This window comes from Ceratotherium simum, chromosome 6 (assembly GCF_057802395.1).
Source record: "Ceratotherium simum simum isolate JZ-2026a chromosome 6, ASM5780239v1, whole genome shotgun sequence".
Classification (NCBI taxonomy): Eukaryota; Metazoa; Chordata; class Mammalia; order Perissodactyla; family Rhinocerotidae; genus Ceratotherium; species Ceratotherium simum.
This window is the reverse complement of record NC_141905.1, coordinates 21,531,125-21,591,418: the sequence shown is the minus strand read 5'-3', so window position 1 is coordinate 21,591,418 and position 60,294 is coordinate 21,531,125. Positions and strand designations below refer to the sequence as shown.

At 42.2% G+C, this 60,294-nt stretch overlaps 1 protein-coding gene across 1 annotated transcript; it reads left to right on the top strand.

The window, feature by feature from the left end:
• Nucleotides 1-19,250: 19,250 nt before the first annotated feature.
• ABCB10 (ATP binding cassette subfamily B member 10) lies at nt 19,251-54,256 on the top strand. Its single transcript, XM_004426884.3, has 13 exons — nt 19,251-19,816; nt 28,601-28,801; nt 29,686-29,888; nt 33,348-33,482; nt 34,821-34,967; nt 37,056-37,191; nt 41,982-42,077; nt 43,328-43,537; nt 45,645-45,724; nt 46,944-47,124; nt 49,765-49,808; nt 51,566-51,600; nt 52,378-54,256. Exons 1-13 carry the CDS (start codon nt 19,330-19,332, stop codon nt 52,607-52,609), a joined length of 2,187 nt encoding a protein of 728 aa, XP_004426941.3. The 5' UTR covers nt 19,251-19,329; the 3' UTR covers nt 52,610-54,256.
• The last annotated feature ends 6,038 nt before the right edge of the window (nt 54,257-60,294 follow it).

The window sequence follows — 60,294 nt, the reverse complement described above, 5'->3', positions numbered from 1 at the left end:
GATCTGAAAGCTTTCTCTGCTCAATTTTGCTTCCTCTCCTTAAATCTTTCACAAGCTTTACCCCTTGTATTTGTTTCCTAGGGCTGCCATAATAAAGTACCACAAACTGGGTGGCTTACCACAGCGGCAACTTATTGTCTCACAGTTCTGGAGGCGAGAAGTCTGAATCAAGGTGTCAGGAGAGCCATGCTTTCTGTAAAGGGAGTGATCCGTTCCATGCCTCTCTCCTAACTTCTGGTGGCTCCAGCTGTCCTTGTATTCCTTGGCTTGTAGCCACATCACTGCAGTCTCTGCCTCCATCGTCAACAGAGCATCTCTTCTTGTGTCTCTTCTTCTCATAAGGACACCAGTCATACTGGATTAAGGGCCCACCCTGCTCCAGTGTGACCTCTTCTCAATTTACATCTTAATTACTTCTGCAAAGACTGTATTTCCAAATAAGGTCACATTCACAGATACTAGGGGTTAGCACTTCAACATATATTTTGAGGGGGACACAGTTCAACCCACATCCCCCCAACGACCCACTTGTACTCAGTATCTGCTTCTCAGAGGCCCCAACTAATGTAAAAGGTAAAAAGGTGGGTGATGTGGTCAATTCATTTTACACAGAGAATTATTTAGTCATCTAGAGGAATGCATCATGTTTGACTTTGTTATTTATTATTTCATTAAAACCCAGATACTGTTGTGGGAGATCAAGATTTGGCTACCCTGAAATATATCTCTTTACCTTGATTGTTTTCTCTGAGGGACATTTGACCTCCCCCACTACCTGCCTAAAGAATTTGACATATGGGCCGGCTCCGTGGCTTGGCTGTTGGGTGCGCGCGCTCTGATGCTGGCGGCCCGGGTTCGGATCCCGGGGGCGCCCCGAGGCACCACTTCTCCGTCCAACGCGAGGCCGAGTCCCACGTACAGCAACTAGAAGGATGTGAACCTATGACATACAACTATCTACTGGGGCTTTGGGGGGAAAAAACTGAATAAATAAAATCTTTAAAAAAAAAAAAAAAGAATTTGACATAGTGACTCCTTCCTGGAACAGATCTTCTATCTGATGGCTGTAATATAATGTAAAATAGATGTTACAATAGAAAAGGCACCAACAAGCCCATGTTATGTCTCTCTGGCCACATTCTCTGGATGGCCCTGCAAGGAGTTGCCAGAAAAACATTTACATTTATAACGGAAATCTCCATTTGTAAAGGTATCTCCCTCTCTGTATTGGGGAAAGGGGGGGATGGCCTCATTTCTAGAGACTTAGCAATGTGGAAGGTGAGGCCTTAAATCTGCATAATAACCTTACTCTTGTTTACTGTGCTTTAGTGGTAATCTCCTATAACTGACTCCACCCCCCCCCAACATCCTCCTTTGTCATTGGCTGAACATGGTATTTAAGACAAGAATTTCTGCTATTGTGTTGAGAAACACAGTGTCCCTGCTTTCTCCCATGTATACATGTTATTAAACTTGGTATTATTTTCTCCTGCTAACCTGTCTTGTTAATTATTTGGCCAGCCATAAGAACCTTAAGGAAAAGGGCAGAGGGAGATTCTCCCTCTCTCCCGACACTGTGAAGCACTTTCATGCATAAATTTCTATCAGATAGAAAAGATAGAAGAGGTCACAATTTTATTGCCCTGTAGGACATTAACCAGTTTTGTATTGTAGAGGGGGAAGATAAATCCTCTACCCTCTCTAGGTCCTTCTGGCTGGCCTAAGAATTAAATTGACATGAGACAGAATAACAAGAAAATCAAACAAAGCTTTATAACATTGTATACATGGGAGAAACCTGGGAAAACTGAGCAACTCGCCAAAATGGCCGAGCTGCCAGCTTAAATATCATCATCAGCTAAAGACAAAGGAGGATGTTGGGGGTAGTGGTTTGGGACTTCAAAGAGGAGAAAGGCAATTCACATGGAAATGGAAAAGCAAATGTTTGGTAAACAGAACTTTGATAAGAGTGGGCTTAGCAAGGATCCTCCCAAGCTACTGATACCCAGAGTTATCTATGGTGATGGCCTGTCCCTGGAACTGGCCTTTTATCTTAAATTCTTTCAGGCAGTTAGGGAGAAGGTCAAAGTTTCTGTCAGAGTCTTTTGTTCTTGAAAATAATCAAGGCAAAGAGACATATTTTAATGTGGCCAATGCTGATCTCTCACAGGATCTACTAGCAAATTCATTTCAGTATTCCTTGGACTGGCTATGTTAATCTTATTCCTCGAATTCTCCTTTGAATCAGATTTGTCATTTTACTGGTTCCCCCATTAATGACCAAGTTGAATAAAATCTTTGACATGTGTTTATTTTATATTTGTTTGAGAGTCATATTTTCAACTTACTGAAAATCGTACTTTAACATCCCTAGACCAGGAGCTCACCTCCTGCCCCCTTCATCCCTTCTCCCAGGAGCCTTTGGCATTCTACACTGAAAGAACAAATGTCTGTAGGCTAGCCTGTCAGAAAAACACTAGCCCATAATCCTGACACTGTAAATGCTTTATGCTCAAAGATGACAAATGTGTTTTATCATCTGCTAAATCTATGAAGTTGACGACTAGTAGGAAATTAAAGAAGGCGACTTACAGATTTGTTCAAATTCATAGATTTTGCATGCTAGAATAATGAGCTGCCTACATTTTGAGAAGGCTCTACTTTCTAATTCAGGCCTCCCTGTGACAGGTAGTATACCCATTTTTACAGATGAGGAAATTGAGTCTCAAAGACATCTAAGCAATTTAGCCAGTCTCAGAGCTATCAACTGGTACAGCAGAGACTCACGTCCATATTTCTAGCCTCTGTATTAGCCATCTTCACACCTCAACTGCTGAATAGTGTTCTCTTCCTAAAATTTGTGTCACACGTTTTACCCATGTTGCAATTATGTGTGAATCTAATAATTATACATATACAGAAATAATGTGACATCTACCAGGAATTTCTAAAGTAAATACCACCATTATTTCTGTATATCTTAGCACAACATAAAGCTTTTAAACTGTAAAGTGAATCATGTTTCTTTATAAAAGGGTAAAATATTCTCATCACCACCAGCTTTTCATTCTGCGAATATATGGCGTGGCAGTTAATGAGCTTGGAACGCATGCCCTGCAATTGGAGATGTGGAAGACCAGCACCTGACTCAACCTAAAAAGCTAAAGTGGGCTGTGTGCACAAGATGAGAGTGGCTGTGTTGGGATCAGCCTGCAATCCCAGACTTTGACAGGGCAGGGGTGCATAAATGCTTCCTGTGGACTAAGTGTGGGTCATGCCAGAGAGAGAGCTCTCATGTGGTCATCTCGAGCCCTATAGATAGGCTGCAAGATGCTGGAGGCCAAAGCTGGATTCCTGAGGGCGGAGGAAGGAGGACCAAGTGAGCATCCTGAATAGAAATGCACCAGGGGCCGGCCCCGTGGCGCAAGCGGTTAAGTGCACCCCCTCAGCTTCATCAGCCCGTGGTTCGCGGGTTCAGGTCCTGGGCGCGCACGGATGCACCGCTTGTCACGCCATCCTGTGGCAGCGTCCCGTATAAAGTAGAGGAAGATGGGCAGAGGAAGATGGGCATGGATGTTAGCTCAGGGCCGATCTTCCTCACACACACAAAAAAAGAAAGAAATGCACCAGCCTGGATCAGGGGAACTAGGGTCCTCAGCAGTAGGACTCTCTGAGGATCCCGAGGTATCACCCACTGAGGGTAACTGACTCATTAGTCAGTTCCAAATATCTGCCCCATCCAGAAGGTAGAAACCAGCCTGAAGACCATACCAGTTCAAATAAGAGCTTTCTTGGGGTCAGCCCTGTAGTGCAAGTGGTTAAGTGTGCGCGCTCTGCTGCGGCAGCCCAGGGTTCGCTGGTTCGGATCCCAGGCGCGCACAGACGCACTGCTTGGCAAGCCATGCTGTGGCGGCATCCCATATAAAGTGGAGAAAGATGGGCATGGATGTTAGCCCAGGGCCAATCTTCCTCAGCAAAAACAAAAGAGGAGGATTGGCAGATGTTAGCACAGGGCTGATCTCCTCACAAAAAAAAAAAAAAAAAAAAAGAGCTTTCCTACTCCTCCCTCTCCCCTTTACCAGCACTGGAGGGGGTCCAAGAAACTGGATGGCGATGGGGGTGCAGGAAGACTGAGAGAGAAGAAGAAGCCAAAGGCAAGACAGAGAAATAGCAAAGAAGTCAACCACATGCCCTGATACACTTTGGGGAAGGGAAGGAGATTTGGTGCCGAATCAGAACTGTTTGTTACCTAAGAAAAGTAGAAAATCTTTGCACCTACCTGACTTTTTTTCCAGGAAGAAGGGAAGATTATTTCTGCTCAATAAACTTTATAAGGGCTGTGGGAGACAAAAATGAAATTGAATTTTGAGTATTTTACAAGAACTGCTTGTTTAACATACCAGTTATATGCATATTATACATAATATGTACACATATATACATAGTAACTGAAGACATCCAGTAGGAAAGAAACCTGTTTAGCTTTGCCTTAACTTGCTTAAGAAAAATTATCCAAAATTTGGAAACAAGCAAAAGGGATTACTGGGTGTTATTTCAGTGTCCAGCTCAAAGTTTCTAACAAGCTTGCTAGAAAAACCTTTGTTTGACTTGCTACTTAATATTGATTAGGATACTTTACAACTCTAAAGGAGATTAATTTGAAGAAAGCTGATAGCGCAGCAAATGATATTTGTCTTAGAATAAAGATAACCCCCCAAATTATCATTTACTGCCCTGTGGAAAATTAACCATGTTTGTATCTAATGTAGCAATCTCATTCTACATTTTAAAAAAAGTCTTTCCTGATTAACAGGTGGACTCTTGCTCCTCAAATGCTCCTTGAACCAGCTTTACCATCCTGCCAGTTCTCTCATTAATAATGACTTAGTTAGTAAATCTTTGATATTTTGATTTTATATTTGTATAAGATAGTCACACTTTGTAACTTTTTGAAAATTATACTTTAACAACTGTTTCCAAAATTTATTTAGCTGGAGAAAAACCGCTAGCTTTTTTTCTAATCTCATTTAAGCCCATTGACATCCGTTGGAACTATATTTCAAGGAATCTGCTTTGGAAATCTGCTGCCTAGGCTGTCTTTTAGACAGGAGAAATAAGGAAGTGCATGGTTTGTAAATAGGTATGATGATCCTTATGATTAAGCCAAAGGAAGATTTCATGCAGTCCAAAAAAAGACTAAAAAGTGAGACAGTTTCTTGATTCACATATTCCTCCCAACCCCTAATCACCCCTGAGAGTAGAATGAGGTACTGCTGTTTAGGAAAATACAACTAACATACACATCCTAATTTCAAATATTTAATTAGGTATTTGAACCTTGGTATGGATACATGTAGGAATATATGAAGTTTTTTTTTTTTTTTTTAATTAAAAGAGGGTTATTTTAAATTGGAGCCTACTTGGAAAAGACCAATAATCAAACAGATTAATATTAAAATTATAGGTAAGCACACCATCCAATAAGAATCGCCCAATGTTCAGCTGGTGAGCCAACTGTTTTCATTTGCAAAACTGGGATCATACTGAAGATGCTCTTAATGTCATCTCCTTTTTTCATTTAATAATATATCATTAATATTTTCTCTTGTCATGAAATACTCTTCTGCATGATTTTTTTGTGTGTGTGTGAGGAAGATCAGCCCTGAGCTAACATCCATGCCAATCTTCCTCTTTTTGCTGAGGAAGACCGGCCGTGAGCTAACCTCCATTGCCAATCCTCCTCCTTTTTTTCCCTTTTTCTCCCCAAAGCCCCAGTAGATAGTTGTAGGTAGTAGTTGCACATCCTGCTAGTTGCTGTATGTGGGACACCGCCTCAGCATGGCTGGAGAAGCGGTGCGTCGGTGCGCGCCCGGGATCCGAACCCCAGCCGCCAGCAGCAGAGCTCAAGCACTTAACTGCTAAGCCACAGGGCCGGCCCCTTCTGCATGATTTTTAATAGCCTCAAAGTAGTCCATTGTAGGGAGGCGACATTATTTTATGCATCTCCAACTGTGGGCCGTTGAAGTTGCTGCGCATTCCTAACACTTTCTTTAGGCTAAGTTCCTGGAAGTGGAACATTAAAAGGAAGTATATTTTTCAAGTGTCTTTTTTTTTTAAAAAAACATGTTGCCAAATAGTCCTCCAAAATGATTGTACAATTAAGAATTCCACCAATAGGTGTGTGAGTGTGCTATTTCCTTACGTTCTCCACAATACTGGGTATTGTATTTTTAATATGTTGGTTCATTTAATATATTGGTTAATTTAATAGAGAGAGATTCGTATCTCATGGTTTTAATTAGCACTTAATTGCTAGTAAGGTCGATACTTTTTTATATTTTTTGGCCATGTTTTCCTAGTTGCATGTTTACTTTTCCATATAAACTTTAGTATCAAATTGTTTAGTTCCACAGAAAAGATTATTGGTATTTTTATTGAGATTGTTTTAAATTCATAAATTAACTTACAGAGAATTGATGTGTTTATGATACTGAGATGCTCTATCCAAGAACACTGGATGTATTTCCATTTGTTTAAAATCCATTTTTGTATCTTTTAGAAATGTTTTAAAGTATCCTCCTATAAATTTTGCACATTATTTTTATGTTTCTTCCTAAATATATTTTCTATATTATATTGTCTAAATGGTAATTCTTATGTATCTGTAGACTTTTAATTTTCATGTGTTGTTATTATATTTTGCTACCTTATGAAACTTTTTTTTGAGTCAGCTTTATCATTGATTCTCTGACGCTTTCTAGGGATACTCTCATATTATCTGCAATAGAGATAGTTTTACTTCTCTTTTACCAATCCTCTTGCCTCTAATTGATTTCCTTTTCTTTTTTTTTTTTTTTTTTTGTTTATTGCAGTAACATTGGTTTATAACATTGTAAAAATTTCAGGTGTACATCATTGTACTATTTCTGCATAGATTACATCATGTTCACCACCAAAATACTAATTACAACCCATCACCACACACATGTACCCAATTATCCCTTTCACCCTCCTCCCTCCCCCCTTCCCCTCTGGTAACCACCAATCCAATCTCTGTCCCTATGTGTTTGTTTATTGTTGTTATTATCTACTACTTAATGAAGGAATTGATTTCCTTTTCTAATTTGCATTGGTTAATACCTCCAGTATAATGTTAAATAGTGACATAGATTCTGGGATCCTTTCCTGTTCCTGATCTTAAAAGAAATGCCTCTAGTGTTTCCCCTTTAAGTAAGATGGTGGTTTAGAGCTAAGATAGATAGATATATATATTTTTTATCACATTAAGAAAGTATCCATAGGGCCGGCCCCATGGCTTAGCGGTTAAGTGCGCGTGCTCTGCTACTGGCGGCCCCGGGTTCGGATCCCGGGCGCACACCGACACACCGCTTCTCTGGCCATGCTGAGGCCGTGTCCCACATACAGCAACTAGAAGGATGTGAAGCTATGACATACAACTATCTACTGGGGCTTTGGGGAAAAAAAAAGGAGGAGGATTGGCAATAGATGTTAGCTCAGAGCTGTTCTTCCTCAGCAAAAAGAGGAGGATTGGCATGGATGTTAGCTCAGGGCTGATCTTCCTCACAAAAAAAAAAAAAGTATCCATAAATTTTTATTTCCTTGGTGCTTTTTAAAATCAGGAATAAGAGTTGAATTTTGTCAATGATTTTTCAGATTCTATGAAAATAATATTATTTTTCTCCTTAAATCTGTTAGTATGATATATTATATTAATGCATTTCCCAATATTGAGCCAACCTTGCATTTCAGGATTAAATTTTATTTGGACAGGATGCATTGTTTTCTTAATGTGGTATTAGATTCTGTTTACTAATATTTTGTTTAGTATCTGTTATGGGCTGAATCGTGTCCCCCTAAAATTCATATGTTGAAGTACTAACCCTACTGGGGGTACTGGCCTCAGAATGGGACTATATTTGGAGATAGGATCTTTAAAGAGGTAATTAAGTTAAAATGAGATCTTTAGAGTGGGTCTTGTAGTCAAGTAGACCCTTGATCCAACATGACTTTTGTCATCAGATAAGAGGATATTTGGACAGACATGCAGTCAGAGGAAAGACCATGTGAGGACACAGGGAGAAGGTGGCCATCTGCAAACCAAGGAGAGAGGCTTCAGAAGAAACCAAACCTGCCGACACCTTGATCTTGGACTTCTATCCTCCAGAACTGTGAGAAAATAAATTTCTGTTGTTTAAGCCACCCAGTCTGTGGTATTTTGCTATGGCAGCCCTAGCAAACTAATATGGTATCTTAGCCTTGATAACCATAAGTGACATTGGTCTGTAATTTTTTTTGTATTATTTTTAACAGGAATAGGTATCAATGTTATACTGGCTTTATAAAAAGAACAAAAGTTTTTCTTCATTTTCTATGTTATGGAACAATTTATGTAGAATTATAGCTATTAGGTCTTTAAAGGTTTGATAGAATTTCTCTGTGGAACTATTTGAGCCTGCTGCTTTTTTGTGGGGAATTTCCTTGATAATTTTCTGTATTTCTCCTATGAAATTGGCCTAAGTTGACTAGAAGGTTCTGGTGAAGAGTAGTTTTTTATAAAATTATCTATTTCATCAGTGTTTTCAAATTTATGTGCATAGAGGTCTACAAAGTAGTCTCATGGTTTTATAAATTTCTTCTCAATAGATGTTTCCCCCTTGTCATTTTTAATTTTGTATATTTGTTGGCTTTCTACTTTTTTTCCTCTTGATTAAGTTAGTGGTTTGAATACTTTATTGATTTTTACCCCCAAAACCAGTATTTTTAAAGTTAACTATATCTGTGTATTTTGTTTCTCTATTCTCCATATCATCAGTTTCTGCTTTTATTTTTATCATTTCTTCCTTCTGCTTTCTTTTGCTTCACTTTTTGGTTCTTTTTCTAGCTTTTTGAGTTGAGAATTTAATTCATTAACTTTTATTGTTTTACTTATATTGATGTGTTTAAGGCCATTGATTTTCTTCTGATGACTGCTCTAAATGCATCCTGTAGATTCTGATATGTGGTGTTTTAATTAATTAATTTAAATAATTTAATTAATAAATTAAATTAATTAAATTCTGTGATTTCTCTTTATAATTTCCCTTTTACTCAAGTGTTATTTAATAGAAAGGTTTTTTTTTAATTTCTGATAAAAGCTTCCTTTTATCTTCTGATTTTGTTATTAATTATGAATTTTATTGCATTGTAATCATAGAGTGTGGTTTGTCGTAATTCTATTTTATAGAACTTATGCTTTTTTGTGACATAATATATGATATATATTTTGTGAATATTGTTTGGGCGCTTGAGAGGGACTCTATTGTTAGGATGTGAAGTTCGGTATATTTCCATAATATCTCCCTTATTGATTTTGTTGTTTCGCTTTTCTGTATCCTTATTTAATTTTAGTCCATCTTGATCTATCTTCTACTAAGAGAGATGTGTTCAGGTATGCTCTTGTTAGTGTGCTTCTGTTTCTCCTTGCATTTCCTGCTTCTTTTGCCTTCCAAGAGTGTCTACTGTTATATCATCATTGGTAATTGTGTCTTTTATTTATTTATTTTATTATTATTATTTTTTGGTACTTTCAAAGTTTTTCTTTGTTTTATTGAGGCAACATTGGTTTATAACGTTATATAAATTTCAGGTGTACATCATTATATTTCGATTTCTGTGTAGGCTACAACAGGTTCGCCAGCCAAAGACTAATTACCATCCATCACCATACACATGTGCCCAGTCACCCGTTTCCCCCTCCTCCCACCAATCTTCCCTTCTGGTGACCACCAATCTAATCTCCGTATCTGTGTCTTTGTTTGTTGTTGTTATCTTCTATTTATGAGTGAGATCATACAGTATTAGACTTTCTCCCTCTGACTTATTTCGCTTAGCGTAATACCCTCAAGGTCCATCCATGTTGTCACAGATGGCAAGATTTCATCTTTTTTATGGCCGAGTAGTATTCCATTGTGTATATATACCACGTCTTCTTTATCCATTCATCCATTGGTGGGCACTTAGATTGTTTCCAAGTCGGGGGCCATTGTGAATAATGCTGCAATGCACATAGGGGTGCATATATCTTTACTTGTTTGTGTTTTCATGTTCTTTGGATAAATGCCTAGCAGTGGAGTAGCTAGATTGTATGATAGTTCTATTCTTAATTTTTTGAGGAATCTCCATACTGTTTTCCATAGTGGCTGCACCAGTTTGCACTCCCACCAGCCATGTATGAGAGTACCCTTTTCTCCACATCCTCTCCAACACTTGTTATTTCTTGTCTTGTTAATTATAGCCATTCTGATGGGCATTAGGTGATATCTCATTGTAGTTTTGATTTGCATTGTCCCAATAATTAGTGATGTTGAACATCTTTTTATGTGCCTACTGCCATCTGTATATCTTCTTTGGAAAAATGTCTGTTCATATCTTTTACTCATTTATTAATTGAGTTGTTAATTTTTTTGTTGTTGAGATATATGAGTTCTTTATATATTTTGGGTATTAACTCCTTTTCAGATATATGGTTTGCAAATACTTTCTCCCAATTGTTAAGTTATCTTTTCATTTTGTTGATCGTTTCCTTTGCTGTGCAGAAGCTTTTTAGTTTGATGTAGTCCAAGTGGCTTTTATTTTAAAATGTGTACTTCTTTATGTTTAGTGCTTTTTTGGCTTGAATTCTACTTGGCTGATATCAAGATCACAGAACTTGTTTTCTCTTGTTTCCATTTTGCCATCCCTTTATTTTTAGCCTTTCTTTTACAGACAGAGTAGAGTTGATCTTGTTTTGTTAGACAAATGGGAAATCTTTTTATTTCATAGATTAATGAAATCCATTCACATTTATTTATTTTTAAATTTTCTTTTGGTATTTAGGAAACTCTGTGTCTTTATTCTAGAGCTTACTTTTGGACTTCTGTCTTTTCTGATTGTAGTTCCCTTTTGCTTTTTGATTTGTCTGTTTGCATTTGTGTCCTTTGATCCCTGTTACGAGACAACAATCAATGAGCTTGTTTTGCTTTTTCTTTCCCTCTCCCTTCTCCTCCTATTTCAGTTGCTTAAATTTTTACTTAGAACATATTACATTTATATATTACTATTTCAGTCTCATTCTCCAGTTGGTTTGGTCTTAAGTTGAAACTAAGTATTGTTCAGTGCTCACCATCAGTCCTTGTGCTAAAGGTTTCTCAATCATCTCTCAGTTGAAGTTCATCCTCTAATACACTCCTCAAGAAGAGGTCATAAATTCAGTATTTCCCAAGCTTTTGCATGTTCAAATCAATTTTCTAGGGCCGGCCCCGTGGCTTAGCGGTTGGGTGCTCGTGCTCCACTGCTGGTAGCCCGGGTTCGGATCCCGGGCGCGCACCGACGCACTGCTTCTCCAGCCATGCTGAGGCCACGTCCCACATACAGTGACTAGAAGGATGTGCAGCTATGACATACAGCTACCTACTAGGGCTGTGGGTGAAAAATAAATAAATAAAATTATTTAAAAAAAAAAACAATTTTCTATAGTCTTGATACTTGAAGGACAATGTAGTGAGTTAAATAATGTCCCACAAAAAGAGATGTTCAAATCCTAACCCCTAATCCCTGTGAATATCAACTTATTTGGAAATAGGGTCTTTGTAGACGTAATTAAGGATCTTGGGATTATTATTTTTATGATTATTTATTATGATTATTAATCAATCTTCACATCCAGGAAAATATTTTATTTCTCCATTTTATTTGAGTCTTCTTATTTCTCCCTGAGTAAAGTTTTATTATTATCTTCACATTTGTCTTGCACATTCCTTTTAATTTGATTCCAGATGTTTCATATTTTTATTGCAATTATTAATGCCATTTTTTGGCAGTGTATTCTCTCCCTTCATACACAGGAAAACTATTGTTTTTGTCAATTTTGGATTCAGCTACCTTGTAGAATTCTCTTATTGCTTCATTATTTGTTCACTTGACTTTCTTTGGTTTTTTAGCTAGACAAGACTATCATTTGCATGTACTGATGATTTTATCTTTTTCTTGTGGATAACTACATCTTATTTATTTTTCTTGTCTCTTCTATTGGCTAGGACCTCTAGCACAACATGTAACAATAGCAGTGATGACTGGCATTTTCATTGTATTTCTGTTTTAGATAAGAATGTTTCTAGTGGTCCACTGTTAAATATGATGTTAGCTGATGTTTTGATATAGATGTTCTTTTTCAGGGTACTGCATTGTGTAACGTGACCATTTTATTCTTATCATGTTAGTTTAGTAATAATATGGTTTTTTAAGGCTTTTAATATTCTGCTGGATATGATTTGCTGTTGTTGTATTAAGAAATTTTGCATTTATATGTTGATATTTGTATTTGCTTTTGTGGCTATCTTTGTTAGACTTAAATATCAGGGATATTGAATTTTATAAAATGAATTAAGAAGTCTATCTTTTTATATGCTTTGGAATAGTTTATATACCATGGGAATTATTTGTTCTTTAAAAATTTGAAAGAACTTGCCAAGTGCATTTTTCTCTTAGGTATCTTTAAATTTTTCTTCTTTCTTTTTTTTCCTACATAGAAGTTTATCTTTTCTTGTTTTCTTAATTTTTATCAATAATTTTAACTTATTTGTGAATAGATGGTGAAAAATCCAAAAGTTACACAAAGATACATACCCTTACACCCCAGTCATTCTCTTCTCCCCAGAAGCAACCACTATTCCTTGTGTATCCTTCCAAAGATATTGTGAATATATAAGTGCATATGAGTGTGTATATTTTTATTTTTATTTTTTACCCAAATATAGCAGACTATACACACAGTCCTGCACCTTGCTTTTTTCAATGTACATCTTAGGGTATGGTTTCAAATTGGTTTATGTAGAACTGCCTCATCTTTTCTCTTCCATTTCCTGGATGTACCCTAATTTATTTAACTAATGCCCTACTGCTAGACTGTAGTTTCCAGTCTTTTGCTATTATAAACAATACTGTAATGAACATCTTTGCATATATTTATCATTCCACGCATGTGGGAGTATATATAGAGCTTAAATTCCTAGAAGTGACATACCTATTAGAATGGCTAAAATCCAAAACACCGACAACATCAAATGCTGGCAAGGATGTGGAGCAACAGGAACTCTCATTCATTGCTGGTGGGAATGCAAAACAATACAGTGACTTTGGAAGACAGTTTGGCAGTTTCCTACAAAATTAAACATACTCTTACCATGTGATTCAGCAGTGGTGCTCCTTTGTGTTTACTCAAAGGAGTTGAAAACCTATGTCCACACAAAAACCTGCACATGGAATGTTTACAGCAGCTTTGTTCATCATTGCCAAAACTTAAAAGCAACCAAGATGTCCTTCAGTGGGTGAATGGATAAATAAACTATGGTACATCCAGGCAATAGACTATTATTCAACACTAAAAAGAAATGAGCTATCAAGCCATGAAAAGACATGGAGGAACCTTGAATGCATATTGCTAAGTGAAAGAAGCCAATCTGAAAGGCTACATACTATATGATCCCCACTATATGACATTCTGGAAAAGGCAAAACTATGGAGACAGTAAAAGGACCATTGGTTGCCAGGGGTTAAGGGGGAGGGAGAGATGAATAGGCAGAGCACAGAGGATTTTTAGGGCAGCGAAAATACTCTGTATGATTCTATAATGGTGGATACGTGTCATTATACTTTTGTACAACCCATAGAATGTACAACACCAAGAGTGAGCCCTAATGTAAACTTTGGACTTTGGATGATGGTGATGTGTCAATGTAGGTTCACTGGTTGTAACAATGCACCACCCTAGTGGGGATGTTGATAGTGCAGGAGGCTATGCATGTATGGGGGCAAGGTATATGGGAGCTCTGTACCTTCCTCTCAATTTTGTTGTGAACCTAAAACTGCTCTAAAAAATAAAGTCTATTTTCAAAAATCCTAGAATGATATTGCAAGACTAGAGGATATATGCATTTAAAATTTTATTAGATACAACAAGTGCTTTCCATAAAAATCGCAACAATCTACATTCTCATCAGCATTGCCTATGTTTACACCTCCCCCTCTTCAAGACAATGTAGTCAAACTTTTTGATCTTTGCTAAACTGATAAAGGAAAAGTGTGTCTGCTTGTCATTTTAGTTTTTATATCTCCTATTATAAATTAGAACACCTCTCTCCTTTTTTCTTTTAATATGTTTGAGCCATTTGAATTTCCTTTTGAGTGACCTGCCAGTTGATTTTCTTTGCACATTTTTCTATTAGGTCTGCACAGAATTTCATAGTTAGAAAATCACAAATTGGGGTGGGAATAATGGTGTTGAAGTCTCATACTTTGAATTAAAAAATATAGTTGTCACACACCTCCTAGTCAACCTTAAATCTGTAAGCATGAGCTGAAACTAGAACAGAATGAGAAAAGTGCTAGGATACAGGTAATTTTTCTATATGCCTGGGTCCAACCTCAGACTCTCTTTTTTTTTTTGTGAGGAACATCAGCCCTGAGCTAACATCCATGCCAATCCTCCTCTTTTTTTTTTTTGCTGAGGAAGACTGGCCCTGGGCTAACATCTGTACCTGTTATCTTCCTCCACTTCATATGGGACGCCGCCACAGCATGGCCTGACAAGCAGTGCCTCGGTGCGCACCCAGGATCCGAACTCGGGCTGCCAGCAGCGGAGCGCACTCACTTAACTGCTTGGCCACAGGGCCGGCCCCCAACCTCAGACTCTTAACATAAGAAAAAATACTGTACCTAAATATTATAAAAAGCATAGAATCAGGCTCACTGTCTAGTTTCATTTATTTTGTTTTTGCGGAGTAGTCCTGAGCTACGTACATTTCATTAGGTTCTTTGTGTAGCCTAAAATCTGGACAGCTGTTGAACGTACCTCTGGTAAAATAAAGTGTTGTAGCAGATAGGATCTGCAAACTGACTGTTTAGAGTAGCCTGAACAACTCAGTTGCTTTTGTGGCCAAACATGAGTAAATGGACAAATACTGATCATCTGTTGAGGTATTATTATACGAGACATGAATGTTAGGCATTTGTAATGCTTTCCTACAGCTGTCTCAATAAAGTACCACAAACTGGGTGACTTAAAACAAAAGCAACATGTTGTCTCATGGTTCTGGAGGCTAGAAGTCTGAGATCAAGGTGTGGCAGGGCCATGCTCCGTCTGAAACCTGTAGGGGAATCCTTCCTTGCTTCACCGTAGCTCCTGGTGATTTGTTGGCTATCTTTGGCATTCCTTGGCTTGCAGCTGCATAACTCCCGTGTCTGTGTTTGTCATCACATGGCATTTTCCCCACGTGTCTCTGTCTTCACATGGCGATCTTCTTATAAGGATACCCTACTCCTACTCCAATATGACCTCATCTTTTTTTGTGTGTGTGTGAGGAAGATCAGCCCTGAGCTAACATCCGATGCCAATCCTCCTCTTTTTTGCTGAGGAAGATTGGCCCTGGGCTAACATCCATGCCCATCTTCCTCTACTTTATATGGCTCACTGCCACAGCATGGCTTGGCAAGCGGTGCGTCAGTGCGTGCCCGGGATCCCAACCTGCGAACCCTCGTGCTGCCGAAGCGGAGCACACGCATTTAACTGCTGCGCCACTGGGCCAGGACCATAAAGGGAAATTTTTTTTTTTTTTTTGGTGAGTAAGATTGTCCCTGAGCTAACATCTATTGCCAATCTTCCTCTTTTTTTTACTCGAGGAAGATTCACTCTGAGCTAACATCCATGCCAATCTTACTCTATTTTGTATGTGGGTCACCCCCACAGCATGATTTGATGAGCAGTGTATAGGTCCACACCTGGGATCTGAACCCCTGAACCTCAGGCTGCCAGAAGCAGAGCACACGTACTTAACCACTAGGCCACTGGGCTGGCCAATATGGCCTCATCTTAACTAATTATATCTGCAACAACTCTATTTCCAAGTAAAGTCAACATTCTGAGGTACTGGGGGTTAGGATTTCAACATATGGACCGTTTCTTTGGTGGTGGTGGGGGACCCAATTCAACCCACAACAACCTTTCTCTGGAATCTTTTGGGAGAAGGTGAGAGAGAGAATGTAAAAGCCAAAGATGCTGAAACCTTGTACACACATTGCATTCAGCTTGCCAAGGGGTAAAGTTACAGCCTCGCATTCACTGTAAGCACACAGTGCAGACAAGTTACTGCAGAGGCTCTTACAAAGCACTTCTGCCCCATGTGGATTCTGCCCCTTTCCTGGTTCACACTTCCCTGGATTGCATGCTCCCCCTTCAGCCATTGCCCTGCCACCCTGCCCTTGACAGGATGAGCTGCAAGCTTGAGTTAAGAGAAAGAGAAATGTTCAAAGGGTCAAATGACACCCCTGTCAGATCACAGGCTGCAGGCTGGGGAGACCTTTGTTTGCTTCTGTGCCGTTGTGGTCCATGGGCCCCTCCCGCTGTCCATGGGAGCTCCCTTGTCACCCTTTGAGAGGGACAAGAACCCACAGGTGGAACTGTTCTTGAAGTAATCCCAAGTGCTCTCAAGTTTCAGCCAAAAGACGTCCTTTTTGAATTTGACACCTCCTGGCTCTAAACCTAAGAGTCTATTCACTGAGGGCCAGATTTTACCACTTGGTTCAATCACACCTCCACCGAGATCCCTTTCTTTCTTTCTGAGGGCGGGATTTGAACTTTTGCTTGTTGTCTCAGAACTAATGTGCAGCCTTTCCTTGCTCTTTTGTGGTATTTGGTACTATTAATCCATTCACATCTAAGTGGTTTACTTCCTTCTTTCCCAAACACACCTTAGAGCGTCTCTTGCCCTTTTCAGCAGCCAAGGAATTTCAGCCTAATTTGTAAAAAGGCAGTGAGAAGTTATCCTTATTTTCAAATAGGAAGGGAAAGCTCATAGTAATGCAAAGCAGTAACATATATATATATTATATGTATACATATAGATATATAAAAAATATATATTTATTGCTTTGAATTACTATGACCTTCTCTTCCCATTTGAATATATATATTGAATATATATATATCCACACACACATATATCCACACACACATATATTTAGAGTAGTCATGCTTTTTTTGGGGGTGTGATGACTATGTAAATCCAGGTGATCTTTCTGCCAATATTTATTCTCTATTCCATGCCCCTATTGTATTTTTTTAAAAGAGCCATGCACATTTTCTTTAGATTCTATCTTAGTAAATAATTCTTGCCTTGTATATTATATGATAGCTGGGTGGGATTTTTTTTAAGCATGACATTTTTGTCGGAGATAATTATTTTCAGATTATTATCTGACTGAGTTTTAGAAATGCGAACACACAGAGTTTTGTTTTTTTTATCGGCTACACTCGAGTTATTTTTCTGTTGACTCTAGGCCCCAAAGAGTGCGGCTGAAAAAGTCTGGTGAACCTCACACTGGTGAAGGCAGAAAGCAAAGGCCAGTCCTGCCTTCCCCAGCCCTTGCAGCAGCAATCATTCCCGGGAGAGTGGGAAAGAGAAAGTAAGAGGAAGGTTAGGTTTGAGCTGAAATTGTCACTTTCTCTCCAACTGGGAGAAGGTGAGTCTTCGACATTGCTTCAGCTGGGCCTAGAGGAGAGGAAGCAGACGCATGATGTGGGGTATGAGGCACTATCTCCCTTCTTTTCAGAAATCACCTAACAAAATCTTTCCCAAAAGGAACATGCCTACTCATAAATCGGTGGAGTCGACTTCAGTCTACACCCTGCATTCTAGAACTTAGACACCAATGGAGTCCCCCCAGGTTACCGCTAACCTAAGTCTAGTAATCTGGGGGGACTCCATTACCCCCTGGGTCTAAGAGGTTGGAATTTAAAGGATGGCATGCTTCCTGTTCACAGGGGCATTTAAGGCATGATTTTATCCCGTACTATCTATTTCTATTATCTTCCCCTCAAAAGTCCTACACTCCTTACTTAACCTATAAGGGCCCCAAGTAGGGTGAGATAAGTGAGGAACTCTCCTAGGAGCGAACTTTAACGGGGCCCTAAAAAGTCTCAGTAACCAAAATAAATAATATTTTAATGCAAAAATTTAAAAAACCAAATTGGCAAACTAGGCCAGCTGCTAACTGCCTGCTTTTGTAAAGAAGGTTTTCAGGTCTGGGATGAGAGTGAGAAGGGAGCGGCAGGATCGTGCAAGTGCAGGGATGGATCCTGCATTTGAAATTTTGATATATTGTTCATCATGGATATTTTGCATTAATTTTGATTTTTAAAAGTACTGCACTAAAGTGTTTAGCTTGATTAATGAGGTTTTTGTTTTGGTCTTTTTCCGAATCCGTAAATTTTGCAACTGAAGCAAGTGCCTCTCACTAGCCTCACCCTAGTCCCGGCCCCGTAAAAATATTTACGAGTCAACAAAAATCCATCCACCTTCCTCAACCTCGACTCTCACAGAAGAACCAGGCTGGTCCCCTCACCGTCCTCGAGCGTACAGATGCCCCCACTACGAAGTGTCCTCGTCGCCTGTTGGGTTTTAAGACCCTCCCCTCCGGCTTTCCTTGCACGTGTATTAAAGTACATTGCACTCTTATTGGTCCTCTGCACTATAAGCAGCTTGAGTGCCTAGGTCTGCTTTTGCACTGAGGCTCACGTTGGGAAATGAAGTCTTCCCCTTCTTAAAGTTATCCAAATTTCACTATTCGCCAACCACCTCCTCCACAACGCCTTCCAGAACTGCACTGAGCCGCAGCGACGTCCTCCTCCAGCAGTGTTCCTACGCCTCAGCCCTGTGCTGGACACCGGGACGTGGGGTAACAAAACCCGCCCCAGCCTGGGTGGCCCCGGCCGCAGACCTCGCCCCACGCCCTCTCCCGCTCTGTCCTCCAGCGGCATCCTTACGCCGGGCATCGTGTGATCGCGTCTGCGCGCTCCGCCCTGTCTGCCGGCGTAAGGAAGGGCTCGCCCCGCGTCTAGGTTCTTACTGGAGGGGACTGAAAAGCGCGAAAAAGCTCCCCGCGCGGCAGTGCGCAGGCTCAGCGGCACTTCTGCTCTCCTCCGCTGGGACCCTGGCAACTCGGGGCGCGCGCGGCTGCCGGGTGGTGGCGCTGGGGAGAAGGCTCCCGAGGGTGTGGGGGCCTGCGGGTGGTGATGCAGGGCCCGGCGGGCTGAGGGGCGCGGCGCTGGACGGCATGGGGCGGGCGTGGCGGGGCGTGCGCGAGGGGCGCCGGCCCGCGGGGAAGGGTGACGGGAGTGACAGCGGGCGGGGCGCGGGCGGCCTCGCGTGCACGCCTTCCGCTCGGCCAGGCGGGGGTGGTGGAGGGGCTCGGAGCGCCGGGCGGACCGGCTGAGGCGCTCCGGTCGGACGCGGCGCCATGCGTGGCCCCCCTGCCTGGCCGCTGCTTCTGCTCGTGCGGCGGGGCCCGGCTGTCTGCGCCCCGCTCTCCCGGCCGCAGCCGGCGGGCCTGAGGACGGCGCGGCCCTGGGGCGCGGGGCCGGGGCTCCTGGGCGGTGCCAGAGCCGCGCGCCGCTGGGCCAGCAGCTGCCCGGGTGGGGGTCCCGACGGCCTGGGAGGCGGAGCGGGCCTGGCGCGGCTTTTGGGGCTGTGGACGCGGTCCCCCGGCGCCGGCAGGTGCAGGCTGCTGGCCGGACTCGGTGCTCCCGGGCTTCCGCGCACGGGGCTCCCGGGCGGCCCAGCCGGCGCGGTCCGGGAGGGAGGCGAGGCCTGGCGGCGTGGGCCGGCGTTGCCTGCGGCCGCGGCGACTCCCAAGGACGACTCTCGGCTGCGGCCCGCGGCGGCCGGGCGCTCGGAGGCCCGGAAGCTCCTGGGGCTGGCTTACCCCGAGCGCCGGAGGCTGGCAGGTAGGACCGTCTTCCCCTGCTGGCTGGCGCACCTTACGGAGCGCGTGATCCCGGGTTACCAGAGGGCACGCTGCGGGGGCGGCGGAGAGACCCAGGGCCAGCTGCAGCACCCGGAGGAGGGACGGGGTGGCCTTCTACCTGGGGAGTTCTACAGAGAAGTGCTGGACAGAGCGCTCAGCTCGCTGTAGCATTGTCAAGCCTTTCAGCTTAACGGAGAGTCTGTTCGCATGTGTTTTATGTTTGTTTTCTTAGCTTGACACACGTTATACAAGTGGAGCAGTATCTCATTTTGAGAATCTTTGGGTCTTTCCTGCTTTGGCTTTGCCAGCATTCTCAGAATGAGGTGGGGGTTTTGTTCCCTCTCTTTTTAAAATTCATTCTAGCCAAAAAATACCCATTTTGTATTATGCACCTAGACTATATTTTAAAAACGTTGTTTGCTTTAGGCAAGTTTATTAAACAGTCAACAGTATTTTTTATGTGAACGAAGTCTAAAACCCTTAGATTTGGCTCGTGTTTTTGCCTTCCTGTGTGGTGAGCAGGAAGTTACTAGGCACTTTTCGGAACAGTCAACAGTGGTCATGATCAGTGATCTGTGACCCCCCAGCAGCTTTGAGAGACTGTAGATCATAACCCATCTAAATCGTAGTTGAGGAGCCGCCCGGTGGCGCACGCGGTTAAGTGCGTGCGCTCTGCTGCGGTGGCCCGGGGTTCGCGGGTTCGGACCCGGAGCGCGCACCGACGCACTGCTTGTTGAGCCGTGCTGTGGCGGTGTCCCAGATAAAGTAGAGGAAGATGGGCACAGAGGTTAGCTCAGAGCCAGTCTTCCTCAGAAAAAAGAGGAGGATTGGCATCAGATGTCAGCTCAGGGCTGATCTTCCTCACACACGAAAAATAAATAAAACATCGTAGTTGAGTAACTTTTTAAAGAAATCAAAAAGAATTGTTTTAGAAACAAAATCCAGATAAACAGAAAGATTTTCTATGGTTCCTCAAATTTAGCTATAAGTGGAGAAATGTTTAAATGCAAGAGCCTTGTAAGATCTAAAAGTTTTTGAGATTTTTCTAAATTTTCATTTCTTTAATAAATATTTATTGAACCCTCATTGTGTGCTAGGCCCTGGGGTTACTGTGGTGAACAGAAAGAAAGGTGGTTCCTGCTCCTCCTGGGGCTTCTAGCTTATGAAGGGAGAAACATTAATGAAATGATCATATGGCTAGAGATAGAACTGCAGCTGTGATGAGGGTGGAATGAGGGCCTGTGAAGTTGTCAGGTGCAACGGTTAAAACAGGAGACTCCTACATTCTCCGCTCTAAATCCATTGCTCCTGGAGAGTGCTCTGTGGTTTGGGCAGGTTGGTGCTGTGGAGGAGGGCAGTTAGAGTGGGAACATTTTACCTCTCACTGACTGTTAGAGCTTAGGGGGATTCTTGGTATCACTGAGGTATGAAGAAGACTATTTTGTCGCTCAGTTGGTTGTATGTAGATTTTCATGGAAATAAAGATCTTTTCCTGTCTTAAAATTTTGAGCCTGGGAGCTCTCCCTGGACTATGAGCTGCTTGAGACAGGGGCTGTGTCTGAATCATTCCTCTTTCTGTCTCTAGTTCTTAGCATGTGTGTGGCACAGAGCAGGGGCTCAGGGTGCCTTCGAAGAAAGAATAAATGATGGTATGACCAGGCCCAGATCAAGGCCTAAATTTAGAGACCCCCAAGCACTGGAGGGTGTGTCCACCATTCCCATATGCAACTCAAAACATGAGGAAATCCAGTTTCGTTTTGTTTCTGAAATATTAGATGTCAACAAGGTTTTTTAGATGTCAGGCTTTGCTGGTACCTGCACGTGCTCAGCCGTGTTGGGTAGCCCTGCCCTGCCTCTCCCATAACCATCGTCCCGGCTATGACCATCGTCCTGGTACTCTCTTGCCCTGTTCCCACATGTCCTGTCATGCTAGTATGTTGAGAAGACAGCCTAACACAAGGCAGGAGCTGTGCTTCCCTTTATTTAAGAAGGGGAGCTGTTTTGATCTGCTGCATTGAATAATTGTGAACATCTAATTTGAGGAGATAAGTCTGGGGTTGGTACACTATTTTTTATTTTTACCTTTTAAATAGATCATAAATACATATTATATATTATGAGGAAATCTGATGAAAAACGCTTATTAGGACATATGGTTTCCTCAGAAGTCATTTTATATGATATATTGAAGCCAGTCTGGATGTTGGCATTTGTGGGAATAAGAGGAAGTGGGGTCCATCATTAATTTGTAATTTATCATCATAAGAGCAGCCTCAGAGGTTGGCACATCTCTTTGAAATGCGAGAGATAAAGAGCAGGTGTGTGTGTGTGTGTGTGTGTGTGTATTTTTTAGTCAAGAGACCAGAAAGACCAGAAAACTTTGATCTGAAGTGATTTGTAACAGAAACTTTAAAGACAGGGTCTACCATTTGAAATGTTCACAGACGTGTACTGAGAACAGTTTTAGCCTTCTTTCCATTCCTCTTCTACAGAAACTGTGGTCCTCTAAGCTGTCCCTTTGCCCCTCTTCCCTGAGTCTTACTTTGTGTAGGAATTTGCAACTGTCTTCCTACAGCTATGCCTACAAAGTTGCTCTCTAGTCTTTGTTTACTGATAATTCTTCATCTTATCACCTTGGCCAGAGGAGTCGTAAAGGATGCAGGAGCTCACTGAGGAGCCCTGTGTGGACTGATGGATAAGAAGTAATTTGTCAGACCCCTCTTGCTGCACCTGGCAGATAGAAGAGGCTACTGAGGGTTCGAACCATCCCAGTGAGTTAGGGGCAGAAACATTGCATAAAGTTGGGTCTTAGGAGTGAGCTGTGGGCCCTTAGGGTGCTGTGAGGTTATAATGATGATGCCAGCCTGGAGATCATTTGTGTGGTGGGCCTCGGCATGCAGTGGCAGCTTGCCTTCCCCACGCTTCCCAGGCAGTTTCCTAGTTCAGCTGTGGAAGGTACACATCCACCTCTCCACACCCGTGTTTTCAGTTGGAGCCTCTGTGGAGGACTTGGGAGGGCGTCTCTCACTTAAATTACTGATAAAGGCTTCTGAGGTTTGAGATTAGGGCCCTTCTTAGAACCTGAGGCCTTCCGGGAGCTTTTGCTGAATTCGTAGTTATATTTGATGAAGATAGTCCGTGGAGTGACCAGAATGAACAAAGTGATAAAACCAGTGGATGCAGTAAGCGAGGAGAGGGCAAGTAGTGCTTAGAATGGCTGTTTCCTGAAGCCCAAGTCAGGACAGAGGTTCTGACAAGGACAATACTGATGGGACAGTGAGGTGAACCTTTGAGATTGAGACTGCTCCAGAAAGCCAGGGATGTTTGCCTGCTATGGAAATGCCATATTGCAGAGAAAATATTAACATTCTATAGCCATGCTGAGAAATGTGCTAGTCAGGTTGATTGAAGTGGGAATACACTTAATGTATTCTAAATACACCAGATTTTGAAAGGACTTAGTATGAAAAAAAATGTAAGATATCATTTTTTATGTTGATTACATGTTGATTTTGGATATATTGGATCAAATAAAATATGTTATTAAAATTAATTTTACCTGTTCCTTTTTAGTCTTTTTAATGTGGCAACTAGAAAATTTTAAATTACATAGGTGGCTCGCATCGTATGTCTACTGCTCAGCACTGTGGTTAAAGGCAGGCCTCCATGTTGTTAGTATGGCTCAGATGCCTAACTCTTCAGCACACGCTGACAGCCTGGCCTTGCACCCAGAGTGCCAGTGCTCAGATCTTTGTTCTACAGATTACTCCGTGAACCCGAGAAGTTTCCCAAACTCTCTGCTTCCCGCTAGTCTGTAAGCCCCTCGTGTCCCCACTTCCTTCCCTGACCAGCTTGGATGCCAGGTTCCTTCGCCTCAGCCTCTAACCTGCACATTCCTCTACTCCTTGTTCCGTATGGTAACCACCTGCATCCACAAAAAAGTCCTCTAGATGTCTAGAAACCAAAGTTACCTTCCTCTCCAAAGCTGCCTTTCCTCTCGTCACTTCTCTCAGAGAGTAGGACCGTTGTATGAACCCCTTTGCTGAAGCCAGAGACACGGGTCAGTCTTGACTCCCTGTGATGACAACAGTAATAAATAGCTAATATCTGTTGTTTACTGCATACTGGGCACTGTGCCACATGCTTTACCTGTGTGTTTAATTTACTCGTCACAATGTTTCCATGAGGGAGGTATTATTTTTCTTGCCATTTTACAGGTGAAGAAGCTGAGGTGCAGAGAGCTTGAGTGACTCACACAAGGTCAAACAGCCAGATGGCAGAGCTAGATGGTACTGACCCTGTCAGTCCCAACTTCAGAACCGGCCCTCCTCACATGCTCCCCAAATCCAACCAGTCACCACACCCTGTAGACGTGTAAAAATATCTTCAATCCTTCTCACCCTCCTTTATCCACTCTACCCTCACCCTAGTTCACCCTAGTTCCCCTCTCGCCTTGAGCACCAAACAGCGTTCTAACTGTCTCTCTATCTGTGGTCGTGCTGGCCTCTAGTCCTCTCCTTTCACTCTGTGGCTGGAGTGGATCATTGAAAAACGCAAATCTGACCATAGCACTCCCCAACCTAAAGCCCTCTTAAGCCTGCCTTGCTGCCAAGTCCCTATTCTACTTTGTAATCTAGATCCTGCTACCTCTCCACTTTGTTTCTCAGCACTCCTTCCTCTGCTCCACGAGGTCCCTGCTCCAGCGATGTCCTGCAGCCTTTCTGCTCCCTGGCCTGCCCTAAGCCCCAGGCCAGGCCCAGGCTGTTTTCTCTTCTTGGAATGTGGGAAGGTGAGGAAGATAGGTTTTGTCCCAGAATGTGGTTCTGCATTCTATGAACTAGGTGACTTTTGCAGCTCCCTTCCCTCTCTGTGCTTGAGTTTCTGCTCTGCAAAACCTAGAATGGGAGGGTTATTGGGAGGACTCAAGGAGATAATGCATATCAATTGCTTCAGGTGGTGGGGACTCACTGTTAGTGCTGCATCTTTGACAGTGGGGATGACAATGGGGATAGCTGTACCTGCCTAACTTCAGATGAATCCTTAGAAGATGTGTCCCTTGTCCAGCAGGTAGTGGGCATGCTCCATGGCTTCCTCTACCCGCCCCAAACCTCTGTCCTCCCATGAGCTATCTTCCACAGCCCTTCTACCAGCAATCTACATTGTAGGTTTTCTTTCCCCTTTCTTTTGAAGGATGTTTCTTTCACTCTTTGACTGCCATGATTCAGTAGACTGAGGGTAACCAAAAGACACTTTAAGCTCTCTGTCAAGACACAGATAACAGAAGTTGCTGGGATCCCATCAGGCAAGAATCAGACCAAACAGGAGGCTTACCCCCGGAGAAAAGGTGGAGAGAATTTCAGGATTGCAATGTGCTCAGCAAGTTGGGTTTAGGGAGGAATCTGAAACAATAGTTACAGTGCAAGTCTAAATTATTCATTAATGTCGAAGACAGTAATATATAATAGAACCTTGATTAACAAGAATCCAACTAACTGAAAGCTGAAAAAATCTATTTTACTCTTGTCCACATTCAACTTGTAGGAGAAAGAGGCAAATGGCAATAAAACAAGATGATAATCTTTTTTTTTTTTAATTAAAAGGATAAAGGGGATATCCTGGAATGAGTTTGGATTTAGTTAAATTCCTTCCTCTTTGTGATCATCCTCATTACTATGTAAGAACTAGTGTTCAGAATCAAAATCATGGGACATTTCATTCATGAAATAGAGATTCTTATTTTGGAATCATAACTTTGACTTAGAACTGGAGGAGGGAGGAGAAATGGACCTTTACAGCACTTGACGTACAGACTAGAGAGATTAGCTACCAGTGAAAGATGAAACAGAGGCTTTTTGGATTAATCCCTAGTTCCCCAGGACGCCTGTTTCTGGATGATGCTGCCGTATTGCTCTGTGTCCTGCAGAGCCCTGAGTTAGACGCTTCCCTGCCCTCTGGATGCTCAGTCCCTCTTGGCATTTTAAAACAAGACCCCGGTCTTACATCAGAAAGAAATGGCCCTTGGCCTGGTTCACATTATTCAGTTAAGTTGTGATTATGGGATTTGAAACCAGGCATGTGGACTTTCTGGCTCTGTGCAAAGGAGTCATTTCCACGTGGACCTTCTGAGCCGCCAGATCTTACGTTCCTGTTTAGGCTATCGAAGAACTTGGATACCCTTTTTTTAATGAATTTTTTTATTGAGGTCACATTGGTTTATAACATTATATAAATTTCAGGTGTACAACATTATATTTCGACTTGTATATAGACTACGTGGTGTTCATCACCAAAAGTCTAGTTGCCATCCGTCACTGGACGTATCTGCCCCTTGATCCCCTTCGCCTTCCTCCCTTCCCCTCTGGTAACCACCAGTCTGTTCTCTGTCTATGTGTTTGTTTGATGGTGGTGTTTTTTTATCTTCCACATATGAGTAAAGTCATACAATATTTGACTTTCTCCATCTGACTTATTTCGCTTGGCATAATACTCTCAAGGTCCATCCATGTTGTCACAAATGGCAAGATTTCATCTTTTTTATGGCTGAGTAGTGTAGATATATACCACATCTTCTTTATCCATTCACCCATTGATGAGTGGCTCCTTTGCCAAAATTCAATTTACTCATTCACTCAACAAATATTTATTAAGCTTTTACTCTACGTGTCTGTCCCTGTAGACGGTGGGGATATAGCAGTGAACCGAACAGACAGCAGTCGTTTGTGTCCTAATGGAGAGAGAGAGAGTAAACAAGTGAAGCATTTAGAGTACCGGAAGGGGGGAAGTGCTGGGAGGAGAATGGAGAGGGAGTGAGGCAGGCAGTATTAGGTATGTGTATTTTACATTAGGTGGTCAGAGCAGACCATCTTGAGAAGAGGATATTAGATGATCTCAAGGAGGCAACAAGAGAGCGATGGTGTGAAATGTTGCCTACTTCAAAGGCTCATGTTTCTCCCAGAGCTCTTTGCCAACTAAATAACCAGTTGGCACTGAGTTGTTCTCTGCTCTTTTTATTAGGTTACATAAAAGTAATACCTTTAACTGAAGTGTTAGCATCAGGTAAAACACAAGGAGAGAAGCAGCTGCTGTTTGCAGGGTGCTGGGAGCTCCCACCTCTCGGGGCTCAGTCCCGTGCTGTGTTCCCCTGGGAGCCTCGCCAGTGACTCTAATGGTGGCACTAGCTGGTTCCTAACAGGACCAAACTCAAAAGGTACACAGTGGCACACCTGCCCCTAGCCACCCAGTGACACTCTTCGGAGGAACCTGTGTTACCTGTTTCTTTAACTCTCCCCGAGACGTTCTGTGCATATGCAGACTTGAAAGACCAACGGGTACTAACAGTGTATCTTGGTGGATTGCTTCACGTCGTCAGTACCTATAGAGTCACCTCATTCTTTTTTTTTTTTTTTTTTTTGAGGAAGACCAGAGCTGAGCTAACATCCGATGCCAATCCTCCTCTTTTTGCTGAGAAAGATTGGCTCTGGGCTGACATTCATGCCCATCTTCCTCTACTTTATATGGGATGCCACCACAGCATGGCTTGACAAGCAGTGCATCAGTGCGCACCTGGGATCCGAACCTGTGAACCCAGAGCCACCCAAGCGGAGCACGCACACTTAACTGCTACACCACCAGGCCAGCCTCTTGCCTCATTCTTTTTAATCACTGCACAATATTTATAAAATAAATGCTCCATGATTGATTTGACTTGTTCCCCATTGATGGATGTGTAGGATATTTTGACTCTTTCGCTGGTATAAGCAGTGCCGCAGTGAACATCCTTAAATGTACGTTTTTGCACGCACATGTGGGAGAGTATGGTGTAAGTTAAGTTCATAGAGGTGGAATTGCTGGATCACAGGCAATGTGCATTTACATTTTGACTAGTGATCAAATTGCTTTCGGTTGCAATTGTACCAGTTTGCACACCCACTAATAGTGTAAGTGCCTCTTTTCCCGTAGCTCACCAACACGGTGTGTTATCAAACTCTGATCTTTGCCAATCCAGTAGATGAAAAATGTCATATCTTTGTAGTTTAAATTTGCATTCCTTCTGTTATGAGTGTGGTTATCTGTGATGTGTGTTGTTCCTAATTGGACTTTCTCAGTATTTTCTTTTCTGATAAGACTCTATCCCCTCTCTCTGTTTTCCAGGTGTGTGAATAATTGTGTTCTTATTTTCATATCATGCTGATATTCTGGTGGTTTATTCCTCAAAGCAATAATATTAAGAAATAACATATCCCATGTATAATGGATGCCCATAACTGCTTTCCACAGGTTATTTAAAGTGTTTTGGAATACCAGACATCATCAAGGGCTTTACCTGCATAGTTTGATCTTCAAGCTAAGATGTAGTTAGATGCCAAGGAATAACAATGTATAGCACGGATGTAGGAAAATATCATGTGAGATGAACACCCAGACCAAGAGGCCGGGAGGGAGGCCAGAATGGATTTTCGTAGTTAGCTTTCAGTTATTCCTAGCAAGGAAGAAATGATCAGACCAGGGTAATGCAATAAGTCCTCTTATCTGGATACTTGGATGTAGTCAGTCCCTCCCTGCAGTCAACCTGCTTGTTCTGACCCTAGGACCCATTGGGTTCTTCTGCTTAGTCAGGAGTCCAAGAGCTAAAGGGAGGAAACTCCTAGCACCTAAGAGCGATATGTACTCTGAAAAGCTTATCAGGAAAAGAAGCCTGGTGAACTCAGCACCCTGCCCCTTTGCTGAACCATCAATGAACCTGAGAGCTGCTTGTGTTTTCTAGCTGCGGTTGGGTTTCTGGCTGTGTCCAGTGTCATCACCATGTCTGCGCCCTTCTTCCTGGGGAAGATAATCGACATCATTTACACAAACCCCACCGTGGACTTCAGGTATGACCTGACCCGCCTCTGCGTGGCGCTCAGCGGTGTGTTCCTGTGTGGTGCTGCTGCAAACGCTGTTCGTGTCTACCTCATGCAAACCTCGGGTAAGAAAGCCCCTCGTCTTGGCTGAGTGCGCCATCCCAGAGGACACATACGGGAGTCATGTGGGTTTGTTTGGGCCTTGAGTTTCATGTGCTCCAGGCCCCAGTCTTTTCCTCTCTTCCTTGCATCACAGTGGGGACAAAGCCCAGCATCTGGCCAGATGTTGGAGCTATGAATTGCTTTAGATCACGCACTCTCTTCTCAACTCTCCTTTCACAGGGACTGGAGTTGAGCTGAGGGGGAAATAAGCTATTTGTCTTATGGGAGGTTAGAGAACAGGGCCCTTGGTCAGGAGGCTGGAGATCTGGGCCTTGTTCAGGGAGCCGCAGAAACTGTTTATCTACTCCATGCTTGTGTTTCCCTGTAGGAGGAGCTGGGATGATACCTTTATGGTGTCTCCATGTTGAGGCCTAGTTGTTAACACTCAGGTGACCACCACAACGATGATGGGGCCTGGATGCCCAACTCTAAGTTGGTTACTCACCATTTGCCTAATAAAATACTCTGTGGATAATTATCCAGGTCTTGCCATTTGAAAGTTCAATACAGAAAAGGATTGCCAAGGAGGAGCAAAATTAGCTTTTGAGAAGTTAATGTAGTAAAACTTTTTTGTAAATAATGCTGTTTAAAAATCTCTCGGTCATGTTTATATTTATTTCATCACTGTGTCCTCCCCTCAACATCTGCAGTCTGTAGTTACTAAGAGAGAGTTAGTGCTTGTTCCTCGTACATACCTTTCAGTGTGCCAGGGCTCCAGTGAGTCTGTTCCCACGAGATCGACACAGGGCACCAGACGTGCCTCAGAGGCTGCAGCGCTCAGAAGGGGTGCTGACATTGGGCCAAGCTGCTGTCCCCAAGCTGACGCTGTTCCTGTTTGCTTTTGCAGGTCAGCGCATTGTGAATAGGTTGAGAGCTTCATTATTCTCCTCCATTCTGAGGCAGGAGCTTGCTTTCTTTGACAAGACTCGCACAGGAGAATTGATTAACCGCCTCTCCTCAGACACTGCACTCCTGGGACGCTCGGTGACTGAAAACCTCTCAGATGGGCTCAGGGCCGGGGCCCAAGCTTCCGTCGGCATTGGCATGATGGTATGTCTGCCCAGCTTCCGTTGGTACCTTCTGGTCAGGGCTTGGCCTGCGCCAGGTCTCTCAGGCATGAGATGAGCTCAAGGTGAGCTGTTCTCATCACTCTGTAAGCCTGTTAGCCAAGAGCACTGCCACAGAGGCTGCAGGGACGTGGAGATTGCTTCTTCCTGTGTGGCCTCCTACACCTTCATTTCTCCAGAATGAATTCTTATCTGGAGAGTGGACCATTGCATTTAGAAAAGATTACCCTCTTGCCTGGGTTTTCTGAGAATGTGTGAAGACAGAAAAGAGCAACAGGTGGAAGGAGCCCTGTGGGTGCTGAGCAGCAGGTTAGAGGAAAGACAGGAAGTTACACCCCCCGAAAAAGGCAGTGAAGCTACCATTGCTCAGGAAGTTACACCCCCCGAAAAAGGCAGTGAAGCTACCATTGCTATCGTGACAGCACCAGGGGATCATTTCCTTTCCTCTTCTTGTAAGAAGGAGAATCAGTTCCATCCTCCGTACATATGAGTAGATCTGTACTCCTTTGAAGTGAGCTCTCTCCACTCCCACAGCCTTGTTCCTTCCTTGACTGAGTGGCGTAAGCACTGTCACGTCTGCTTGCCTCACTTCTTCTAACTGCGTTTCCCTTCAGACCAGTGGTGCTGCCCAGGAGAAATGTCATGCAAGCAACACATATAATTTTAAATTTTCTAGTAGCCACATTTTAAAAAGCAAAAAGAAAGATGAGATGAGATTAATTTTAATAATATATTTTACTTAACCTAATATAAGAAAAATATTATCTGTTCAACATATAATTAATATAAAAATTATTAATTAGATATTTTATATTATTTTTTCATAGTAAGATTTCAAAATCTGGTGTATGTTTACACTTATGCAACATCCCAATCCACGTGCTAAATTTTCAATGGAAATACTTTATCTATATTTAGACTTCATAAAATTTGCAGTTGAAAAAGTAGATGGCCAAACCAAGTTTTCCAGACATACCTAAAAGTTTACCAATCACTGAATGGAAATGGAGTATCGGTTTTTAAATTTGAATTTTAATTAATTAAAACTAAATAAAATTTAAAATTCAGTTCCTCAGTCGCACATTTCAAGTGCTCAATAGCTATCTATATGAGACTGTCATTTTAGACAGTGCAGTTCCAGACCCCTAGAATGAGGACTGCAGCTAATCCTTTCTCACAGATGGAAAAGCTTAGGTTTTCATCCTCTCTGTGTCCCATGTAGCATTCAGTCTAGCACAGAAGGACATGTCAGCCTGTAAGATCTGACTTATGAAATGGAAAACACCTTTGAAATCTCATATATTCCTAGCCAAGAGAGGAGCAAAGCCCTGGAAGAAGACCTCTCCTGCACTAAAGCACCGTTTCCAAATATTAATGGTTCTGGGGCTCAGGAATTGTTGGAAGACTCTTTTTGTAACAGTTAAAGAGAGTTCAGTGTAGGTCAGATGGCTAATCAGAGGGGGCCTGTCTTAGTCAGCTTGCACTGCTGTAACGAAGTACCACAGACTAGGGGGCTTATTTCTTACAGTACTGGAGGGTGGAAGTCCAAGATCAAGGTGCTAACAAAGTAGATTCATTCCAAGCCCTCTTCTCTTGGCTTGTAGGTAGCCACCATCTTGCTGTGTGCTCACATGGCCTTTCCTTGGTGCTTGTGTGGAAAGAGCGGGTTCTTTGATGTCTCCTCTTACAAGGACACTAATGCTATCAGATCAGGGCCCCACCTTTATAACCTCATTTCACCTTAATTACTTCCTTAGAGGCCCCGTCTACAAATACAGCCACACTGGGGTTAAGGCTTCAGCATATGAATATGGGGGAGACACAAATATTCAGCCCATAACAGGGCCTCATGAGGTGGCACCACTCGGGACCTGGTCATTAGCTCTGGAGGAACAGACATATTCTTTGTTTCTCATAAGCTCCCTGAACCTGACTTGTAGTAGGCCTACTCACAAGAACCTAATAATCTATATTATTAGTCTATACCATACTGCTAGTTTAGTAATTTACGTTGTAGGATCTTCCTTCCTACCCTTATGATGAGTTCCTGCTATTCCAGCACTCCTCTCTGGTGACAGGGCCCTGAATTAGTCTTCAGAAAGTGATTCCTAAGCAGGGAACCAGAGCGCAGGGAGATGGGTGGTTCTGAGACAGTCCACCCAGGTCCTGGGGAACCCGTTGGATGTTCCTCCCCACCACAGAGGACACCCCATGTGATAGTTTACTTGAGCTGTGTTGTATTCAGGTCCCAGAATGTAGGCCTGCCTTTATTGCATCGTTGCCCTGCATGTGTCCTGCTGGTGACCATCATCCAGTGCCCTGGACTACATGGGTTGTCTGCTCAGGGAGGATTGTTCCATAAGCCGAAGGGGCCAAGTTCATTCCTGCCTCAGGGCCTTTGTGCACTTGCTCTTGCAAGACCACGTCACACCTGAGGTTATTCTCTCTCTCTTTTACCTGTTTGCTATCTAACTCCCACCTCTCCTCTCCTCTGGGGTGAAACTGCACAGGGGTCAGTGATCTCCCCTGTGCCTAGAATAGTGTTTGCTGCATTGGGGCATTCAGGAACGAGTGATTGAATGAGTAAATGAGTGAATGATTGGTTGCTTCATCCATTACTTTGCATTTCAGTCTGCAACTTTTCCTCAGCATTTTCTGTGCAAATGACATTTGGCAGATTTTAATATGTTGAAGAGATGCTTATACCATTTAAAATACAATCACCAAATTGCAAGATTGACGGGAAAACCCCACTATGTTACTTCTGGAAGTTGCTTTTTTCCTCTTTGAGCAGCTCCAAGTGTTAGGAGCCTCCTGCTTATGTTGAGTCCAGATCCTTCCTCTGAGACTTCAGTTCTCTGAGCCATGCAGACAGCTCCAGCTCTTCTTCCACTTGTTAGTTATGCCCCACCTCTGCCAAGTCCTCTTTCAGCTATTTGTGTTATGATGTGGGGTTTTTGGTCTCTTTGCCATCTTGGTCACTTCGTTGGGACACATTGCTCTGGTTGTTCAGTGCCCCTGAGGTGATCCAGGCTTGAATACAGAATTCCTGGTGTGGTCTGGCCAGTGTGGAGCAGAATGGGCCTTCTTCCTTCACACCTCTCCAACCTCCCCCTTCTCTGTTGTTGAACAGCCTGGTCTGACGTGCACAGCATTGGTAAATCATGGTACTAGCAATGGTATAGTGTCGGAGGGTAAAATATTTCCACCCCTTCGTCAGCCACTCTCTGTCACATTGCTCCTGTGTAGCATGCTGAATATTCATGGAGTTTTATGAAGATTGAAGATATCTGAAAAGTTCCACCAAAACAGGATGTGCAGCTTTGAGACAGCACCTTCAAGCCAGCCTATTAATTTAAACACACACACACCTTGACAATAGGTAAGGAGAATTTCTTGCTTCTCTGTGTAACAAACACCTTTTGGCTTTTGTTTTTGACAGTTTTTTGTCTCACCTCATCTGGCCACTTTCGTTTTGAGCGTGGTACCTCCAATATCCATCCTCGCTGTGATTTATGGACGATATCTACGAAAACTGACCAAAGTCACACAGGATTCCCTGGCACAAGCCGCTCAGGTAAAGGCCCCTCCCCACCCTCATGGTCTCTACTAGACTGAGCTCAGAGCCAGGGTACCAGTGGGCAGACCCTGAGGATGTGCTTAGGCTTTTCAAAAAGTACCTACTTTTCCTTACATTAGACTGCAAGATCCTAGAAACCTAAAATACTCTGCCTTCTAGACTAGGTTACTACTCACACCTCTGAGTAGATCTAACCTGACTGAACATTGTATGAACATCTTACTTTTTATCATTGCTGTTTCTTATAGGATGAAAAAGCTAATTATATTTTGAAAATAGTTTCAGGATGACACTCTAGCTTTCATTAATTAATAAAGGTAGCTTTGCAATGCTGTCCAATATTGTCTTTTTAAAAATTAAAAATGTTGTATTTTCATGTTACAGAAACCATGCATGTTTATAATTGAAAATTTGAATATATTAAAAAAAAACACACATAATCCTGTCTCAGAATTAATGTTATTAACATTTTGGAGTCTGTCCTTTTTATCTATCTGTTTTTTCTGCATAAAAATTTGTTTCTGGGGGCCGGCCTGGTGGCATAGTGGTTAAGTTCGTGTGGTCTGCTTTGGCAGTCCAGGGTTTGCAGGTTTGGATCCCGGGCGCAGACCTACCCACTGCTTATCAAGCCATGCTGTGGCAGGCATCCCACATATAAAATAGAGGAAGATGGGCACAGATGTTAACTCAGGGCCAATCTTCCTCAGCAAAAGGAGGAGGATTGGCAATGGATGTTAGCTCAGGGCCAATCTTCCTTCCTTCCTTCCAAAAAAAAAAAAATGTATATATTTCTGCATCTATCTACCTACCGTTCTGTTTATCTTTCTATCTACATATATATATATATATATATATGTGTGTGTATTCTGTGTGTATAGACAGATATTTGTTTCCATAAATCGGATAGCTCTGCATATTCTGTAACCTGTTTTTGACTTAGTCATGTATCACGAGCCCATTTCCATTGACAGTGTCTTAAAAATGAGAACCACATTTTAATTTTGTCTTTGGAAATCTTGAAATGTGACCTGGGGCCGGCCCGGTGGCGCAAGCGGTTAAGTGCACGCATTCCACTGTGGCGGCCCAGGGTTCACCGGCCCGGATCCCGGGCGTGCACCGACACACTGCTTGGCAAGCCATGCTGTGGCAGTGTCCCATATAAAGTGGAAGAAGATGGGCATGGATGTTAGCCCAGGGCCAGTCTTCCTCAGCAAAAAAAATGGGGAGAATTGGCAGATATTAGCACAGGGCTGATCTTCCTCACAAAAAAAAAAAAAAAAAGAAATCTTGAAATGTGACCTTCCTCCTCCTGAAATGTATTTACTATTCTCCCAGCTAGCTGAGGAACGTATTGGAAATATAAGAACTGTTCGAGCTTTTGGGAAAGAAATGACTGAAATAGAAAAGTACACCAGCAAAGTGGACCAGGTGATGCAATTAGCAAGGAAAGAGGCCTTTGCTCGGGCTGGCTTCTTCGGAGCAGTAAGTAGATCATTTTGGAAAGAGTGAAAAGGGTAAATGTTATGATTGGGAGAGATTTTTATTCTGTGACTGTTGCTATAAATAGAAAATAATTCTGTTCTACTTCAAGACTAAGAATTACCTCCCTTAAAATATTTTTGTGAAAGAGGAGGAAACAAGTAAATGTAATTAAAGAAAAGACTGTGGGTGGTGAGACCAAAACAGTATGGGATGAGGCACTGATTCCAGACCACCTGCCTCTGCTTCACCTGGGAGCTGGTTAGACAGGCCAGTTCTCAGCTCCCCTCCAGACCTGCTAAACTGGAGACCCTGGGGTGGGGCCAGCAATCTGAGTTTTAACAGGCCCTCCAGGTCATTCTGATGCAGGCAGTTTGAGACCCATTGAGGATTAACCGAAATACTCAGTGTATTTCAAGAAGGAAGTATAAAAAATTGATCACAATGAACTCAAATAGGACACTGAACTAGAAAATCACCACAAGGGCAAATTCATAATATGTTCAAACTGGAAAGAGCTGTAGAGGTGATTCGATAATGGCCATGATTATTGAATGGGTGAACTGTGTATGCTTTTTTTTTAGTTTAAATAAACTAAATAAAAATTTTAAAAAAAGAGAGAGAAAAGAAAAACATGGCTGCGCAGTGCATAGGAACCACGAACGTTTTTCTCTGAAAGAGGCTGGGAGATGGCAAGCATTCAGAGATTGTTAGACTTCTCTCCAAAAACAATGTTAGTGACCTCAGAGTTTGGGAAATAATTTTTTACTTCCTGATTTTTAAAACTGGGATGTCTATAGGTGCTTGTTACAAATGGGTTTTAGTTACCATTCACAAAGTATTCTTAAGAGAAAAAAAAATTATGAAATGTCCAAAAATAAAGAAAGAAAGAAACTTTGGGAAGTTGTAGGCTGGTCATGATGGCCTGTAGTCTAATCATAGACACTAAGTACAGACAAGGATATGCAAATCACTGAAGGAAAGTCTTCAAGGCCAGAGGCCTTTATGGTACTTCCAGTTGTGTAAAGCAACACACTGCAATTCCCAAGCCTTGAGCCATCCATGAAAATTAGCCTGCATAGCTTCCAGGACACTGAGTTGAATTCAGAAACCATTAGATAAATGTTTACTCTCTTTCATAGAGGAGATCTAGGAAAGGAGAAGTCCTCTGTAGTGTAGCACAGACACAAACTGACTTCTCTTTAATGGGAGGCAAAGAGCCTGTTACACTGTGTATTTTTTATGTCAGATAATCATAGGTTCAGCCACTGGATTAGTCATAGCATGAGTTTCATAATCACCGAGCAATTGACACAGAGCTTTAAACGGTCCTTTCTCCCTGGAAGCCAGTTTATTGCCAGAATTAAGTGAACTGTCACTTTCAAAATAATAATAATAGTAATGGCCATGATTTAACAAATAAGGAAACAGAGGCCCAGAGAAGACAGCACTTACCAGAGACCACGCACCTAACAAAGGTCAAAGCAGATAGAGATATAAGGCTTTAACTTCTCACTCCAGTCTCTGCTCAGCGCGTCACATTAGAATATATAAACACAGGGGCTGGTCCCGTGGCTTAGCGGTTAAGTGCGCGCGCTCCGCTGCTGGCGGCCCGGGTTCGGATCCCAGGTGCGCACCGACGCACCGCTTCTCTGGCCGTGCTGAGGCCGCGTCCCACATACAGCAACTAGAAGGATGTGCAGCTATGACATACAACTATCTACTGGGGCTTTGGGGGGAAAAAAAAAGAACAATATATAAGCACATATACCAGATATATATCTGTTTCCTCTAGTTAGAGAAGGAATCCTTAATATTATTTTTCTCCATTGCAAACTGAGTAGATTGAGTAAAATAGGAATCTGATGGGTGACTTAGCTTCTAGGTTTTCATGTTGATGAGATTATTTCCTTCAATATTGCAATATTTCAAAAGTATTTTTTTATTTTAAATTTAGATTAAAACTTAATATTTTAGAGAAATCTTGCTGTGATAGTTAAATGCGCAAAGGAAATTATAGGCCATGTTAATGCTTTTTGCTTTTTGGGACTTTTGTTCCCACCTAACTTCTGTGTTTTCTTCATTTGACAGACTGGGCTCTCCGGGAACCTAATTGTGCTTTCCGTCCTGTACAAAGGAGGGCTGCTGATGGGCAGTGCCCACATGACAGTGGGTGAACTCTCTTCCTTCCTCATGTATGCTTTCTGGGTTGGAGTAAGCATCGGAGGTATATAATTTAAATAGGCTGAAAACTGAACTTTCGCATTACTCCACCTCTCGTCAGTTAACTTCAACTGAAAAAACATTTCCTAGAATGTTATTCCAACCTGACTTTGAAAGAAAAAATAAAGGCATGAGTGTGATCCTCCCGCATAGGTGAGCAGTTTCTTGGTTGGGAAGTTGAGGATTTTTGCAGGCCTCTTGTAGCTCGCTGAGCTCAGGGTCGTGCTGGAGCAGTATTTTCCAACCTGCATGTTAAGGCAGCTTGTTCCTTCTGGTCATAGAACAGATGCAGGGAGGAGGAAGGATGGTGCCTAGCAGGTGCATACAGGAAACCCGCAGTCCCATGGTGGGGATAGTTCCATGATTGACAAATCACTGGGGAATGAAATTCCTTTTGTACAAAGTCAACCATGTTCAAAACTAGTGAACAATCAAGAAGTATTTATTATAAAGTGCATGAAATAGAGTTGCTTGCTTTTGTCAGTAATCTCTCAGAGTTCAGCTTTTATTGTCCATTCCTGGATGAAGGGAAGCAGGATCCATGGAGGCAAGGCTGTGTGAAGTCTGTGGAGTTCTCTTTTCTGTACCTTTCCTGTGGCCTAGCCAACAAGGGGCAAATGATTTCCTGCTTTTTGTTATCCTCCCTTTTGAAAATTAAGACACAAAGGTTAGATAAATAGCTTGAAATCTGATGAACGGAACTTGGAACTCAGGTATCCCACGGTGTCACCTCAACCCGAGATTTTTATTTTCAGGGTTATGTGTCTACTGGTTAAAGGCAGAGGCATTTCCTTAGACATCTGCAGGCAAACGACAGTATTTTCTGCACTGAGATTTCCAGAGATCCCTAAAAATAGCACTTTAGTTCTGCTGGCTGGTCTTGAAGAACAACCTGATTAAGACATTTCAGGGTGCTAAGTGATTTGGGAAGTGAGAGGGTCAGTTCAGGAGGACCCCACGATGACCATGTTGCTCTTTTCTCTCCGTGCCCTGGGTTGAGGCTGCTGGGCTGTAGGGTCCCACACCTGTGTGGTCATGTTCCTTTAGGTCTTCTGTCCTGCCTCTGAGTGGACTTGCCTGCCACCACTTCCCTTTCTGGCCTTTCTGTTCACATTCCACGCTTGACCAGTCAGCTCTCCTCCCTGGCCTCCCCTAATCTTGTGTTTTCTGCCACAGTTGACTTGATCTTGCTTAGTCCCTCCCCTCCCCCACCTGCTTTTTTCCATACTCCTTGACCTGAAAGAAGCCACCTCTGTCTGCCCTCGCTTTTGTCCTGACAGGTTCGCAACTGTGTCTTGCACAGAAATAGGTTGGAAACACAGTTCTAGTCCTCTGGTTACAGAAGGTGCTGCTGAGGCCTTCTGTGTGCAAGATTTTGGGGTAACTCGACTTTCTTAGCCACAGGCTCTCGTACAACTCTGGGCAACTGTCTTTACCATACCTGCCTTGTGGTAATGGAGGGAGGAGTACAAGTGTGGGTAGATCGGTAGGGACTGTTAACACCAGAGTTTACACCATCACGTTTACAACCTACACAGGTACCTGAGGCTGTGGGAATTTATTTCAACAAGTTGAGTTGGATTTTAAATGCTGCTGTGAAGCTGTTTAATTCTGTGATAAATCTGCAAGCAAGAAATCCTATTTTGGGGCCGGCCCTGTGGCGTAGCGGTTAAATGCTCAAGCTCCGCTGCTGAGGGCCCGGGTTCGGATCCCGGGCGCGCACCAAGGCACTGCTCGGGCCATGCTGTGGCGGCGTCCCATATAAAGTGGAGGAAGATAGGCACAGATGTTAGCTCAGGGCCAGTCTTCTTCAGCAAAAAGAGGAGGATTGGCATGGATGTTAGCTCAGGGCTGATCTTCCTCACACACACACAAAAAAAGAAATCCTATTGTATTTATTAAATAAATAAGAATTTTTATAGGTTGGTCTCTGCTTAGAACAACATACTGAAAAAAAACAAATTCTATGTACATTCTCTCCTGAGAGACGGTCAGAAGTGCTGTTTGAAAAAAAGCACACTTAGTTACTTTGTACCAGAGAATGCTCTTACATCTTCCTGTTGAACCCCCTTGTCTTTTTTTCTTATTTTTTTATTAAGGAGAAATTCACATAACATGAAAGTAACCATTTAAAGGTAACATTTATAGTGTTGTGCAACCACTACCTCTATTTATGTTCATTATCCCAAAAGAAAACCCCATAATTGTCAAGCAGTCTATCTCCATTACCCCTCCCTCCTCCAGCCCCTAGCAATCACAATTTGCTTTCTGTCTCTGTGTACTTATTCAAAGTATTTCATATAAGTGGAACCATATAATATAAGGCTTTTGTGTGTTTGGCTTCTTTCATTTAGCATGTTTTAAAAGTTCACCCACATTGTAACATGGATTGGTACTTCATTCCTTTTTATGGCTGAATAATATTCCATTGTATAAATAGGCCACATTTTGTTAATTCAGGGCCATTTTGTTTTTGTTTTTCAGAGTCTAAACGCTTTACTATGTTGAACTGCTTCTAATTCTTTCCCATCCCTTCACTTCTTTCTTTCTTTTTTAAATTAATAGACTTTTTTTTTGAAGAGGAATTTTAGGTTCACAACAAAATTGAGCAGAAAGCACAGATTTCCCACATACTCCATGCCCCTACACGAGCATAGCTTCCCCCACTATCAACATCCTCACCACAATGGTGCATTTGTTACACTTGATGAACCTACACTAACACATCATCACCCGGAGTCCATAGTTTACATTAGGGCGCACTCTAGTGTTGTATATTCTATGGGTTTAGACACATGTATGACAGGTATCCACCATTATAGTATCATACAGAAGAGTTTCACTGCCCTAAAAATGTTCAGCACTCTGCCTATTCATCCTTCCCTCCCCTTAACTCCCAGCAACCAATGATCTTTTTCACTGTCTCCATAGTTTTGACTTTTCCCGAATGTCATATAATGGGGATCATATAGTATGCAGCCTTGCAGATGGGCTTCTTTCACTTAGTAATATATTCAAGGTTCCTCCATGTCTTTTCATCACTTGATAGCTCATTTGTTTTTGGCACCAATATTCCATTGTCTGATGTACCACAGTTTATTTATCCATTCACCTAGTGAAGGACATCTTGGTTGCTTCCAAGTTTTGACAATTATGAATAAAGCTGCTGTAAACATCCATATGCAGGTTTTTGTCTGAAAATACATTTCAGCTCCTTTGTATAAACACAAAGGAGCGAGATTGCTGGATCATATGGTAAGAGTATGTTTAGTTTTGTAGGAAACTGCCAAACTGTCTTCCAAAGTGGCTGTACTGTTTTGCATTCCCACCATCAATGAATGAGGGTGCTTGTTGCTCCCACATCCTTACCAGCTTTTCGTGTTGTCAGGGTTTTGGATTTTTGTTGTTGTAATAGGTGTGTAGTGGTATCTTGTTGTTTTAATTTGCAGTTCCCTAAGGACATACGATGCAGAGCTTCTTTTCATATGCTGTTTGCCATCTATATATCTTCTTTGGTGAGGTGTCTGTTCAGGTCTTTTGCCCATTTTGTAATCAGATTGTTTTCTTATTGTTCAGTTTTCAGAATTCTTTGTATATTTTAGATACCAGTCTCTTATCAAACGTCTTTTGCAAATATTTTCTCCCAGTCTGTGTCTTGCCTTCTCATTCTCTTGACAGTGTCTTTCGCAGAGCAGAAGTTTTTAAATGTAATGAAGTCTAACTTATCAGTTTTTCCTTTCATGGATCGTGCTTTCGTTATTATGTCTAAAAAGTCATCACTGAACCCACGGTCATTTAGGTTTTCTCCTATGTTGTCTTCTAGGAGTTTTATAGTTCTGTGTTGTACATTTAAGTCTATGATTCATTTTGAGTTAGTTTTTGAGAAGGGTGTAAGATCTGTGTCTAGATTCATTTTTCGCCTGTGGCTGTCCAGTTCTTCCAGCTCCGTTTGTTGAAAAGACTGTCCTTGCTCCATTGTGTTGCCTTTGCTCTTTTGTCAAAGATCAGTTGACTATATTTATGTGGGTCTGTCCCTGCCCAATGCATTTTTAATTCAATCTGAAGGTTTCAGTCCACTGTATCTTGCACAAATATCCATGAATATATGCACAAATATACCTTAGAAAGAATATTTGAATTGTATTGTTTCAGCTTCCTCACTGACGGAAAGTGTTATAAATGTATGTTCTGACAGTTGATATGGACCAGTGTACTTGGAGTTTGTTTGTTTTAAGTCATTAATTAAATCACAGTTCAAAGGTGACTTTAAGAAGAGATTGTTGGAATATTTAACATTACCAAATTCCTTTTCAGTTTTTAGGATAGTGAAAGTTGTATTTGTTGAGTGCCTGAAAGGGAGGTTTGATTTTGTGGATATGAATTTAAAATGAATATTGGGATATTTTATATTCCTTTAAAGTATGGAATGAGCATTATATTTTATTTGTATTGCTATGTTTTTGACTAGGTAGACTTTCTCTGTAACACTGTGATTTTAATTCAGTGGTTGATTAGTATGACTATATGCATTTGTAAATTCCCTGATCAAACATTAAATCCTTATTAGAAATCAATGAAATTGGAGGAGGAGAAGCTAGAGGAAAATAAGGGTATGAGACAGAAGGAATTCTGAATATGGATTCCCAGGTAGCTGCCTCAAATCCTTTTTTGGAAATAACCAATTTTATATTAAAAGCAAGTTATTGTTACTGTTCCCAGAGGGATGGGAGCGCCAGGTGGCAGTTCCCTGGTACTAGTGATGGATGTGTTTATGGCTTTGCTTCTTGTTCTCAGGTCTGAGCTCTTTCTACTCGGAGCTGATGAAAGGATTGGGTGCTGGGGGACGCCTCTGGGAGCTCCTTGAGAGAGAGCCTGAGGTTCCTTTTAATGGTAGGTCTGAAATGGGTTTGTTCTTTGCTGGGATTAAACAAATGTGGCTTTGGACAGGTAGACCAGCTCCCTGCCCTACCTGTGAAGGACGAAAATGACGAGGATGTCATCCCTGCCACATGGCAGGGACAGGGTCATCAGAGGGGCAGGCAGTGAGGGAGGAAAGACAGTTTCCGGGCGCTGCTGCAGGGCCTGAGGATGTCCCTGGAAGCGTGGAGGCTGACCACGCAGTGTGCTGTCCACTGTTTACCCCCTGCAGGTGATTTGTTACCACCGATGGCAGGAGGGAAGCGAATGCAGTCCAGGGGTGCAAATAGGAAGGGTCCGGCCAGTCCACCAGCTTTGTCTTCCTTAGTGACCCTGATGTTTTTGGTTAGGAGGGAGTGTGGCAGGAGGAAAGAAAGAGGGATCACACATATCAAAGCCTCTAAATTTCTTGGCTTTTGGGGGTGGGGTGAGGGAGGCTGGTACTAACCGGCTAGAGCTGGCTCCTTTATCAACAGCTTCCCTGGAAGGTAGTAGTCGGAGCTGTGTGGCCTGGGCCAAGGAGTGCAGGCTCAGGAGAAGTGGCTGTGAGCAGCGACCACTGCCAGCCACTCACTGACTCCCAGGACATTGTCGGTCAGCCCAGGTCAATAAGTGAACACCCAGTATTCTCCAGTATGATAGGCTGGAGGAAATAAGCCCAACTGAGTGAGATTGAGCAGCTTCTTGCCAAGTCAGTAGTGAGGTAACACTGGGACAGAACAGACCTCTGACCCCCTCTAGCTCCGTGGCAGTTGTGCAACGCCCACCTGTTTATCATCATTCTCTGAGGACATTTATTTAGAGTAGATAAGATAAACCCTGGACCAAGGGAGTTACAGAGGCAGTGGCATAGGGAGAAGGCGCTTGGGTTTGAAGCCTGGCTGCTGCAAGGCTGGAAGCTGCCTCCACTGCTCGTCAGCTTAGGCACGTTGTTGTCTCTGAGCCTCAGTGTCCTGTCAGTAAAATGTGGACAGTCACTTCTACCTCTCAGGTCTGGGAGAATCAAACAAGACCGCTTAGGTACAGTGCCTTGGACAGAGTTGGGGCAGGGCAGGCCCCGGTAAGTGTTAGACAGAGGCCCCTTCCTGACTTTCCCGTGAAGAGCTCATACTCCAGGACTAGCTGTGCTGGGGCCGTCACCTATGGTCAGACAAGTGGGAGAACTGAGTTCGGCTGGGAGTTTGATCTTTGCCTTAAGTAATAAGGGTTCCGTCTTGTTTCAGAGGGGGTCATTTTGAACAAGAAGAGTTTCCAGGGTTCTTTGGAGTTTAAGAATGTGCACTTCGCCTATCCAGCTCGCCCGGAGGTACCCATATTCCAGGATTTCAGCCTTTCTATCCCATCGGGATCCGTCACAGCACTGGTTGGCCCGAGTGGTTCTGGCAAGTCAACAGTGGTTTCCCTCCTGCTGAGACTGTATGACCCCATTTCTGGTGAGTGGTTCACCACATGGTAGGATGGGAGGACTCCCCTGAGCCCTTTTCCTCCTGTGTCCTGAGAGAGTATCATATTAGGCCAAGACCTTGTAATGCGAGAGTTCTGCGTGCCTGAGGGTTTCTTCCCAGGAAAGAAATCCCTTAAACAAGTGTCACCTTTAGGGGTATGACAGCTCGTACAGAAGCCCCGTCAGGCGTTTTGTATATTTCATGTCTGACCTCTTCAAGTCCAGAGTGACTTCCTGAATTCTACCTACTCATCTCCCATGCTGGTGTCTCCTTCTGATGCGCCCCCGTCCTGGGAAGGGGCGGGGGAGGCTGCTCAGCAACTACAAGAAGGTGCCTCCTGTGGAGTAAGTACCCCTCTGTGCCCACTACCAAGCTTGTGTGGGACCCGAGGAGCTCCCTAGAAGCCCTCTGACTGCTTCTGCCCGTGAGCTGCTCGGGCGTCTGTGCACAAACGGGTCATTTGGTGGTCAGTGATTCACTTCCGTGTGACTGCTCCATTGAAGCTACTTTGAGGTAGTGGAGATTTTCTTAATGGATTTTCCTCATTCTGGTTTTTATTTTATTTTTAATTGGATTATAGCATCTTTTTAGAGCAAAGAACATATTATTTTACTTCTTTATATCCTCTTTTTTATTGAGATATAATTATTATATTAGTTATATATATAGTTATATTGAGATATAAATATTATATTAGTTTCAAATTGTACAACATAATGATTCGATATTTGTATATATTGAGAAATGATCACCACGGTTTGTTAATAGCCGTTACTACACGTAGATACAAAGTTTATATCCTTCTTTATATCAGAGCCTGGAGTAGATATTCCATATATATTGATTTAATTTTGGATTGAGAAAACAATGATGTTGCTCAGAAAGAAAACAACTGTTAATAAAAATCAAATCATGAATTTAAAAAGAATATGTCTTTTGGTCTTTGTACCTGTGCTTTTTGGTTAAAACAATACGAGAGCTGGTTATGTGCTGGATAATTATTTGACTCACAGATTCTGACCCTCAGAATCACCAGCTGTGTTAAAATGGATGTTATTACACTGCCTCTGGAGTCACTGTCTTGGTTCACTCTCTATTTTCTAGAAAATTCTGAGTTTAGAAAAATCCTAGTGAGGAGGATGCAAATCAGATCCCACTATTGAGTCTGTAGTTTCTTCATCACAGTGAATAGATCAAGGAGGAAAGAAATGACACGTCAATTCCTGCCTGTAAGGCACTTGCACATTTAAGTCAAAGACCTCAAGTTTTTGCCAGTTTATGAAAATCTACAACTGGCTTGTATAATTCCACACTGATAACTGAAAAGAAATGGCATTTCCTATGTTAGTCACTATCGTCATCGTCACCAAGCATTGCTGAGTTCCCTCAGTGTGTAGAATTATTTCTGTTACCTAAGGTCACAGTTACATCTGGTTATTTAAAAGCTCTGCCGCAGTATCAGTCAGATTCTTGGTTGCAAGTAACAGATTCTCCACCTAAGTTTATGCAGGAAGGGATATTTTAAGGAGTAATAAAAGAGCTCAGAAATCACTGGCAGGGTTGAACTTCCAGGACACCTCCCAGAACTTCACCACAGAACCAAGCCTTCAAGGTAGTTGCTGATGCTGACATGATCAGGACGCTGCCGGATTAGGCAGCCACTGTCATGGGCACCAGCTTCAGAACTGTGACACCTCTGCCGATATTTGTGCCAGCAAGTGGACACCTCCCCTCATTTTGCCCCTCTCTCACCTCTCTTCCGAGTCAAAGCTTTGCACAGGTGCATCTTCTTGTGGAGCCTGAGTCACTCTAGGGACACTCTCTGCGACCTCTGCAGGAAGGGGATCTGGGTGGGTGAACCCGAGGGCTGGTCAGCTCGCCACTGCAGGGAGAGTAGACATGGACGATCCAGAAAGTCCCTTTTAGCTCTGAAATTCTGTGGAATATGTTGGTTTTAGATTCTGTTTGGAGATTTTGAGTATACTTTTATTCTTTAAAGAACTGAGTCTGGAATTTTCCCACCAGATCCTCTCTATGTTTACATTAGTCATTGGCCCCATGATGCTCAGTGACTCTCTCCTTTCCTCTCTCTAAGGAACTATCAGTCTCGATGGCCATGATATCCGTCAGCTAAATCCAGTCTGGCTGAGATCCAAGATTGGGACAGTGAATCAGGTAGGAGGAGAGGGCACCATTTCTGTGTTACTCTTTCTCTTAAAATTGCTTTTGTCATTTGTTTTCTTCTTGGTCTTGAACCTCTCAAAAAAAAGGAATGAGAATTTTCCAGATGTATTAAACCAATCTCACATGGCAGGTTATTTAGGTTTGTAAATAGTGCTGTTTCCCAAAGACCTTAAACACTTGAACCAGGTGAAGCACTGACTTTTTATCAAAAGCTGGGGACCAACATGATTTTGTAAGCAGGTAGTCTAGAGGATGGGGAGAAAATGATATAACTTGTTAGCTTCTACTGACTCTTCCCCAGTTCCCATTTTCATTACCAGCACAGTCTACTGTTTTGCATAATAGGTTTCAGGGACAAGTGAGCAAAGACTATGGCAAGAGCCAGAGTCTCCTTGCAAAGAGGTTGTGGATTTCAAGGCAGAATATCGATGTAATATGGTCGCTTTGATGAGGCTGTTTTCATAAGACCATTTGGTGCAGCGAAATTTTGACACGGCTGTTTATATTTTTCTTACCAGGCTATGTGCACAGCAGAGAAACCTGAACTCCCCTCATTTCTGAGCCTCTCCCTCTAATGAGCTTCCCCTCAGACCCTACCCTCCCCCCACTCCACTGGGTGAGGGGCCAGCAGGGCAGTTTTGGGGGTTGCTTCGTAGTGTAAGGATATCAGTGGTGCATATTATTTAGGGATGGAGAAAAGAAGCTGGAAGTTTATTTGCTTTTTAGGACCATTCCACAAGGTTCTGTCAGATGTCATGTTCTCATCTGGTTTGTGTCTATTTCAAAAAGTAATGGATAGAGTTGCATTCCCCCTTTGTCCTAAGTGGGAGGCAGGCAGCTGGAAAATGCAGATGGGCTTGGGGTCTTCCAGTGCCTTTCAATTCCTCAGGGAGGGAACTTGAATTACAAAGTGCCTACTGTATGCCAGGCACTGTGTGGGTACCTGCTGTGGGATCTCATGTCCTTCAGTGTGGTGGGAACTACAGATGAAGTCAATCCTGTTTGTGGTAAAATATGAATTTTTTAAAAGTCTACTGGGTGAATTTATGGAGAATGAGGAAGTAGAACCAAGAAAATAGTATATATTCTTTGGGAGCAATTTAATAGTTTCTTAGATGTAAGAACAGTACTAAGCTCCACTGTATTTATTAGACATACTTGAAGTCTGTTTTGAAATTTGCAATGAATATTTTTTATTTCCAATTTGTAGGAACCAATTTTGTTTTCTTGCTCGATTGCTGAGAACATTGCTTATGGTGCAGACGACCCTTCTTTGGTGACTGCTGAGCAGGTAGAGAAAGTGGCTGATGTAGCCAATGCCGCTGCTTTCATCCGAAATTTCCCTCAGGGATTCCATACGGTGGTTGGAGAAAAGGGCGTGCTCCTTTCAGGTACCTTTTTGTTACAGTTTTTTAGCAAAAACTCTGTACTCCAAAGAACTCTCCAAACATTTTATATTGCAGTATTATTTTCTAATTAGGCTCTTATCTCTAGAGTCGATGAAATTAGCCTTTCCCCTTTCTAAAATCCCTTTTGTGTGTGGACAGCTCTCCAGGTTCCTTCACTTTCTACCCTAGAAGTGTTCCCAGATTCCCGCTGAGTGTCCCGCTGAGTCATACTCAGCCACAGCAGCTTTTTTCTCGTCTGAGAAAAGATGTGTTTGGCAACTCGAGATTGTCAAAAGTTGTAGAAAATGAGGCAGATACAGGGCGGCAGGATGATTTGTCCAGGGAGGCAAGGACTGTGATTCAGGAACAGAATCAGGAACAGAGATTGAAAGAGTTCCTTATTCCCCACATTGACTTTATATGTTAGACCGTGGGTCAACAGACTTTTTCTATAAAGGGCCAGAGAGTAAGTATTTTAGGTTTTATGGGCCACATGTGGTCTCTGTCACATATTCTTTGTTGGGTGTTTTTTAACAACCCTTTCCAAGTACAAGAAGCCCTCTCAGCTTGAGGGCCATGACAAACAGCCCTGGTCCAGAGTGGCCCACAGCGTCGTTTGCCGTGCCCGGTACTAGACGAATGGAGGACGTACAGTCGCGGCACAGTCACTATTCCCTGTGACATCAGAGCACATCTAGTGGATGGTAGTGCATTATGGGTGCCGCATTTTTGGGAGGGAAAGACAAAACTTATTTTCTATTGCTTTAGAGTGCAAAAGTGGGACCAATGAGTAGAACATAAAGAGAAATAGATTTTTGGTTAACAAAGACGTTTTTTCAATACAAATGTTGAAATGTGCTCCCTTCCACGATGAGCTCTGTGTCACTGGAAGTGTCTGAGCAGAGGAAGTCAGAGTGAAGGCTGCCAGGCTGGACAAGAGCAATAGTCCCTTCCAACTCCAAACTTTTTGCTTGAAGTTAGACCACAGAAAATTTAACACAAAAAGTGTTTTAAGTTTATTGTGTATGATTTTTTTAAACTATAGGCACTAGAGGAGAAAATGTTTTTGATAGATTTGGAAAGTTGCAGGGGTAGAGTCGCACATTGCTGTGGAAAAGTGAACTGCTCCCACATCTCTGAGACACGTCCTTGGGCAGAGAACCAGCTTAAGCTGCTCCTGCTGAAGTTCTTGAGCACTGAGGCGAGGGCCTGGGAGCCACCTGCACTCTGTCCCACGAGCACATCACCTTCCCCCTCGGAACAGATTCCACGTGTCCTTCCCTCTACCGGGATTCTCACGCTCCATTTCAGAGTGAAATAACCAAAGGTTTCAATCCACACGTGCTTTCTGGGAGACAGAAGGACATCTAGCATAGATTCCCAGTGCACTGATTGGCACTGAGGATTTCTCAGAGCTGACCAGAGCCCTCAGCTGGCTCTGCCCACCTCCCTCAGAGCACTCAGGCCCCCTCAGCACGCAATGTTCGGAGAGAAAGGGCCTTCCCTGCTTCCCCCATTGTGAGCACGGGGTTGCGTATTTGAGGACAGCTTTTAGCAGCACCGCACATTTCAGCTGTAAATGACGGACTTCTTTTAGATGAAATGATATGATGTCTAGCAATTACTATCAATAAGGATGTTCAGCCAATAAAATCAACTGAAAAGGAGTGTTTTCACCACCAAAAATGGAACTAAGTTTTCTAAACTAAGTTGGAAGGAGCGAGTCCTGAGTACCGCTGAGACTTGAGCAGTTCTAAGTTAGTAACAAGTTGTGTCCCTGAGGAAAGGGGATGGGGGGTGAGACAGAGCCGAGGCGGGGGAGTGTCACAGACTTGCTGCTTACCTCCGTCTGTCCTGTCTACATTGCCCCCACTCCCACCCCCCAGTTGGCTCCCTTGCTTTTAGTAGAATTTGAGTTTCAAAAAGCTGGGGTTAGAGTGGCCTACTCTATTTGTTACCCCAGTTTCATACATATACAAGAACTACTATATGTGCCAGTTGTTCCCTGGGGCAGGGCAAAGAAGAGAATGAGACGGGAATGGAAGGTGTCAAGAGCAGTGGTCTGAGGTTCAACAGTAGAATCACAAATCCCAGCATCACTGATGCCCTTTGCTCCCATCCGTTTCATGTATGTTCAGAAACCTGTAAATATCTTGCGTGTCTGGTTTCCTTGCTACATTGGTTATTCTGTTAGGGGGGCAGTATGTGTAGTGGTTAAAAGCATAGCCCTTCACACTGTGTAGGGTCAGACCTCAGCTCTGCCACTTACCAACTGTGGGACCTTGGACAGGTTATTCTGTGCCTCAGTTTTTCTTCTATAAAAAGGGAATAATGACAGTATCTACTGTATAGGATTTTTTTTTAAGATTAAATGTGATAATACATGTAATGCATTTAGAAAATGCCTGGTGCATAGAAACTCTGCAATAAATGTTAGCTATGACAATAATTGTTGTTATTGTTAATTTTGAGGTCAGTGAGGAGACAGTATATTTAAAAAACAGGTTTCTGTTCTACCATCTGTCCCAGCTATGACTAACTGGAAGAAGCTACCTTCAGATTGCCACATGGCTTGTCAGAAAAGCCTATTACCAAGAATCTTTGTTAAGACTTTCAATTTAAAAAATATATTGTCATTGTCAGGTGGGCAGAAACAGCGGATTGCAATTGCCCGTGCTCTGCTTAAGGTAAGCCTGAAGCCACTTGGCTGGGTTTTTTTGTTATTGTTTTTAATTAGGGTCCTTGCAATTTTAATTTACTATTTTTTTCTGCCCCTTCCCTTTTTTTTTTTTGGAGGGGACAGTAGGTATATGGTTGATAGTTATGGTGAAAGATGAGTTGAGAGTTCCACCGAGTGCATGTCGTGCAAATTTAACAAGTATATCTTGGATATTAGGATCCCAGTACTGTGCTAGGGTTGTCAGAGGAGAAAAGCTTAACACATGGACCTCCCATCAAGAAGCATACAGTCTTAACCAGTGAAACAGTGATTATGTCAAAGTATCAAAACAATAAGTACACTTACTTGTATAATCTGTAATCAACTGCTAAACTGAATAGTACGGATTTGACATACTGGACTCCTCAGAGGAGAGGGAAAAGCCATTTCAGCTGAAAGTCGTAGACATTGGGTTTTTTAGGAAATGATAACCTTCCCCTTTGTCATATAACTATTCTCCTCAGATTTATAGGTGATTTTTTAAAAAACAGCTTTGTTGAAGCATAACTTACATACCATAAAATTCACCAGTTTTAAATGTACTTTTCAGTGATTTTTAGTAAATTTGCAGAGTTGTTCTCAACCATTGCACAATTCAATTTTGGAACACTTCTATCACAGCTGTTAATAAAAAGATCCCTTGCAGCCATTTTCAGTCTTTCCACATTCCCACCCCAAGCCCACCACTGATCTACTTTCAAATGTCTGTCCATATTTGCCTTTCTGGACATTTGAGGTAGATAGAATCAGACAAGTTGTGGCCTTTTCCCTCTGGCATCTTCTACTAGTGTAAGGTCTTTGCAGTTCCTCCATGTTGAGGCCCGTGTTAGTACTTTATCCCTTTCTGTTGCTGAGTAGTAGTCCTTTGTATGGATATACCACAGTTTATCTGTTCACCAGTTGATGACCATTTGGGTTGTTTCCAGCTTGGGGCTATTGTGGCTAGTACTGCTCTGAATGAATGGTGTATAAGTTTTTGTGTGGACATATGTTTCATTTCTTGTGGACAGATTCCTAGGGAAAGCTAGAATTTAATGTTATGTACATCAGCTAACTCTTATTTTTTCTCAGTTTTAAGGGATACTCCTAACTAAACTATAAGCAGGACCTTGAGAGTCTAATCTCTATCTCACTTGCTTTAGATCCCCGCCTCACACTGTTAGTTGACTGACCAGCAGGGTAAAACTACTATAAACAATACCCAGTCCGATGATTACTGTGATAATGGTTTAAAATCATCTCTAACTCTTCCATGTATGTGCTTATCTCAGAAACTTATGAGTTTGTGTTTTTCTCTTTCTGTAGCAGCTTTATTGTGATATAATCCTCATCCTATATAATTCACCCACTTAAAGTGTACAATTCAGTGGGTTTTAGTGTATTCATAGTTGCACATCCGTCACCATAATCAATTTTAGAACATTTTCATCACCGCAGAAAGAGACCCTATTCCCTTTAGCAGTCACGCACACACCCCTCCCTATTTCCCCATTGATCACAGCCCCACTAATCTACTCCTGTCTCTATAGATGTGCCTATTCTGGACATTTCGTATGAAGTCATACAATATGTGGCATTTTGTGTCTGGCTTCTTTCACATAGCAGGATGTTTTCAAGGTTCATTCATGTTGTTTCATGTATCAGTACTTCATTTCTTTTTATTATTGAGAGTTTGTGTTTTTCTAATAAAATTATGTTTTCTTTTTAATGTTTTTCCTTCTTCAGAATCCCAAAATTCTTCTACTAGATGAAGCAACCAGGTGAGGATATCTTAATACTATGTGTAATTGTATTAAGCCAAATTCTTCCTTTACCAAAAACGTATTATTCTGTACTTCAAAGTGATACAGCTTAAAAATGCCTTTTTCCCCCTTACACTTTAAAGTGACCAAGTCTGAATTAATAATGGGAGGCAGTGGGAGGCACTAGATAGGCTAAGTCATGAATTGAGGGTCCTAGTTCCAATCCAGATACGTTTGTGATGACTCCCTGATCACTCTAATCAGCAGCTGTGCAGAATGCTGTTCTGCTTACGTGACAGTAGTTCTATGGAAGTCAAAGGTCCCAAGCTTCTTTTTAATAGTATCTTTATAATATAAAATGTATATAGTAGACCCAAGAAGTTGCAATTTTGATCATAATAAAAAGTCACTGCTGGGGCCGGCCCCGTGGCATAGCGGTCAAGTGCATGCTCTCTGCTGGGGTTCGGCAGCTGGGGTTCGGATCCCGGGCGCGCACCGACACACTGCTTGTCAGGCCATGCTGTGGCGGCGTTCCATATAAAGTGGAGGAAGATGGGCACGGATGTTAGCTCAGGGCCAGTCTTCCTCAGCAAAAAGAAGAGGATTGGCATGGATGTTAGCTCAGGGCTGATCTTCCTCTCACACACACACACACACACACTCTAAATAAATAAATATTAAAAAAAAAAAGTCACTGCTATTGAAGGGCCACTGTATGTATAACAGGAAATATATGAGTATACAGTATGTGTGGCACTGACATCTTTGCTTTCTCACATGGGTTTCCCTTTTAAGTGCACTGGATGCTGAAAATGAGTACCTTGTACAAGAAGCTCTAGATCGACTAATGGAAGGAAGAACAGTGTTAATTATTGCCCATCGTTTGTCTACCATTAAGAATGCTAATATGGTGGCTGTTCTTGACCAAGGAAAAATTACTGAATGTGGGAAACATGAAGAACTGCTTTCAAAACCAGATGGGATATACAGAAAATTAATGAACAAACAAAGTTTTATTTTAGCATAAAGAAGCAATTACTGGTAAACCGAATATAAAGACTTTAAAGCAAAACAGCATTGCAGGAAAAAAAAAACTTGACACAGTATGAAACCTGTAAATCATACAAGTTATTTGAAATATGCCTATTTTTTCCAAAGTGTAAAATATTGTTTTGAGATGTACCTATTCTCAAGAACTTTTTATTCAGTTTTAATAATTGTAACTTTCTAAATGTCTATAGCACTGAAGTTATTTTCAGGTTTTGTACTTTCTTTTATCTTGGAATATTTTAATTAATATAGCATGGAACCTCATTTTTTTTTTTTAACCTGCTGTAATAAATTGAAGCTGTTGTCAAATGACAACTTTTAAAAGGGAATTATAAATAAAAAGCCTAATTATTTTAGGCCAGTTTGCCAATCACTGTGTAATTCTCTTGGTAGTATTCTACCTACTTTGGGTCTGATTTTACTAGGTAATGTAATAGAAGATGAAAATCTAACTCTTTTTTTGTCCCAATAATCTCATGAGGCAAACCTGACTAATATGCATACAGAAATAGTTAATGTCACATGGCCAGAAGGGGACATTTATATTACCCATCTCCTGTGTCTTCAAAGGTGTGAGAGTTTAGGAGTGTGTTCCTCTGGGATGAGACTGTGTTTGGATGTGTGCAGTTTTCAACATTTTGGCACATGAGAGCTTGATGAGTTTTAAAAAGGGGAGAAGCCCCATCCTTTGAATAGGAAAACTTCTATTTTCATTATTCACATATTTGTTTTCTGTGACTACTTTGGGAAGTGAGGCATGAAATGCCAAATATTATCAAGAAAGGTGGAAAAATTAATTTTATATTTAAGTTTTCTAAAGGCATGTATTTTGAAAATTATCTTTTAAAAATATAGAATTCTTAGCCAAATTTTACAGCTTTTTATTAGGTAAATACTTTTGAAATTTCATTCAATGAGGCTAAAATCCAAATAATATAACTGTAATTTTCGACCTTAAAACATCTGAAGAAAGTTTAGAATTCTTGCTATTCTACAGAATATCAAGAAACCTTAAGAACTTGTCACTCTTCTGAAAAGAGCACAATAACGCTTTTTCTTTTATTCCATAAATTCCTAAAGTAATGCTGACAACCAGTGGATTTGCCATATTTCATATTAGTGCTGTTAATTTGCTGTTGTCTCAAGAAAAAGTGCTTTTTCTACATTGATGATGCCAGAACCTAAGCAGTAACTATGTTGATGTAATTAAAATGGAAGATTTCTCATGTACTAAGTATTCATTAGTTCCCTGATTATACTGGAAAAAGAAACCACTATTTCATGATAAGCATGGAATATTTCATTCTACATAGGGGAATTTTTTAATGAATAAAATGAATTCAGTGAATGAATGAACTCATTGTTCTTTAAATCATTAACAGTACCTCTGTGACAATCATTTTAACGAGCTTTACTTGTATTCTTTATACAGTTTGCTATTATGGTGTGGTTCTCAGCAGACGAAACACAATTACAAGGTTGAATCTGGGGGAAATCTCTTTGTGCCATAGAAGCATTTACAAAATTGAATTTGATCATTATATTTTATTTTCTAATACAAGATGTTCAATTGTGTCTTTAGGTAACATTTTATATCATGGATTAAAATTTATAGTGAACTTCAGCTGTGTCTGTCACTTCTTGTAAAACTTTTTACTACATTCAGTAGTAGAATTGGCTAGAATTTGGCTATAGAGACTCAGAAATAAAGAAAAAACTAACATTACAAATATAGAAAAGTGAGTAGTAAATACAAGTTCCATGTTTCTCCTCCTTATCTAAGATAGTTAATGCCCTCATTTGTTTACTATTTATAAACATTCTGTTTAGTTGCTTCAGTTCAGTAAATAAGTATCCCCTACCCCCACCATGGATAAGGAACTGTGCTCTTGTCTGGCACAGTATCTGCCCCCAGGGGTCTTCTAGTTTAGAAAGGAAGGTAAGGCAGACACAAATTAACTACAAGAGGATAGCTCAGTATCACAGAGGTGTTGTTGGTAACACTGTGTTTGGTACCACGTTTTTGTTTCCAGAGTGTTTGCGTATGTTACCACATTTGATACTTTGACAATCCTGTAATTTAAACAAATTCCTATCATCCCCATCTCACAGATGAGGAAAGAAGCATAGGCAAGTTGTAAGTTAATTCAGCATTGAGGCTGTATACAAGAAGATACTAGGGAACAGGCATGGGCCAGATCATGGGGGGCCTTCAATGCCATGCTGAAAATCTGAGTTTTCATCCTACATGCATGGAGAGCCATTGAAGGATATGTATGTTCATGTAAGCAATTTAGAAAATAAACAAAAAAGATTTAAATCACCTGAAATCCTACATGTGAAGATAAAATTTAGCCTTATGAGCTTAGCATTTTGTTGTCCACTCTCCCAGGCTCATCTCTGTGTGCAAGGTCTCTGACCTTGGACCTGACTGGTTCCCAAGAAATAATCCCAAGTTAAACCATTATAGGCCAAACTCTTGTAAGTGCAGTTTTATAAAGTGGGGCTGCATTTTGGGAAATCCACTGTATTCCATAAAAATGCCAAGGCTGTTAGAAAATAGATGAAAACAAATGTAAATGTTACAGAACATTATATTAATGAAAGAAGTACATGAAAACTACACTGTAAATATTCCTTTGGGGGTTATATATCTGAGGCATCGTGGAGTTTCCTTGGCAGTCTCCATTCATTCAACTCATTCCATAAACATTTACTGAGCATCTTCTGTTTTGTTAGGTCCTGTGCTAGGTGCTGGCTGTGCCTCCCTCACGAAGCGAGTGCAGGAGTCAGCAAGCTGCACCTGCTGCCTGTTTTGGATGGCCTGCAAGCTAAGGATGGTTTTTACAGTATTAAACGGTTAAAAAAAGTTAAAAGAAAAATATTTAATAACACATGGAAGTTATATGAAATTCACATTTCAGTGTCCATAAACAGTTTCGTTAGAACACAGCCACACTCATTCATGAGCAACTGTAGAGCCTGCAAGCTGGAGATTCCTACCCTCTGGCCCTTGACAGAAAGAGTCTGCAGACCCCAGAACTGGTGAAAACAATATGCATCCTTCACTGCTTGAAGGGCTTTTAAACTACACTGATGGGCCAGTCCTGTGGCTTAGCGGTTAAGTGCGCCTGCTCCGCTACTGGCGGCCCGGGTTTGGATCCCGGGCACGCCCCGACGCACAGCTTCTCCGGCCATGTTGAGGCCGCATCCCACATACAGCAACTAGAAGGATGTGCAACTATGACACACAACTATCCACTGGGGCTTTGGGGAAAAAAAGGAGGAGGATTGGCAATAGATGTTAGCTCAGAGCCGGTCGTCCTCAGCAAAAAGAGGAGGATTAGCACGGATGTTAGCTCAGGGCTGATCTTCCTCACACACACACACACAAAACTACACTGAAATTGAGTTACCTCAGAACGTTCCATTGCGATTAGATGAGAATGCCTTGAAAATGATTGGGCATGGGTAGTTTCCATGATGAGTTCTTCATTGTTCCCTTGCCTGTCCACTTTAATAATATCATAATTACTGTGTTGCTGAGAATGGAATTCTAACAGTTCTACCACATCTGCCGGAAATAATTCTGGCTACTTTCCTGTTGTCAGTTGCAGTGATTAGTCCCACATAAATCAAAGTCTGGTCTTAATTGAAAGGGCTGTATTTTAGGAAGCTTGTACAGAAGGAGGCATCTACGAGCTGAGTATCTCACACATGTACACATGTCTATACTTGTGAGGTATTTTTCTTTTTATTTTAATAAAACAAAAATGGGCTTATATGGGACATACTATTTGTTAACCAACCTGCTTTTTTTATTTGATAGAGTATTTTCCTATACCTTTAAGTATTCGTTAGACACATCCACATGTATTCTTTTTTTTTTTTTTAAGATTTTATTTATTTTTTTCCCCCCCAAAGCCCCAGTAGATAGTTGTATGTCATAGCTGCACATCCTTTTTCAGTTGCTGTATGTGGGACACGGCCCCAGCATAGCCGGAGAAGCGGTGCGTCGGTGCGCGCCCGGGGTCCGAACCCAGGCCGCCAGCAGCGTATCGCGCGCACCTAACCGCCAAGCCATGGGGCGGGCCCCACATGTATTCTTTTTAATCATATAACATTCTATAATGTTAATATACTATAAATCTATCATTGGACATATATCTTGCTTTCCATATTCTTTGCTATTATAAACAATACTACCTATATATCTTTATGATTTCTTTGATTTTTTTCAGATAACTTCTGAAAGTGAAATTGCCAAGTTAAAGAGCATATACAAATTATAAAACTTTTTAACAGACTGTCCTCTTAAAAGACTGTACTAATTTGTAATCCCACCAGAAGTGTATACAATAATGCCTATTTCCCCACAACCTTTTCAACGTGAGCTATTTTCATTTTTTAAAACATTCCTGCTAATTCAACAGGCAAACAATGCTGACGGGTGGTTTAATTTGAATTTCTTTAATTGCTAGTGAAGTTGAAGATCTTTTCATGTATTTTTGGTCATTTCTAGTCTTTGATTTAGTGCTAGTTCATGCCCTTCATACATTTCCATTTTTTCTACTGGGGTAGCTTGCTTTCTCTTACTGATTTTCTTTGAAGAGTACTATTTCATTAGAAATATTTTTTTCTTCAGCTTGTTTGCCTTTCTGCTGTGGTTGTGTTTTCTGACATCCACAAATGTAGTCATATCTATATTATCTAATTCTCAAAACAAGTGGGTACTAGTAGTAATTTAACAGAGGCTCAAAAAGGTGATTTGAAGCAAGTCCCATTTAATTCCAGAGTCTATACACTCAATTAATATGCCAGTGGTTATGGCAATGTCCCCAGACAGCAGCGTCAGCAACACCTGGGAAATGCAAATGTTAGAAATGCAAATTCTCAAGCCTCAGCCCAGACCAACCAAGTCAGACACTCTGAGGATGGGGCTCCGCAATCTGGCTTACCCCAACCCCTCCAGGTGTTGCTGATGCATGCTTAAGTTTGAGAGCCCCTGCACTACACTATCCTGTCTTCTAGATTTCTAGTGTAAGTATCTACACTTACACTAAAATAAGGTAAAATAAGATAAATAAGGACATGGCAGGCACTAGGAAAATGTAGCACTCTGGGGAGTGGTAAAGAAGCACTCATGCTGCCCCAAGGTGTATGTCCTGAATATCTTCTGCTCCACTCACCAACTTCTCCACTGTATACTCCAGGAGGCCGCCCTCCATGGACTGTGCTAGTGTCCTCCTCCCTCACACTCTGGCCTCCAGAGGTGGCTGGAGGCCAAGAGAAGAGTGAGGTCATGATACTTACATCCCCAGTCCCCTTCCTCCTGGGATGCCATGGGTTGGCTGCATCTCCCAACCCAAGGCCATGGCTCTGGCAGGTGGCCTTTTTTCTCAGGTTCTGGTGACCCCTTCCTTGGCTCATTTGTTGTTAGGAGCCTCAGGGCTCTACACTACCCCTAATATTCCTGTATTAAACTCTCTTTACTCAGCTTGAGGGTGCTGTTTCCTCTAGGATCTTGTTTTATAGAGCCTACAAGGCCCTTCGTGGCCCCTCTTTTCCCAATTTCCTCTACTGTTAGTCATTTGAGGTTGGTTTGCTTGTTTCAAGTCCCTGGAATGCACCAAGATCTTGGCTGCTTCAGGACTTTTGCCTGAGGATCCTCTGCTGAAAACACTCTTCCTCCTATTCTTTGCCTGCTCGTGCTTCATGTTTCAGTTTAAATGTCCTTTTCTCCCAGAGGCCTTCGTAGATCTTCCTCCAAAATTAAGCATCCCCAGTTAGTCTCTATCATATACCCTGCTCTTTTCTTTCACACTGCACATCTCAATTTGTGGTTATATACTTATTTGTGTTCATTTGTTCAGTATCTGTCTTTCTCATTGGTCTGTGATCTCCATGAGGGTAGGGCCCATGTCTACTTCAAGAGGGAAGATGGCCAACTCATGTCCAAAAGAACAATCTCAAGGGGGCAGAAGAGCTTATAGCAGTTATATAGGCTGGTGGGTTACAGTGGGGGGTGGGGGTGGGGTAGGAATGTTGAGCCTCTGGTGTTACAGACTGGGAGTCGCCACACCAGATCTTTCAGTTTTCATTGATGATGGCTATCAGCATAGACTTCCTGTTCGGGGGTCATCACATTCCTAAGGAACTCAAAAGAACAAAGTTATCATCTTATCGCAGCTGGGAGGTACATGCATAAGCAGGGGTCATAAAATCTACAGAGCAGTTAGATCTCCTGGAGGGTGCAGATCCAGCTGGGTTAGTTAGTCAGAGGTCATTCAAAGTTACAATAGGGTTTCTTTTCTACAATATGGCTTCCCTCATGTCAACCTTGTCTTGAGCTGGTATCAGCAGGTACTCGATAAATCCATAATGAATGAATGACTCATAGTGCTATCTACTCACCATTCTTCAATAGTCATTCCAGCTCCTGCAAACAGCAGCTTTTATAACTGCATGGTGGGCAAACCACTAGCCAGTCCAACAAAGCCCAAGAACAAATTTATCCCACCAATACCCTCTCAGCCATGACTACGCTCCATTTCTCATCTTACCCCTCCCCCTCCTCCACCAAGTAAGAATGAAACAAGGAGGAAATGCGCTAGGTTGTAAGAGCTATAAGACTCAAAGACAAGCTGCAAAGTTGGCTTATAAACCTGGGTGGGAGAAGGAGAAAAGCAGCTTGTCTGTAGAACCGTGGTGAGATGACTGCCCTCATGCTATTCATGTGCACAAATGGCTTCCCCGGGGAAATGTCAACAACTGACACCCACATTGTGGTCTCCCACATATGGATATGCCAGTGTTTACTTAGCCATCCCCTTATTTCAACAAACATTTAATGGAAGGCTAATGTACCTGTTATGGTGTGCACAAAGGTAACAGCCACTGTGCCTGCTGTTAAGACATTTAAAAGGAGCTATGTGAGAAACGGTTATGAAACAACTATATGCAGAGTAAAAATATTATAAATAGCTCACACACAGGAGCACAGGGGACAAAGGATAAGGGATACATAATTTTGTGGAAGGCTTCACTTAGAAGGCAGCACTGAAGTAAGACGATGCATGAGGTAGAAGCTTGTTAGGCAACAGGGGAGAGAGGGTGTTCCAGGAGAAAGAAACACGTGGAAAGGCATTGGAGGAGGTTACGAGTTTTTTTATTCTTGGAATGTGGAGTGCAAGTGGGAAGTGGTGGAAGTAGAGTAAGGACAGAAAAGCCAGTCAGAGTTAAGTCGCAAAGGACCTTGCAAAGGAGCTTAGTAAATTACCTATGGACAATGGTCAGCCACAAGAGCATTTAGGAGCCCAAGAGCAGCTTCGGGTTTGCCTTAGTTCATTCTGTTGGCAGTGTGGAGGACTGCGTAAAGTGACTAGAGAGAGGCAAGGAGACCCAAAAAAGAGACTAAACACTAAAAAAGAGGGAAAAGTTGAGTACCTGAACCAGGGCAGAGGCAGTGCCAATGTGAGCTCTACTGGAGGTTCCCCAGGAGCTACAACGTCCCAGGGTGCTGCAGTGGAGGTAAGTGTGAGCAATGACTAGGATAGAACTCTTCTTTTTGCCTTGGGCAATTGGCCAGTTTTACCAAATGGGACAGAGGTGGTAGTAGGATAGGAATCCTAAAGGGAAACATGAATTCAGCTTGTGTGTGCC

Bases quoted from the DNA above. Each gene is read 5' to 3' on its own strand.
- ABCB10 (XM_004426884.3), top strand. From the start codon at position 19,330: ATGCGTGGCCCCCCTGCCTGGCCGCTGCTTCTGCTCGTGCGGCGGGGC. The intron at 19,817-28,600 runs GTAGGACCGTCT...TGTGTTTTCTAG, and splicing joins CGAGCGCCGGAGGCTGGCAG to CTGCGGTTGGGTTTCTGGCT. The intron at 29,889-33,347 runs GTATGTCTGCCC...TGTTTTTGACAG, and splicing joins CCGTCGGCATTGGCATGATG to TTTTTTGTCTCACCTCATCT.